This window comes from Mustela putorius, unplaced genomic scaffold (assembly GCF_011764305.1).
Source record: "Mustela putorius furo isolate JIRA1106 unplaced genomic scaffold, ASM1176430v1.1 tig00000145_pilon_pilon_pilon, whole genome shotgun sequence".
Taxonomy (NCBI): domain Eukaryota; kingdom Metazoa; phylum Chordata; class Mammalia; order Carnivora; family Mustelidae; genus Mustela; species Mustela putorius.
In genome coordinates, this window is record NW_025421294.1 from 20,910,281 (window position 1) to 20,965,496 (window position 55,216).

Genomic DNA, 55,216 nt, shown 5'->3' on the forward strand with positions numbered 1-55,216 from the left:
ACATTTTAAAAATAATCTCTACACCTGATGTGGGGTTTAAACTCACAACCCTGAGATCAAGGGTCATGCACTCTATATACTGAGCCACCCAGGTGTCCCTTAGTAGCCCCGTTTTTTTAATTAGAGAAAATGCAAAAGGGAGTGTGTGGGGGGGGTGGGAGACAGAATCTGGAGCAGGCTCCTCGCTGTGCCCAGCCTGAGGGAGGACTCATCCAAGACCCTGAGATTATGACCTAAGCCAAAACCAAGAGTCAGACACACAACCAACTGAGCCACCCAGGAATCCCAGTTGCTACATTTTTAAAAAGTAAAAACAAGTAGGTGAAATTTTAATATGATATTTTATTTAACTGAATGTATCCCAAATACTACCATTTCAACATGTACATATTACTTTTGAATGTACTGATGAAATATTTTCATTTTTAGTTTTGTACTGTCTTTGAAATTTGGTGGCATTTTTAAAATTGAAATAAAACTGACATAACATTGTAAAAAAAAAAACATAGCAGTAATGTCTAATTTGAATATGTTAAGATTTGCCCAACAGTGAGAGCTCAGAATTGCTTCTTACCAATATAATAATTTGTCAATTGAAAAAAAAGGCAAGTTAAAGAAAAAGTAATCATTATTCCACTAAAAGTTGATGTTAGAGTAAGGGGAAAAATGATGATATATCTGCAAAGTGGGGCACCAAAAATCTGGAAGAAGTGATACGGCACATTCTCAAGTACTGCTACATCATGATTATCAAGACATATTAAGTAAAACAGAGGAAAAGCTATATGACCATATGTTTTGAAATAGAAGAGGAGTATTTATTTGTATATAAAGAAAAGATGTGTGGGAAGATAACCAAGAAATTGCAACATTTGAAATAGTCAAGGAAGGGCGCCTGGGTGGCTCAGTGGGTTAAGCCTCTGCCTTCGGCTCAGGTCATGATCTCAGGGTCCTGGGATCGAGTCCCGCGTTGGGCTCTCTGCTCAGCAGGGAGCCTGCTTCCCTCTCTCTCTCTGCCTGCCTCTCCATCTACTTGTGATTTCTCTCTGTCAAATAAATAAATAAAATCTTTAAAAAAAAAAAAAGAAATAGTCAAGGAAGAGGGGCACTTGGGGGCACTTGGCAGGCAGTAAAGTATATGACTCTTATCTCAGAGTTGTGAGTTCGAACCCCACCTTGGGTGTAGATATTACCTAAAAAAAAACACACCTTAGAAATGTCCAAGAAGGTACATTAAGTGGCTTGATACTGGAGGTGGAAGGGAAAGATTTTAAAACTTTGTAAACCATGTAAGTGTATTTCATATGAAGAAATAAATAAAACTCCTACAGTTAAGAAAAAATCATACATATCAAATTCATCATAAGTATGCAAAAGCCAACCATTTAGAAAAACCTAAAGGAAACAGTGTACAAATATTACTTAAAAAGGAAATTAAATTGGTGTAATAAAAACATTAAAATAATTGATATTCAGTGAAAAAGAAAAGGGAAAGTGACACAAAAACGATAAAACATTTCAGTGCAGTAGTAATATGAGATTTCAAAGTAAATAACTCCAAATATGTCATATAAGTACATCCCTACGTCTTACAGACAGAAAAATATTTATTAAATTTTATTTTGGGAAACAATTTCTATCATGCAAAGAAAAGTAATCTATTCACGCCAACTTTTAAAACTTTAAAAAGTGGAATGTTCCTGAAATAAATTCATTCTGCAAAGCGATTGTCTGCCACAAATTAAAATTAATTCTAAGAATAACTGTAGTTTTTAGTAAATGAATTAGTACCAATACAAAACTTATATCTGAAGTGAAGAGATAATAAGTATAAAACCATAACTTAAAAAGAAGAGAGAGAAATAATAAATATTAAAGATGTAAAACGAAAATTTATTGTGAAAGATATTTTTGAGACTCACAGTGTCAGCAGAGCTGGGACCCTGAGGTAGGCTGGGACTGAAGGCCATGAGGTCGGTCTTGGAAGCGCCCTCCCCAGAGCACACCCTCTGCCGCCTCTGCTGCGAGTACGACCAGCTCCCCACCGCGCTGGAGCACACGAGCGTGGGCTTCCCAGGCCCGCACGCGCCCTCCCTGGGCGGAGCCGAGCACCGCAGCGCCGTGTACAGCAGCAGCGTGAGCACCAGCAGGCTGGACACCGCGCAGATGGCGACGATCAGGTACACGTTGACGTCCACCAGCGCCGTCTCGGCGCCAGCGGCGCCCGCCAACACCCGCGACGACGCCTTTGGCGCCTGGCCGCTCTCCACCAGCGACAGCAGCACGGTGGCCGTGGCCGTCAGCGCCGGCTCGCCGTGGTCCTTGACCAGCACCAGCAGGCGCTGGCGCGGCGGGTCCGCCTCGTCCAGGGGGCGCGTCGTGCTGATCTCGCCCGTGTACAGCGCCACGCGGAACGGGCTGCGCGCGCCCCCCCCGCCGCCGGCTGCAGCTCGAACGACAGCCACGCGCGTTGTAGCCGGAATCCGCGTCCACCGCGCGCACCTTCGCCACCACGTGGCCCCGCGCCCACCGACCGCGACACCAGCTCGCTCAGCGCGCCGCCCCCGCCGCCCGCGCCGGGCCGCGGCAGCAGCGCCGGCGCGTTGTCGTTCTCGTCCAGCACGAACACCTGCAGCGTCACGTTGCTGCCCAGCGGCGGCACCCCCGCGTCGCGCGCGCTCACTTGGAACTGCAGCAGCTCCAGCTCCTCGTGGTCCAGCGGCTGCAGCGCGTACACCTTGCCGCTCTCCGCGTGCACCGACACGTAGCTCGACAGCGCGCGCTCGCCCACGCGCCGCTCCACCAGCGAGTAGGACACCCGCGCGTTCTCCTGCGCGTCCGCGTCCCGCGCCGACACCGTGAAGATGTGGCAGCCGGGCGGGTTGTTCTCCTTCACGAACACCGTGTACTCGGGCTGCGCGAACGCCGGCGCGTTGTCGTTCACGTCCGCCACTTCCACGGACACGCTGGCGGTGGCGGAGAGCGGAGGCGATCCTCCGTCCCGTGCTGTCACCACCAGCTCATAGTTGGACACGCTCTCGCGGTCCAAGGCACTGTCCAGCACCAGCGAATAGTAGTTCTTGAAGGTGGACACCAGCTTGAAGGGAACGTGGAGCGACAGGGTGCAGGTCACCTGACCATTGAGACCGGAGTCGCGGTCAGACAGACTGATCAGGGCGATGACGGTCCCCACTGAAGCGTTTTCTTGTACCGGCAGAGATATGGAGGTTATGGCCATCTCTGGGGTATTATCATTCTCATCCAGGAGTTTTACTATTACTTTGCAGTGTCCAGTTAATGGGAATGGACTTCTATCTACAGCATCAATATTAATTTCATATAAATTACAGTCTTCGTAATCCAGTTTTCCCTTAACTCTAATTTCCCCACTATTCGAATCGATTATAAATTTAGATTTGACATTGTCAAGAACAAGATCACTAAAGAGATATACTATTTCCTTATTAATGCCGTCATCTGCATCCGAGGCGTTCAGTTTAATAACTAATGTCCCATTTGGTGTATTTTCTAATAATCTGATATTATAAACTGATTTATCAAATTTGGGGGCATTATCATTCGCATCCAATACGTTGATCAATACTTGAACTGTACCTGTTAGTTCAGGTTTTCCTCCATCAGTTGCCGTCAGTAATAAAAGATGTTCCTGGATTTCTTCCCGATCTACTGCTTTCTTTAAGACTAGCTCTAAAATGCTTGTTTCTTCTTCATTTGCTTTAACATCCAAATCAAAATATTCATTAGTATTTAGTTTGTATCTCAATTCTGCGTTTGCTCCGACATCCATATCAAATGCGCCCTCTAGCGGAAACCGGGAATCCACTATTCTTGACTCTAAAATAAATAATCTTTGTTCCTTTCGGAAGAACCTTGGCGGATTGTCGTTAATGTCCTTCACCTCCACCTCCACATGGAAAACCTGCAGCGGCTTGTCCACGATCACCTCCAGGTGGATGCTGCACTCCAGACTCCGCCCGCACAGCTCCTCCCGGTCGATCCGAGAATTCACAAACAAAATGCCATTCTGCAGATTTACCTCCAGAAGGTCTCTATGACCTTTGGATGCTACTCGGAAAAGGCGTGGCACCAGCTCCGCAAGCTCCAGCCCCAGGTCTTGCGCGATGCGGCCCACGAAGGTGCCGTGTTTGACCTCCTCCAGGACTGAGTAGTGGACCTGGCCGCTCCCGGCCTTCCAGATTGTGAGGAGCAGAAGAGAGAGCAGCAGGCGCCGGGAACCTGGACTTCTCTGGGAATATACCATCGCAAATACGCTGCAATTTTCAAATGTCTATTGTACTACAACAAGGATAGCTTTTGGAAACCTAATTCCCAATTTACTATAATTTTTTATTTGCTCACCTTTTCAGCTTCAGCAGCCCAGTAAAACACGGAGTAGCCTTTTCCTTTCTAAGGAAAATAAACTCACCGTTCCCTTTATTGGGGGGAGGGGGGGGAAGTCAACCACCAAACTTGCGGTTTCCAGCGCCATCATGTGGATGAAAGGGTGAGTTTTTACTTTATTATGCTTTATTTGCCTTAGATTTGTTAAATATTTCCCAATTACGATGACTTTTAGGTGTTCTTTATTTTCCTTATCTCTAATTTAAACGCATCGTTAAGACTATAATAAAGAATATCTGTTTTCATTAAAATATTGCAAAATCAATACTACTTTAGTCGTGCCACACCAGTCTTTACTAGAGTAATTTGTATTGGTCTATTCCATTTAGGGAGTGGCTTTCTATAATTCCTAATTAAAATTAAAGGTTTTAGTTTTTCATTTATTTCCATATTTAAATATATCTTATTAAATTTCTTGAGTGTTTTCTATTATTTTGATGGGATGTTTGTGCACTACTATGTTATTCATGAAACAATTTTACACTCCTATTTGCAGCACTTAATATTGGCTTTTTGTTGATGTTATCTTTAAAGTAACAAACTATTTGAATAGCGTTCTTATGTGAGTTACTGTTTTCAAGTCTGATATTCAAATTGCTAAAAAATTCATTTAATTTCTCCCTATATCACCTACTTTTAATGTTGACTAAAAAATCGTATTGGAGATCTAAATTTTCTAGAGGCCAAAATCATAGTAAAAACACTTTTGGTCAGTATCTTGACACCATTTTTCAAATTAGAGGCATCTAGGCAGCATTTCTTCAACTACTGATAAATCACAGTTCATATAAACTGTGAAAGTACATATCTTTGTTTTAATGCAGCAAATCAAAATACCAATATTTTCCTGTAGATAGAGTACTCCATTAAATGTTTGAGTTCCAGTAAAAATTAAAACATTGAAAATAAACCACATTACTAACTGCACTATGTTAATTTCATCTCTTTTAAATCATCCATTTGATTTACTGCATGATACCACTTAGACTTATAAATATGACCAGAAGAAAATGTCCCAAAAGAAAATGTCACCAATTTTTTCCACTGACAAAAAAATTTAACCTTCTGCTTGTGTATAAACTACCTGGAACTCCTTAAATATTAAAAAAATCCTCCTTACTTATGAAGACATTGGAGATCAATAATTCTTTTTTTTTTTAAGATTTTATTTATTTACTTGAGAGAGAGAGACAGTGAGAGAGAGCATTAACGAGGAGAAGGTCAGAGAGAGAAGCAGACTCCCCATGGAGCTGGGAGGCCGATGCGGGACTCGATCCCAGGACTCCAGGATCATGACCTGAGCCGAAGGCAGTCGTCCAACCAACTGAGCCACCCAGGCGTCCCGAGATCAATAATTCTATTACTTGACACCTTTACATGTAAAGCATAAACCCCAAATATATTCCTTAATTTTGGTTTAAGTTGCATGAGAGACTTTAAGTATTATTTTTGTGTCAATTTATAAAACAAATGTGGAAAATGGTAATATAAAGATAGTGAGAAGATAAATAAGAAATTACTAGAAAATACAAAATCATTTGAAATACTTTTGCTTCCCAGTATTCAAAGTAAGCAAGAATTAGAATAATTTTACTGGATTCATTTATATATAATATTTAACATTCCTTTAGTTTTTCAAAGATTCTTACTCTCGCTACTAATACGACTTTCTCCTTAGGACTCAGATTACCCAAACACCAAGGAATCTGAACACTAATCAATTTTCCAGATTACTTAACTGTTACTGATAATGATAATTTGAAAACATTTTAATATACAACAGCTAAAAAAACAAAAATAATATTAAATGTGTTGAAAATATCATTAGTTATGGTTTATTTATCTTCTATTATGGAACCATGACTGATATGAAACTCCAAAACCATACTATAAATAAATTTATTTTTGAAAAAAGTAAATGTCAAGTATTTAACAGCCAAACTGACAGTATGATGTTAGCTATGTATGCATGGTGATTTATAGAATATTTTCAGCATATATTTCAACATTTTGAAAATATACACAATGGGAAAAATGGCATCAACAGTATCACATACTTGCTCATTTGTAATATTTTCATGTAAATATATAGATATTTCAAGAGAAAACAAGACTTTTGTCATCTGACCCATCTTCACATCTGTTAGATAATATTAAGTTTTTGAATTGCCATTTGCATTAGTCTTTTTTCTTAAAGATTTTATTTATTTATTTGACAGATAGAGATCACAAGTAGGCTGAGTAGCAGGCAGAGAGAGAGAGGAGGAAGCAGGCTCCCTGCTGAGCAGACAGCCCAACGTGAGGCTCAATCCCAGGACCTTGGGATCATGACCAGAGCCGAAGGCAGAGGCTTTAATCCACTGAACCACCCTGGTGCCCCTGCATTAGTCTTTCAATGCTCAACTGTTCCGGGGGAGGTTGAGTTCTCAATAATTAAAGACTCTCTTGTCTTAATTCCACAGACATCTCCATAGGTAGTGAAAATTGTTTAAATCTTCTTCCAAATCATTCTTTCAATCAAATATTATAGATTACCTTATTAACTGATCTTTTCACTTGTTAGTTTCTTTATAATTTTAAAACTTTGTTACAGAAATTAAACTCCTTCCTTGACCATGAATTTAGGTTAAGAAAATCAGATAGAGTTTTGAGGCATCTCTACTTAATACAATGGGAAGTATTCTAAGACAAAGCTATGCTAGAAAATTTAACTTTGGACTGGAATCTAGATGCCCTTCAAAACTCTTCAAAACAACCTTCAAAACAAAACTCTTCAAAACCTTCATAACAAAAATTACCTACAAAACTCCAGAATAAAATTTTAATAAGCTATATTTCTCCCTTATCTGTAAAATTTTACATAGTTCTACCACATTGCCCAGAGACTACAGGTGAAGTTGCATCTTATAAGGATTTATAAATAATTTATGCAGCTGTGTCAAATTTGACCAAAAAATTAATTATAAAAATTATCCTATGAAAGCATATTTGTGCATATAATATATATCTTTATATTACTTTTTAATGGTTCATCATTCCTATAAAATATTGTGCTAAAATATTTATATTTTAGGGACACCTGGGTGGCTCAGTTGGTTAAGCAGCTGCTTTCGGCTCGGGTCATGATCCCAGTGTCCTGGGATTGAGTCCCACATCGGGCTCCTTGCTCCGCAGGGAGCCTGCTTCTCCCTCTGACTCTGCTTGCCTCTCTGCCTGCCTGTGCTCACTCTCTCTCTCTCTCTCTGACAAATAAATAAATAAAATCTTAAAAAATAAATAAACAAAATAAAATAAAATAAAATATTTATATTTTATATGTATTCTAGGGAGAAAAATCTGAGACTAATTTCAAAGAACCTCTAAGTGAAAAAGTAAAGTACATTAAGTATAATATTTACTCACAGTTCTATTGCCTTTCTAACTGTCAAATAGACTCATTTAAAAGTAGAAAGACACAAGAGAGCTAAAATTTTAAACTTTTGATTCTTTATCTGTATTCACATTAAAATCCGTGTAGCCTCAAGCAACTTTTTTGTATTGGGCACAATTTATTCATCATTTAATTGAGAGAAACTATGCTCTTTTATGTCATATTCAGTTTTAAAATCCAAAATCAAGCTAGTAGAAACTTGCTGAGGTGTAAGATTCTTATAGCATTAGCCAGTGTCCAAGGTAGAAAAGAAGAAAGCAGGGTAATTAAACAGTAATAAAATTCGATAAGCTTGATTCTTATGATTTAGTGGTGAGGGAGAAGAAACAAAGTTTCAAATAAGGTACAAAATTTCTGTTCTATTAACTTTATTTCAAATACTACATAATAGAACCGGGAAGTGAGTGGGAAAGAAAAAATGTTCAGAAGATTTGTAATGACAGACATCATTATAGGAGATAAAAAAAGAAAAAGAAATAAAATACTTAATTTAATTAAAACTTTTCCATAAATGCCCTAAATCTGTATTTGTGAGATATTTATTTATGTTATCCATCTTTTAAGAAAAATAATGACACCTACAACAACTATAACTTCTCAAGCACAATATCCAAAACTCACTACAAAACTATCAGGCTTACCGAGCAAGAGGATCATGAGAAAAAAATATCACAGTGATCTGATAGAGCACAAATAATCTATGATTACTGTATTGAAATAAACACATACTAAAATAAGGAATTTTACCAGAAAAATGAAATCTATTTTCAAAAGGAAAACTACAATTCTAAAGCTAAAAAATTTCACAATTGAAGTTTAGAGTCCATTGATGATTTTAATAGGAGACTGAAGTAAGAAGAGAAAAGTGCTAAATTAGAAGATTAGTCAGAACAAATGTCCAGCATGTAATGAGACCAAAAATTATCTTTAAGAAACAAAAAGGGGCATAGAAGATAGGAGAGATATGGTGATAATATTTTACACACATATCCCTTGAGTTACAGAAGAAGAGGATAAAAAACATGATGCAGAAGTAATACTTGAAGGCAGAATGCTGAAATTTTTACTGCACTGATGAAAGACACAAAGCCACATATTCAAGAAGGTTTGAATCCTGCAAACAAGATAAGATCAAAGAAAACTAAAACAGGATATAATAAAGCCACTGAAAATAAAAAACTAAGAAAAGTATAAAAAGCAGCTGGAGGAAAATAAGAAGGGAACACGCGTGAACAATAAACTTGACAGCAATTTATTTCAAGAATGGCATTCATTTCAGGGATATCACCTTAAAAGTGCTCAGAAAAAAAATCAGTTTTAACTCAGAATTTGGTACTCAGCAACATTATTTTTCAAAAGTGATGATGAAATAAGCATCGTTCTGATATAGAAAAAGTTAGAGAATGCTTAACCACCAGTAAGACAAACATTAAAGAATTTCTTCAGAAGAAAAATTATCCCAGATGAACTGTACAAAACATGATAATTACATAATGTGTATGTAGAACAAATGTATAACTGAAAGGCATAATACCAAACAAAAGTGGAAGCAGGCAAATGGAATTATTATTCAAGGTCCTACCATTGTCTGAAGTGGTAAAAGGATTAATTTAATTTAAATTTTAACAAGTTCTTAGTGCTATTTTAAAGTCCAGAAAATCAATAAAGAAATTAGTAAAAGGGGCGCCTGGATGGCTCAGTGGGTTAAATCCTCTGCCTTCAGCTCAGGTCATGATCCCAGAGTCCTGGGATCGAGCCCCGCACCGGGCTCTCTGCTCCGCAGCAGGCCTGCTTCTCGCTCTCTTTGACTACCTTTCTGCCTACTAGTGATCTGTCTGTCAAATAAATAAATAAAATCCCACCAAAAAATTTCTTAAAAAAAAGAAATTGGTAAAGAATATACTGTATGATTGAAAAGATAATAGAGAAAACGAGTAATTAAAATATACTACTCCAGATAAAGATAATAAAGAAGAGAAGTAGAAAGGAAATTTTAGGAATTATTTTAAACTACGCCAATCATAATTAATTATTCATCCTGAGCGTTTTTTAATTAGGAAGAAATTGATAGAATACAAAAAATAAAACTTTAGATTAAAAATAAAAATTAATAAAGGGTATTTAAAACTAACCTTTGAAAGGGGATCTCCATTTGCTGGCTGCAGATCCTCTCTGTCGTTAGAGTCAGGTACACTGGGACTGAAGGCCATGAGGTCGGTCTTGGGAGCGCCCTCCCCAGAGCACACCCTCTGCCGCCTCTGCTGCGAGTACGACCAGCTCCCCACCGCGCTGGAGCACACGAGCGTGGGCTTCCCAGGCCCGCACGTGCCCTCCCTGGGCGGAGCCGAGCACCGCAGCGCCGTGTACAGCAGCAGCGTGAGCACCAGCAGGCTGGACACCGCGCAGATGGCGACGATCAGGTACACGTTGACGTCCACCAGCGCCGTCTCGGCGCCAGCGGCGCCCGCCAACACCCGCGACGACGCCTTTGGCGCCTGGCCGCTCTCCACCAGCGACAGCAGCACGGTGGCCGTGGCCGTCAGCGCCGGCTCGCCGTGGTCCTTGACCAGCACCAGCAGGCGCTGGCGCGGCGGGTCCGCCTCGTCCAGGGGGCGCGTCGTGCTGATCTCGCCCGTGTACAGCGCCACGCGGAACGGGCTGCGCGCGCCCCCCGCCGCCGGCTGCAGCTCGAACGACAGCCACGCGTTGTAGCCGGAATCCGCGTCCACCGCGCGCACCTTCGCCACCACGTGGCCCGCGCCCACCGACCGCGACACCAGCTCGCTCAGCGCGCCGCCCGCCGCCCGCGCCGGGCCGCGGCAGCAGCGCCGGCGCGTTGTCGTTCTCGTCCAGCACGAACACCTGCAGCGTCACGTTGCTGCCCAGCAGCGGCACCCCCGCGTCGCGCGCGCTCACTTGGAACTGCAGCAGCTCCAGCTCCTCGTGGTCCAGCGGCTGCAGCGCGTACACCTTGCCGCTCTCCGCGTGCACCGACACGTAGCTCGACAGCGCGCGCTCGCCCACGCGCCGCTCCACCAGCGAGTAGGACACCCGCGCGTTCTCCTGCGCGTCCGCGTCCCGCGCCGACACCGTGAAGATGTGGCAGCCGGGCGGGTTGTTCTCCTTCACGAACACCGTGTACTCGGGCTGCGCGAACGCCGGCGCGTTGTCGTTCACGTCCGCCACTTCCACGGACACGCTGGCGGTGGCGGAGAGCGGAGGCGATCCTCCGTCCCGTGCTGTCACCACCAGCTCATAGTTGGACACGCTCTCGCGGTCCAAGGCACTGTCCAGCACCAGCGAATAGTAGTTCTTGAAGGTGGACACCAGCTTGAAGGGAACGTGGGGCGACAGGGTGCAGGTCACCTGCCCATTGAGACCGGAGTCGCGGTCAGACAGACTGATCAGGGCGATGACGGTGCCTAATGGAGCGTCTTCTCTGATTGGGAGGGACAGGGACTTGAATTCCATTAGTGGGGCATTGTCATTGGTGTCCTCAACTTCTACCATAACAGTACAATGGCCAGAGAGTGGGGGTTGTCCTTTATCAACACCCTCTACAAGAATTTCATAGGATTTGCTCTCTTCAAAATCGATAGATCCCTTTACCATAATTTCTCCAGTAATTGGATCTATGCGAAACTTGGTTTCCACATTTGGTAAAATATCAGTTGAGAATGAATAAATAATGTCCGCATTCGAGCCTTCATCTAAATCTGAGGCGTTAAGTTTCATTACCGACGTTCCATTGGGAACATTTTCTGGTAATTTCACCGCATAGAGTGTTCTGTCGAAAGCTGGGGCGTTGTCATTTGCGTCCAGCACTTTGATGAGTAACTGAACGGAGCCGGTCAGCTCAGGTTTCCCGCCGTCAGTGGCTATGAGAACTAAAAAAATCTCCGGAGCTGCTTCCCTGTCTAAAGATTTCCTTAACAGTAGCCCGAGACGTTTCACCCGCTCGTCATCTGACGGTTTTTCCAACGAGAAATACTCGTTGGGGCTCAGTGTGTAGGTCAGCATAGCGTTAGCCCGGATATCTGCATCGGATGCGCCCTCTAGTGGAACCCGAGAGTCAACAGGCCTGGATTCTGCCATAAATAGATTCTTTTGCGTTCCAGGGAACACAGGCGGGTTGTCATTAATATCCTTCACTTCCACCTCCACATGGAAAACCTGCAGCGGCCTGTCCACGATCACCTCCAGGTGGATGCTACACTCCAGACTCCGCCCGCACAGCTCCTCCCGATCGATCCGAGAATTCACAAACAAAATGCCATTCTGTAGATTTACCTCCAGAAGGTCCCCGTGGCCTTTGGACGCCACCCGGAACAGGCGTGGCACCAGCTCCGCCAGCTCCAGCCCCAAATCCTGGGCGATGCGGCCCACGAAGGTGCCGTGTTTGGCCTCCTCCAGGACTGAGTAGTGAACCTGGCCACTCCCTGCTTTCCAGGCTGCGAGGAACAGAAGAGAAAGCAGCAGACGCCGGGATTCCTGGCTGCTTCCCCAGGAAAACTCCATCTCCAGCCGGCAGTGCTTTGTTTTTATTAAGGGACCTTGTTTCAAAATCAAGACAAATCTAACTGTTCAGTCCAATACCGCTGTATCCTCCATTTCTCAGCATCTGGATGGTGGATACAGCTTCTTCTTAAGAGCAGAAGGGATTTTTTTCTTTCGCTGTCAGGTCGATTTTATGGTACAGAGCGACATCATGTGGCTCCAAACCGTAAGTAATGGATTCTGATACCGGTGTTTTTTGAGATTTTATTGATTTATTTGACAGAGAGAAACAGAGAGGGAATACAAGCAGGGGAAGGGGGAGAAAGAGAAGCAGGCTTCTTGCTGAGCAGGGAGACCGATGTGGGACTCGATCCTAAGACGCTGGGATCATGACCTGAGCCAAAGGCAGACGCTTAAGGACTGAGACTTCTGGGCGCCCCTCACCCCTAGTCTTTTTCTTTTAGCCATTCCGCATACTTTAGAAACACATTTTATACTATTAAGCTCCACGGGTTGTACGGTTGATTGACTGTGATCCTTAGTTTCACCACGGGGGCAGCTTTTACTTCAGTGGAAATCCTTTTTCCTGCAAAGGTTTTAAGTATTTATAGAGACCTAGTTGTAGTTGACACACACTTTGTAAACATAGAATTGTTAAGTGTTGATTATGAAAATTCTTGACAGAGTTTGTGTGTTCCTGAGGATGGGGGAAAGTAGTTATTAATGATGACACAGTCTTCCTCTTTGGATTTCATATTGGTGGCGTTGAAGACTTCAGCGAATCCTCTGATCTAGGTAACCTCCAATGCCAAGAATAAGTCATTGAAAGAGAACTTTAAAAATGTTCAGACATTTTAAAATGTACTTAAAGAGGAAGAAAAATCACCAGCATTTAACTGAAAGTCATTAATTCATCTAAGGGCTGAAAGTTCAAGGAGCATTATAAAGGAAGTAGGATGTTGTGATATATAATTGGTATGGGAAACTATTGCAAGTGATTTTATTAAAAAATACATTCACTTCCAAGCAAGATTGGGTATTCTCTTAGATTTATAAATTCTGTCTCTTAAATTTGTAAATCCTGTTCTCCAGTATCTAAGATGCATAAACTTCTGTGCTCATGTATTTTAGCCAAAGTGGATCATTTCCTGCTTCAAATATTATTTTTCACTTAAAAAACACTCATTTCATCCTCTAAGTACTATCCATCATTTCCAAATGCTTCACAAAGCAATTTCCCCTATTATATAACCATTTTTAAAATTTACTGACCTCTTCATAAAATGAAGACTTTCATGAATAACCCAATTAAGCAGATACTTTTACTTTCTTTTATATACTGTAGCATACAGATGGAATCATTTGGGTAATTTATTACATTAATATCTCTTTTGTAGGCATTTAGGTATGTGTGTCTAATGACATGGGTGTAATGTAAAAAATACAAAGGTCCAAATAACTGGAAACTTCTTTTATAAAATAGAAACTTTTATTTTTTATATAGACTTTATTTAACAGAGAGAGAGAGAGAGTTCAGAAGCAGGGGGAAGGACAGAGGGAGAGGGAGAAGCATGCTTCCTACTGAGTAGGGAGCCCAACTCTGGTGCTCCATCCCAGGACCCTGAGATCATGACCTGAGCCAAAGGCAGAGACTTAACTCACTAAGCCACCCAGGTACCCCAAAATATGAACTTTTAAAGAGCATACTTGTGTCTTCTTAGTTTAAGAGCTCAGAATACAAACCTAGTATTTGCTGAATATTTACCTATAGAATGGTTTGGTTCTCTTGTTTATTGTCTAATAAAATGCATTAAATTAAGGTGGTCACAAAGCTGGTTAGGAAAATATTATGTCTCAGCAGCAACCGCTATAATTTTCCAGAGATACAAAAATACTTTACTTGGACATTGCCCTAATTAAGATATATTTCAATTTCCATATCGAAAACCTGGACTTTAGCTTAGTTTTCATACTGGTTCTTGGTAGTCATAATCTTAGACACATCCTGAATTTTAATACTCAATGAAGAATTCCGAATCAGTAGAGCAGAATATATTTTCCTGACATAAGGAAACTTAACATAAATGGAAATGATGGTAAATATTTTCAAACTCTCTTTGCCTCTTACATTCATTCATAAACCTCTTTCCCTCATGGTTGATTAGAACAAAAAGATCAATCTACTGGAAATAGCTTCATATTTCCACTTTACGAAAAGCCACACTCATACATATAAAAACATCTTTTCTGAATTAAAACATAAATCAGAGTAATTTCTCTGTTTGAGGACCCAAAATGTAGATTTGTACAAAATGATCATAAATTTCAAACATACTGGAAGAAACCGAAAATGACTCCCTGTCCACTTACTTTCTTTTGAAAATAACTAAATGCATAGATGAGGAATGCAACGAAATATAAAGGATATTTATGTGAGAACTATTAGTACTCCTCTGGTGTAGCAGCAATTTATCTCTAAAGAGAAAAGCTCAAAAGTCTTTAAAGTATCTTATTAATAGAGAATCTTGTTAGACAAGAATTGGAAGAATAGAGCTCAATTTGAAGACTGAAGTCCCACATCCTGGGAGAGAAGAACTTTGGATGACCCTATTAATTTCAACAGGATGAAAACCAGGCCAAATGAAATAATATGTGAACTCAGGTGGGACAGGCTGTGGCTAATACTTGATGGACAGGGGTCAACAAAGAACAGTAACAGGAAATGAAATGAAAACAGGAAAAAAGAGAATCATCTCTCTCTTGTATATGTTAGCCTCACCCACAATGTCACTGAGTATTAACCAGATTTCAGCAAGGAAGCTTGTACAGGAGGTAGGAAGTTGTAGTTCAATTTATGTAAAATGTTCCATATAATTGTATACACTGGAACCCAATGGACTCTCAGAAGAAAGTTAATATTCTATTTTTATCTTTCATGATTGAGAAATAATCACTTGTTTTCTAGTCTCTTATATAGCATTCAGTTTCCAGTGGCAAGGAAACTTGAATGGAAGTCCATCTATTTGGAGAAATTATCAAATGCCAAATAGGGAAATGGCTACAAAATAATCTGATTTTGTTTTATTTGGTTCCAGTTATTTGGAGTTTTATGTAGTATATAATACACATTAATGGACAGGCTGGTATTCAGAGGAAAACACTCAGGAGTAATAACATTAACTTATTAGAGTTTTTGAACATTAGCATACTTAATACTGCTTGCAAAATAGGTTAATGATTAATAAGTTTGCTATAGAATAGTCTTTTTTAATATTTATTTTTTTTATCTTAGAGAGAGAGCATAGGGTGGGGGCAGAGGCAGAGGGTGACACAGTCTTAAAAAGAATCCCCACTGGTGCAACTGGGAGGCTCAGTGGGTTAAGCCTCAGGGTTCTGTGATCAAGCCCCACCTCTGGCTCTCTGCTCAGCAGGGAGCCTGCTTCCTCCTCCCCCTCTGCCTGCCTGCCTACTTGTGATCTCTCTCTCTGTCAAATAAATAAATTAAAAATCTTTTTTAAAAAATAGACTCCCCACTGAGGGCGGAGCCCCAGGAGGGGCTAAGTCTCAGGACATTAAGACCAGGGCCTGACCTGAAACCGAGTCAGATGCTTAACCGACTGTGATACCCAAGCTCCCCTAATAGTTTCTAAATTAAATATAGAGTAGTATTCTCAACAAATTGTTCTGATGGAAATCAATTCTTAACAAAATTAATAACCTTTTGAAAAGAATATTTTGTAAATGATGATGTAGGGAAGAAAGTATAAAATTTCACTTCCTACTGATTCTTTCAATGCTTACTAGTAAAAGTAGTGAGAACCTTAATATGTACAAAGATATGATTCTAAAGCAATAAAATTATTTTTATGGAGTGTTGTGTATGTGGTTTTCTTTACCCAATTGCAAAACTAGCAACAACACAACGTATTACCAAATGTGAGCACAAGAACTAAAATGAATCATGTTCAAGTAGAAAGAAAGAACTAAGACTCCACATAAATGAGTGAGTAAAAAGGCTTCAGGGAGACAACAAGCTTAATAAACTAATATTTGGAACTGAAGATGTAAAGAACAATCAGGAAGTGGTGAGATTTATGGTAAACTCATAAAATGAGCCAGTGACATTTGGACTAACACATGTAAGAAAGAATTCCAAATGAATTCCAAATGAAGCATTGAGCAAGGATTAGTACACCACAATTGGAGTCAAATATTCTAAACAGTACAATTCATCAAGGAAAATATATTTGGCTTCTATCCATTCATTATCAGTAAAATAATCCCACTACTGCACCTACTAACAACAACCACTACTACTACTACAATGACAAAAACAAGTATGGTTCTCATTACTTAACTGCTGATTCAGTTCAAAAACATTAGTCAAAGGAAATTCAAACATTTTAACCACAAAATCCTTGAAAACCAATTACCAAAACATGTTTCAAAAAGAGTAAAAACATTGAGGAATAATAAACAAGGGCATTTTCAAAGGATTTAAAAAACTACTCACCTTAGCAGAAATATCACCGTCCACATTCAGCTGCTCTTCTCTATCCCCGCCAATGGGACCAGGTGGAAGGCTGGGACTGAAGGCCATGAGGTCGGTCTTGGGAGCGCCCTCCCCAGAGCACACCCTCTGCCGCCTCTGCTGCGAGTACGACCAGCTCCCCACCGCGCTGGAGCACACGAGTGTGGGCTTCCCAGGCCCGCACGCGCCCTCCCTGGGCGGAGCCGAGCACCGCAGCGCCGTGTACAGCAGCAGCGTGAGCACCAGCAGGCTGGACACCGCGCAGATGGCGACGATCAGGTACACGTTGACGTCCACCAGCGCCGTCTCGGCGCCAGCGGCGCCCGCCAACACCCGCGACGACGCCTTTGGCGCCTGGCCGCTCTCCACCAGCGACAGCAGCACGGTGGCCGTGGCCGTCAGCGCCGGCTCGCCGTGGTCCTTGACCAGCACCAGCAGGCGCTGGCGCGGCGGGTCCGCCTCGTCCAGGGGGCGCGTCGTGCTGATCTCGCCCGTGTACAGCGCCACGCGGAACGGGCTGCGCGCGCCCCCCCCGCCGCCGGCTGCAGCTCGAACGACAGCCACGCGTTGTAGCCGGAATCCGCGTCCACCGCGCGCACCTTCGCCACCACGTGGCCCGCGCCCACCGACCGCGACACCAGCTCGCTCAGCGCGCCGCCCCCGCCGCCCGCGCCGGGCCGCGGCAGCAGCGCCGGCGCGTTGTCGTTCTCGTCCAGCACGAACACCTGCAGCGTCACGTTGCTGCCCAGCGGAGGCACGCCCGCGTCGCGCGCGCTCACTTGGAACTGCAGCAGCTCCAGCTCCTCGTGGTCCAGCGGCTGCAGCGCGTACACCTTGCCGCTCTCCGCGTGCACCGACACGTAGCTCGACAGCGCGCGCTCGCCCACGCGCCGCTCCACCAGCGAGTAGGACACCCGCGCGTTCTCCTGCGCGTCCGCGTCCCGCGCCGACACCGTGAAGATGTGGCAGCCGGGCGGGTTGTTCTCCTTCACGAACACCGTGTACTCGGGCTGCGCGAACGCCGGCGCGTTGTCGTTCACGTCCGCCACCTCCACGGACATGCTGGCCGTGGCGGAGAGCGAAGGCGATCCCCCGTCCCGTGCTGTTACCACCAGCTCATAGTTGGACACGCTCTCGCGGTCCAAGGCGCTGTCCAGCACCAGCGAATAGTAGTTCTTGAAGGTGGACACCAGCTTGAAAGGAACATGGGGTGACAGGGTGCAGGTCAACTGCCCGTTGGCACCAGAGTCACGGTCAGACACACTTATTAAGGCAAGGACCGTGCCGAGGGGAGTATCTTCTAATACGGGTAATGACAGTGATTTGATAACCAACTCAGGTACATTATCATTGACGTCCAAAATTTCCACCAGAACCGTGCAGTGACCTGCCATTGGGGGATTTCCTTTATCTGTCGCGTCTACCTGGATTTCATATAACTTAGTGTCCTCGAAATCTATATTACCTTTTACACTGATGTATCCACTAACTGGGTCTAAGTGGAATTTTGAAAGAGTATCTGCTGACATGTCTGTATTGAAAGAATATACAATGTCCTTATTTACTCCTTCATCCAAATCAGAGGCGTTAACAATCACTGCTAGGGTACCGTTTGGTGCATTTTCGAATAAACTGACTTTGTAGACAGACCTCTCAAACTCTGGAGCGTTGTCATTTACATCTAGAATGGTGATCTTCACTTGAGTAGTGCCAGTGAGCTCTGGTTTCCCACCATCAACTGCCGTTATTAGTAAGTGATGTTCAGGAGTGTCCTCGCGATTTAAAACTTTTTTCAACACGAGTCCAAGGGATTTAATATTCGCATCATTTCTTTTAATATCCAAGGTAAAATAATCATTAGAGTTTAGACTGTAGGTCAACAGAGAATTGGCTCCAATATCTGCATCTGATGCGCCCTCTAGCGGAATCCGAGAACCAGGCAGCCGGGATTCGTAAATAAATAATTTTTTTACGGCCGTTGGAAAAACCGGCTGGTTGTCGTTAATGTCCTTCACTTCTACCTCCACATGGAAAACCTGCAGCGGCCTGTCCACGATCACCTCCAGGTGGATGCTACACTCCAGACTCCGCCCGCACAGCTCCTCCCGATCGATCCGAGAATTCACAAACAAAATGCCATTCTGTAGATTTACCTCCAGAAGGTCCCCGTGGCCTTTGGACGCCACCCGGAACAGGCGTGGCACCAGCTCCGCCAGCTCCAGCCCCAAATCCTGGGCGATGCGGCCCACGAAGGTGCCGTGTTTGGCCTCCTCCAGGACTGAGTAATGAACCTGGCCGCTCCCAGTCTCCCAGATTGTAAGGAGCAGAAGCGAAAGCAGTAATTGCCGGGCTCCTGAACCTTCTTCTCTCCATGAAAACACCGTTGCAAGCCTTTCCCAAATATTGCGTCGTTCTTGCCTCGATCCAAACTTCAGAAAAGAATTTGAGTTCCTCATTTTTTTTTTTTTTTTAATAGCCTTACCATGCCCGTATTTCAGAGATGGTGAGGAAAAGCAGCACCAGAGTACACAACGCATGCGGCATTTCTTTTGTGGTGAAATACCTTGTGGTGGACAGCGACATCATGTGGCTAAATGGGTAAGTATTAAATAAATGTACTTAACCTTCTCCGTATACTTGTCTCATCTTTTCCAAAATTTCTACTTTAGTTGTAATTCTCTTCGAGCACTTGTCAAATTCTTTATATTTATAAAAATACATCCTTACAGCTTTCATACTAATTCATCACTTGCAAATATTCCAATCCATGACATAGTAAAATACAGTAGAATGATTAACATTATAACAGTAGTGAAATATTCCCCCATGTGACAAGCATGGTGTTCTAATGGGGTTATCCGATTAAATTCTTCTTTTTTTAAGTTTTTTTTTTTTTGACAGTAAGAGAGATCACAAGTATGCAGAGAAGCAGGCAGAGAGAGGGGGAAGCAGGCTTCCGTCGAGCAGGGAGCCCAGTGTGGGGCTCGATCCCAGGATCCTGAGATCATGACCTGAGTCGAAGCTGCCTCAACCCACTGAGCCACCCAAGCACCGCCCATTAAATTCCTTTTTAATTCCATTAAATTCTCACAACAACTCTCCAAGACAGGTATTGATACAATTACTTTTTACAAACAAGAAAGTGAAAACACATACCGGTTAGTAACTTAAAAATATTAACTAGTAATATTAGGGTGGGATCTCAATCTGATTCAAGACCCTAACTTTTACCAGTTGGCCGAAAGTCTACATTTTATGGAAAAATTAGGGCCACCTGGGTGATTCAGTTGGTTAAGCGTGTGCCTTTTGCACAGGTGTGATTCCGGGTTAGGGTCGTAGGTTCCAGTCGCTGCTCAGCAGGGAGTCTGCTTCTCCCTCTGCCCCTCCCCCTGCTCGTGCTCTGTCTCGTGCTTTCTCTCTCTCTCAAATAAATAAATAAAATCTTTTTTTAAAAAAAAGAATTCCTGGGGCACCTGGGTGGCTCAGTGGTTTGGGCTGCTGCCTTCGGCTCAGGTCATGATCTCAGGGTCCTGGGATCGAGCCCCACATCGGGCTCTCTGCTCCGCAGGAAGCCTGCTTCCCTCTCTCTCTCTCTCTCTGCCTGCCTCTCTGCCTACTTGTGATCTCTGTCTGTCAAATAAATAAAAAAAATCTTTAAAAAAAAAAAAAGAATTCCTGAAAGATGATTTAAAAAATTCAGGCCTTTGATACTCGTGCCCACCAAAACATTAAGACACTGAAATTATGTGTATATAGGGATGCCTGGCTGGCTCAGTTGGTGTAGCATGTGACTCTTAATCTCAGGGTATGAGTTCAAGCCCTACATTGGGTGTGGATCATTACAACAACAAAATGTATGTGTATATACATATCCATATATACATAAATGTTCACTTCTACATTATTATGGCAATTATTAATTTACCAAATTTATTTACTTATTTATTATGGATAAAGGACTCTTGTATCCTTTATCAAGTGATTATACCCTTGCTGTCTGTCTTAAATGTTATTTTATAAGGATGCCAAAGGTTAATTTTTTACAGTGCAGTTCTTTTATAACTTTGGTTTACTATATGACAATACCGTGTGATTTAAATATTTGTTACATTCATGACACCAAGTCAGACTATATTTGTTTTTTAAATTTCCTCATCATTTATACATTTCAACTTACCTGCTTATCCTAAAATATTCACTGTATGAAATAATTATGTTTTTAATGATCTCCACTCCAGATGAATTTCTGGATCCCAGTTTCTTAAAAAGTTGTCATTGGGAAGTATTGGTAACTTAACAGATCAGTAGAGAAAAATAACATTGGAACATAATTCACCATTCAATATCTGAAAGATGAGGCAATGTAATATTCTAAAGATCTCTGTGAATTCAGCAAGCAGCCTAAGTTTGCCGAATATTTGAAAGTTAACCAGAGAAAATTCATGGGCAGAAGTTGAACATAGAGAGGTAAGAGGATGTCCAAAGTTTTGCTTATAGTTAGAGCTTCTTGAAATAAAACCAAATATATGATTTAAATATTAGGAGATAAGTTTTCATACCAATTTTTTCCCCCATGCACTGAATGAAAGCATGCCGGGATTGCAACTTACTTGCATTTTATCATTCATATTTAGAATAGAATAAGTCATCAATTAGCATTTAAATGGATAAATGAGTATTTTTTTAAGATTTTATTTATTTATTTGACAGACAGAGATCACAAGCAGACAGAGGCAGGCAGAGAGAGAGGGGAGGAAGCAGGCTCCCCGCTGAGCAGAGAGCCCGATGAGAGGGATGCAGGGCTTGATCCCAGGACCCTGGGATCATGACCTGAGCCGAAGGCAGCGGCTTAACCCACTAAGCCACCCAGGCACCCTGATAAATGAGTATTTTAAACTTTCTCAAGTAACATAAGAGGTAAGTTACATTAATAATATTTGTTAATATCAAACATATAATTTCTAATTGATTCTATTGTACTAGTTCATGAAGAAGAACTAAGTAAACATTTAAGAATTATTTTGGAAAAGCATGAATCAAGGTAATAATTATAGAAACCTGTATGCCAGTTAGTGCCTTGAAGAATCTTGAAAAGAAATATCTAGTTTTAAAATGAGATACAGAATTAAAATTTTAAAACATCATGGACTCCATGGGACACCTGGGTGGCTCAGTCAGTTAAGTGTCTGCCTTTGGCTGAGGTTTTGATCCCAGATTCCTGGGATCAAGTCCCGCATCTGGCTCCTTGCTCGGCTGGGAGCCTGCTTCTCCCTCTGCTTGTGCTCTCTCTCTCTCTGATAAATAAATAAAATCTTTTAAAAAATAAAAATAAATTTAAAGACATCATGGACTCCATATTAATGGAATATCTCTGACAACTTCTTATAATATTATACATTTCATGACATTTGAGAGTACACTAATTGCAAAGTAGAATGACACAGGCAATTTATGATAGAGTAGACTCCATAATGATTATTAGGCAATGAAAGTAATACTAAAGGACACATGAGTTTAGAAGACTGAGTCACTATGTAGATAAAGTATCAGTGAATAAAATCTACTCTCACTTAGATATCTCCCTAGATAACTTACTTTAAAAGTATAAATAAGGAATAAGAAACCAATAAGAATTTAAGTGACAAATTGTGACTCTTGGAGATCTGAGTATACTTGGATATAGTTCTAACAGCTTACCATTTACCTGTACTACAAACATAGAGACCAAACTTCTAGTAGTACAGAGTTCAGTGATCATTTATGTTTTCTGCATACAGGCTTCAAAGGTGGTGAGTAGCTATGACACTGTAGGTAGGATGACTCCTCCCAAGAAAGAGCTTCTTACTTATTTGCCCAAGTCACTTTTCCCCCTGTTTAGCCTCAGATAAACTTTTCTGATTCCCAGCCTCAGATAAACTTTTCTGATTCCCTAAACTTTGAGACTTATTAACTGTTAGGAGCTAAGAAGTTTTCTGTAGAAATGGATTGTCCTTTAAAGAATTCCCCACCTAACTTATCAAATCCTTTAAAAGCAGATCTCAGATGAAAATGAATATATGGCCTATCTTTTGAATGGCTAAGGCCAGATCACTTAGTGTAAGTTATTTCTACAATTCAATTTCTACACTTCAATACCCACTCACATACATACAGGGAAAAAACAGCAAATAACTAAGAACAAAATAGAAGACAGTTTTAGACTATCATTTCACTGTCTAAGACATTTTCTTTTGAAGTTTCAAAATTCTTTTCCAAGTGTAACATTTACTTGTCAAGTTTACATTTTAATGACACAACACAGGAGTTTCCAATTAAAATGTAGTCTATCAATATCAGTCTTCACCTTTTGGGAAAACTCCAACTTCCTTAGTTATATGGATGCTGCCAGGAGAAAGTGAGTGATCTCACACTTGTGGAAAATGTTATCCCAGGCATAGAGTATGGTGCCAGAGGCAGGTAGTCATTCTCTACACAGTGGGAGGCCTGCATACATTAACCTAATGATACAGATACTGGGAAGGATGACTGAGCAACCCACTAGCATAACAACGAGTACTCACCACTTTTGGGGGGGAAAAAAGTCCCACCACCTGGCCACGCCACAATGTAATTTTTTAAATGTTAAGATTTTTTTAATGTTAAAATATTTTAGTGTGCCTGGATGACTCTGTCTGTTGAATGTCCAACTCCTAATTTCAGCTCAAGTCATGATCTCAGGATTGTTAAGATCTAGCCCCTCACGGGGCTCTGCGCTGGGTATAGAGCCCTCTTAAGATTCTCTCTCTCTCTCTCTTTTGGGCACCTGGGTGGCTCAGCTGGTTAAGCAACTGCCTTAGGCTTGAGTCATGAACCTGGAGTTCCAGGATCAAGTCCCACATCAAGTCCCACATCAGGCTTCCTGCTTGGCAGGGAGTCTGTTTTTCCCTCTGACCTGTCCCTTCTCATGCTCTCGCTCTCATTCTCTCTCTCTCAGACAAATAAATAAATAATCTTTTATTTTTTTTAAGATTTTATTTATTTATTTGACACAGAGAGAGAGATCACAAGTAGGCAGAGAGGCAGGCAGAGAGAGAGAGGGAAGCAGACTCTCTGCTGAGCAGAGAGCCAAATGTGGGGCTCCATCCCAGGACCCTGAGATCAGGACCTGAGCCAAGGCAGAGGCTTTAACCCACTGAGCCACCCAGGCGCCCCTAAATCTTTTTTTTAAAAGATTCTCCCTTTCTTTACCTCTGCCCCTCCCCACTCAGCTGCACATACTCTCTCTCTCTCTCTCAAAAAAAAAAATATATATATATTTAACAAAACTGAAAGAGAATTCTTTTCTTTTTTTCTAAAGATTTTATTTGTTTGTTTGTTTATTTGAGAGAGAGAGTGCCTGCTGGGGGTGGGGTAGGAAGAGCAAAGCGAGAGGGTCAAGCAGATTTCTCACTGATTGCAGAACCCTTCACTGGGCTGGATCCCACTACCCCGAGATCATGACCTGAGCTGAAATTGAGTCAGGCACCCAACAGATAGAGCCACAGATCATGATTAACCCACTGAGGCACCCAGGTGCTCCAGAGAAGGTATTCTATTCTCAATGAACTCTCTATTGTGCCTTAAAACTCTATGGATTTTGCAAGTGTGAAATTTTTATCCCAAATAACAGGTTATTTTACTACTGAAAGACATATTTATTATTAGCAGTTATTCCTAAGTGATGTCATGTATTCTAATGATCTATGATAGGTAATTTCAGAAGTCCTGGCATTAAAAGATCCATTCAGGCTGTTTTCAAAAGCAAGGAAAAGAAAACCTAACTTATTACCTGTTGCACAAACAGATAAAGACAAATGAATTACTGATCAAAAAATTAATTCAGAAAATGTCCAGCTAAATAATATACACCTATTCTAAATAACATACAGCTATTCATATTCTAACAGCATGGATGGTTGATGTAAATTGGAAATATGCATTTTATATATTCATTCTCTTTAAAATTTTTCCAATTATGATTTTTTTTTAATTTTGAGAAAAGTATTTACAGGAAATAAGTTTTCAAAATTAGCTGAATTGTTTTTCAGTCCTTCAAAGTCCAATTATTCACGAACAGATTCAATTATGAAAAAAACAAAATGTGAAAAAAAACATTTAAATAAATTGTTTTCAATGAAGAAATTAACCTCTCAAGCCATATATTGCACAACAGGATAATGATAAAAAAAAATAAGGACAAAGCTATGAATCAAAATAATAAGAATCATAAATAAAGGAAATAGAGCAATTCTGGAATCCAGGGGAAAGACTCACCTTTCCTAAGTGTTCTGATTCGGAGGGTTGTTGTCTTTCTTCTGCGGAGCCTGGAACTTGAGGTAGGCTGGGGCTGAAGGCCATGAGGTCGGTCTTGGGAGCTCCCTCCCCAGAGCACACCCTCTGCCGCCTCTGCTGCGAGTACGACCAGCTCCCCACCGCGCTGGAGCACACGAGCGTGGGCTTCCCAGGCCCGCACGCGCCCTCCCTGGGCGGAGCCGAGCACCGCAGCGCCGTGTACAGCAGCAGCGTGAGCACCAGCAGGCTGGACACCGCGCAGATGGCGACGATCAGGTACACGTTGACGTCCACCAGCGCCGTCTCGGCGCCAGCGGCGCCCGCCAACACCCGCGACGACGCCTTTGGCGCCTGGCCGCTCTCCACCAGCGACAGCAGCACGGTGGCCGTGGCCGTCAGCGCCGGCTCGCCGTGGTCCTTGACCAGCACCAGCAGGCGCTGGCGCGGCGGGTCCGCCTCGTCCAGGGGGCGCGTCGTGCTGATCTCGCCCGTGTACAGCGCCACGCGGAACGGGCTGCGCGCGCCCCCCGCCGCCGGCTGCAGCTCGAACGACAGCCACGCGTTGTAGCCGGAATCCGCGTCCACCGCGCGCACCTTCGCCACCACATGGCCCGCGCCCACCGACCGCGACACCAGCTCGCTCAGCGCGCCGCCCCCGCCGCCCGCGCCGGGCCGCGGCAGCAGCGCCGGCGCGTTGTCGTTCTCGTCCAGCACGAACACCTGCAGCGTCACGTTGCTGCCCAGCGGAGGCACGCCCGCGTCGCGCGCGCTCACTTGGAACTGCAGCAGCTCCAGCTCCTCGTGGTCCAGCGGCTGCAGCGCGTACACCTTGCCGCTCTCCGCGTGCACCGACACGTAGCTCGACAGCGCGCGCTCGCCCACGCGCCGCTCCACCAGCGAGTAGGACACCTGCGCGTTCTCCTGCGCGTCCGCGTCCCGCGCCGACACCGTGAAGATGTGGCAGCCGGGCGGGTTGTTCTCCTTCACGAACACCGTGTACTCGGGCTGCGCGAACGCCGGCGCGTTGTCGTTCACGTCCGCCATTTCCACGGACATGCTGGCCGTGGCGGAGAGCGAAGGCGATCCCCCGTCCCTTGCGGTCACCACCAGCTCATAGTTGGACACGCTCTCGCGGTCCAAGGCGCTGTCCAGCACCAGCGAATAGTAGTTTTTGAAGGTGGACACCAGCTTGAATGGGATAGGAGGCATCACAGAGCAGGTCACCTGCCCATAGACACCAGAGTCACGGTCGGACACGGAGACAAAGGCGATGACGGTGCCTAGTGGAGAGTCCTCTCTGACCGGCAAAGACAGAGGTGTGATTGCCAGTTGTGGAGCATTGTCATTTACATCCAGCACTTTCACTAAAACTTTGCAGTGATTCGACATTGGAGGATTTCCTTTATCAACTGCTTTTACCTGAATTTCATAGGATTTCGTTTCTTCATAATCCAGTCTACCAATTAGTCTAATTTCTCCTGAGCTGGAATCAATTTTGAAGTTTTTTTGAATGTTTAGAGGAACATCACTGCCAAAGGAAAAAACAATTTCGCCATTTACACCTTCATCGGCATCAGAGGCATTTAATGTAGTCACTAATGTTCCATTTGCTGTACTCTCTAATAAATGGACTCTGTACCCAGCCTGGGCAAACAATGGGGCATTATCATTAACATCCAGCACTGTGATCAGCAGCTGAACTGTACCTTCAAGCTCTGGCTTGCCCCCATCAGTGGCTGTCAATAATAAATGAAGTTCTGGTGTTTCTTCTCTATCCAAAGACTTCCTCAATTCAAGTGAAAGTGACTTACTGAGTTCATCACTTGCCTGTACATCCAAAGAGAAATAATCACTGGGGCTGAGGGTGTATGTTAGAAGAGCGTTGGTACCAATGTCTTCATCAGCAGCGCCCTCTATCGGGAAACGTGAATCCACCAGTCTAGATTCAGGAATAAAAAACCTTTGTTCTCTTGCTCTGAAAACCGGTGGGTTATCATTAATGTCCTTCACCTCCACCTCCACATGGAAAACCTGCAGCGGCTTATCCACGATCACCTCCAGGTGGATGCTGCACTCCAGATTCTGCCCGCACAGCTCTTCCCGGTCGATCCGAGAATTCACAAACAAAATGCCATTCTGCAGATTTACCTCCAGAAAGTCCCCGTGGCCTTTGGACGCCACCCGGAACAGGCGTGGCACCAGCTCTGCCAGCTCCAGCCCCAAATCCTGGGCTATGCGGCCCACGAAGGTGCCGTGTTTGGCCTCCTCCGGGACCGAATAGTGGACCTGACCACTCCCAGTCTTCCAGGCTGCGAGGAGCAGAACGCAGAGCAGCAAATGCAGGGTTCCCTTGCCTTCTTGCCTGGGAAACAGCATCGCAAAACCACTACAAATTTGGTACCTCTCACTCACTTCAAAGTCATACTCTCTTTACTTTATATCTCGAATAATATATTTCCCGGCCGTTTTTGTCTTCTCTCAGACTGTGACAAAATGGAGCTTTCCTCTTTAGTTTTTGATGACAAGACTTTGTGGTATACAGCGACATCATGTGGCTAATGGTGTGGATTTTAGATTCATTCATTGATTTCCAAATGTCTATATATTCATTTGCAATTTACTCAATGCAATCATTTTCAATTATGTCTTTTAAAGAGTGATACAGTTCAAATCTCATTTATTCTTAAAATGAAGCAAATTCAGAATTTGGAACTTTAAAAAATACCAATAAATTTAGACAATACTGTTAATATTTTAATGTGCAAGGTACTTTAATGTGGTATAAATTTCCTTTTGTGCATTTTATTACTATGAAGAATACATAGAATAAAAGGTAACCACAATTTACTGGCATCCAAATATTTCAAACATAAAACTGTTAAATCAAATATACTTTGTTTTCTACAGTTAAACACTTATTTTACCTTTTATATATTTAACCAAATACTATATAGTTATCAAGCTTTAATGTTGAAAACTACAATCTTTAAATATAATTTCAGCCATATTATAATTTTTCATCCTCTTTATTTTTATAAAAATTGTTCAGTTTGAAGATATCCTCAATATTAGAAAAATGTCATTTACAATGATCAGGTGACAATTAATTGAAACAAAACAATAGTAAATCATGGATTACATGGTTGTGATTATGAAAATAAAAGGCTACATAATACTATCCTCAAAGGAAAAATAAATAGGAATATAATGCCTGCAAAATTTGTTATCAGAGCTGTTAAAATAACAGTTAAAGTTAAGCTAGTATAAACTCAAATTAGACTGTGATAACCTTAAGATATTAAATACAATGTCCATGGTAACTACAGAGCAAATAGCTATAGAATCTGAATAGATCTAGAATGCCTGGGTGGCCTAGTCAGATAAGCTAAGACCATGATTTCATGGGTGGTAGGGTGGAGCCTACATCAGGCTCCTACATTCAGCTGGGAGTCTGCTTGAAGGTTCTCTTCCTCTCTCCCTTCCCCCCCCCCACTCATGCATACACACTCTTTCTAAAGTAAATAGGTCTTGTTTTTAAAATCTGAGTCAACCTATAACTAGTAAGGTCAATGAATCAGTAATTTTTTTAAATCTCCTGACAAAGAAAAGTTCTTGGCCCCATGTCTTTACTGGTGAAATTGACCAAACATTTAAAGAAGAAATAATAATGATCCTTCTCAAACTTCTCCACATAAATGAAGAGGAAGGCACACTGTCATTCTATGAGGCCAGCATTACCCTGATACCAAAGTCAGAGAAAGACACTACAAGAAAATAATACTCAGATCAATATCCCTTATGAACAGTGATGCTAAGATCCTCAAAAAATATATATCAGAAAAGGGAGTTCAGCCACATGTTAAAAGAATTAGGCACCATGAGCAAGTAGGATTTATTCCTGCAATGTAAGGATGGCTCAATCTACATAAATCAATCAATGTACTACACCACACTAATAGAATGGAAGAAAAAAAAAAACACATGATCATCTCAATAGATGCAGAAAAGGCATTTGACAAAATTAAGCACTGCTTTTTTAAAAAAGATTTTATTTATTTATTTGACAGAGAGAGATCACAAGTAGGCAGAGAGGCAGGCAGAAAGATGGGGGAAGCAGGCTCCCCACTGAGCAGAGAACCCAACGTAGGGCTCCATAACAGGAACCGAGACCAGGACCCAAGCTGAAGGCAGAGGCTTAACCTACTGTGCCACCCAGGCACCCCAAAATTCATCACTCCTTCAAGATAAAAACACTCAAAATCCTAGGAATAAAAAGAAACTACCTCAATATAATAAAATGCCATTTCTGAAGAATGCACAGCAAACAAATACTCAGTGGTGAGAGATGAAAGTTGTTCATCTAAGATTAGGAACAAGCAGGGAGGTCTGTTTTCACCTTTTCTATTCAACATAGTATTAGAAATTCTAGCCAGAACAATTGGGCCAAAAAAAAAAAAAGCATCCAAAATGGAAAGGAAGAAGCAGAATTACCTCTGCTCAGAAAGGATATGATCTCAAATGTAGAAAACCCTAAAGATTACACAGAAAACTTAAAATTATTAAATGAATTCAACAAAGTAGCAGGATACAAAGTCAACACACAAAAATCAGTTGCATTGCTATATATTAAAAATGAAAAATCTGAACAGGAAGTTAAGAAAACTGTTTCACTTACAATACCATGAAAATACTTGGGAATTAACTAACTTAATTAACTTCACTAATACTTAGGAATTAACTTAACTTGTATGATGAAAACAACAAAAACATTTCTGAAATAAATTAAAGAATACATAAATAAATGGAAAGAGATCTCATGTTCATGTATTGAAAGACATATTATTGTTAAGTGGCACCTGGGTGACTCAGTTGGTTAAGTGTCTGTGTTTGGCTCAGGTCACAATTCCAAAGTCCTGGGATCGAGGCCTGTACCAGGCTCTCTGTTCAGTGGGGAGACTGTTTCTTCCTCTGTGCCTCTCCTGTTCATGTGTGCTCACTCTTGCCCTTTCTCTCTCTCTCTCTCTCATAAATAAATAAAATCTTTTCAAAAAAGTAACGGGGTGATGAGTATTAAGGAGGGCATGGGTTGTAATGAGCATTGGGTATTATATGCAACTAATGAATAATTGAACACTACATAAAAAACTAATGATGTACTATTAAAAAATAAAAATAATAAAAATAAAATAAGCTCCATTTAAAACAAAAAAAGATTCTCTGTCTCCCTCTCCCTCTGTCCTCCCCCCTCCCATCTCTCTGTATCTCTCTCTCTAGAAAAAAAAGAAAGACTTATTATTGCTAAGATGTCAGTACAACCCAAAGTGATCTACAGGTTTATCTCATTCTAAAATTCATATGGAATCTCAAACAGACAACAGTCCTGAACAAGAAGAACAAAACAGGAGGACTCACACATCCCAATTTCAAAACTTACTACAAGGCTCCAGTAATCAAAACAGGGTGTACTGGCATGAAGACAAACATCTAGACCAATGGAATAGAATAGAAATTCCAGAAATAAATCTTCACATATAATGTCAAATGCTTTCAACAAGGATGCCAAGACCATTCAATGGGAGAAAAGAGAGTCTTTCAACAAATGGTGCTGGAAAAACAGGATGTAAAAGATGAAGTTATATCCTTACCTAACACCACATACAAAAATGAGTGCTAAATGGATCCATGATATAAATATAAGACCTAAAATTATAAAATTCTTAGAAGAAAGCATAGGGGGAAAACTGCATAGGGTTTGGGAGTGATTCTTGGATATGATACTAAAGGCATAAACAACAAAAGAAAAGATAGACAAATTAGACTTCATAAAAATTGAAAGAAAATATTTTCCATTAAAAGATACTACAAAGGGGAGCCTGGGTGAATCAGTGGTTTAAGGCCTCTTCTTCGGCTCAGGTCATGATCCCAGGGTCCTGGGATCAAGCCCCGCATGGGGCTCTCTGCTTAGCAGGGAGCCTGCTTCCCCCTCTCTCTCCCTGCCTACTTGTGATCTCTGTCTGTCAAATAAATAAATAAAGTCTTTAAAAAAAAAAGATACTACAGAGACTTCCAGTTTCTAGTTCTAAATGTAAGGAGCTTGGATATCACTACTCCATCTCAACAAAAGTGAAAATGGTGAACAGACTGAAAAATCAATAATTCTCTGGATGTGTAAAAGATGGGAAGATGGGGGCGCCTGGGTGGCTCAGTGGGTTAAGCCGCTGCCTTCGGCTCAGGTCATGATCTCAGGGTCCTGGGATCGAGTCCCGCATCAGGCTCCCTGCTCAGCAGGGAGCCTGCTTCCTCTTCTCTCTCTCTCTGCCTGCCTCTCTGCCTACTTGTGATCTCTCTCTGTCAAATTAAAAAAAAAAAAGATGGGAAGATGGAAGGACACAGGACAAACCAATGACTTGATACAGGGAGATACAAGAAGTCACAGCTTACTGGTACAGAGACTCAAGAGTAGAAAACACCATGGTAATAAGTACTGGATTAGGAAAGTTCTGGGTAAGTTCTAGAGTGCTTAAGATGATTACACTGAAGTATAATTGATGAGACACTGGGGGCTCAGTGCAGAGAAGCCTGAGAGTTGATAACTCCAGGGGGAAGCAGTCATGGAGGACTTCCACAATATTATGAGATTTACCTGCAGCAACATGGCCAGATTACCACAGTAACTAACAGAAAAAAATGGCAAAATTAACAACACAAGAAACAAGTGTTGGCTAGGATGCAGAGAAAGGGGAATTCTCTTGCACTGTTGGTGGAAATGAAAACTTGTGCAGCCACTCTGGAAAACAGCATGGAATGTCCTCAAAAAGTTAAAAATACAACTACCCTACTATCCAGCATTTGCACTACTAGATATTACTCAAAGGATAAACAAAGTACAGATTCAAAGAGATACAGGTACACTGAAGTTTATAGCAGCATTATCAACAATAGCTAAACTATGGAAAGAGCCCGAATGTCCATCAACTATGAATGGATAAAGAAGATGTGGGATGGATGGATGGATGGATAGATAGATATTACTCAGACATCAAAGGGAATTAAACCTTGCCATTTTCAATGATGTGCATGGAGCTAGAGTACATTATGTTCAGCAAAATAAGTCAGGCAGATGTGGCAGCTGGGTGGCTCAGTCGGTTCAGCATCTGCCTTCAGCTCAGATCATGATCCCAGGGTCCTGGGATTGAGCCCCACATTGAGCTCCCTACTCATCAGGGAACTTGCTTCTCCCTCTCCCTCTGCTGCTCCCCCTGCTTGTGGGTGTTCTCTCTCTCCCTCTCTCTCTCTCTCTGTAAAATAAATGAAATATTTGGGGGAAAATGATTACTTGGAATGTCAGTGGACTAAATGCTCTAATCAAAAGACACAGAATGATGTCAAAAGACAGAGGGTGATGGAAAGCATAATAAAACAAGGACCATCTATATATTACCTATGAGAGATTCGCTTCAGACCTAAAGACACATGCAGATTGAAAATAAAGGGATTGAATGACAGGAAGATGGCAGATTTGGACACTAGGATTGCCTCATCCCATCAATACAACTAGGTAACTATCAAATTATCCTAAGCACTCCAGAAATTGACCTGAAGACAGACAGAACAGACTTCACAACTAAAGAGAGAGGAGAGGCCACATTGGAGAAGGTTAGAAGTGCAGAGACATGGTTTAGGGGAGAAATAGATGCTGGCTGCTGTAGAGGGGAGTGAGACATAGTCATGGAGAAGGGCAAGAGAGAGAGAAACACACAGGGGAACACACAAGAAGAACGTTTCCCATAGCCAACTGCTTGGAAAATAGGAAGGCCCAATTTCATGTGTTCTTGCAACCAGTGGAGCTTAACGGTCACTGGATTTGACTACAATAGAGCCTGGAGGACACTATGCTGCTTTAGGAGAGAAGGCAGGCAAACAACCCCAGGGGCATACAGTATGAAGCTATCTGAAGAGTGCCTGAGGCACAGTGCAGGGAGATTATTTGCTCTTCTCAGAGCATGTCTGAGAATAAAGGAACTAGCAGGTGCTATTTCTTTCTCCTGCCCTCAACATAAACACAGAGCCACCTGTGGGAAGCAGTGCAGCATGGACACTGGCTGCCTAACTTGTGTACACTAAGCCACCCATCCCTGCCTCAGAGCTCCAAAGGAACTGCCTTTCTCAGTCAAACTTACATCACACTTACATCACACTTACCTCATTCCACCAGCATGGAAGGCTCCTTTCACAGAAGACCTTCACAAACCCCTGCCCACACCACATCTCCTAACCAGAAAGTTTTGCTGGGCCTCAGTTTCAGTGGAAGTAGTGACAGGTCTCATTTCACAAGCAGTTCAGAGCACAACTAGTTAAAACTCAATACGTTCAGGCCAGGGACTAAACACTGCTCACAGCAAGCAAGGAGAGCCTCTTCTGATTGGCTTGAAGGGTAGAGCAGCCAGAACACAACAACAGAGTGCACACAGCACAAAATGGAAATACTCTCTGAAGTGCCAGGTCCTGGGCACTACACGACCTTTCTTCATTAGACCATTACTTTCAGAAGCAGGAGATAGTACTGGTCTTTCTTTTTGTTTTTTTTTTTAAAGATTTATTCATGTATTTATTTGCAGTGGGGAAGGGTAAAGGGAGAGGGAGAAGAAGAGAAGCAGACTCCCTGCTGAACGCAGAGCCCAATGCAGGGCTGTAGCTCATGGCCCTAAGCTCATGACCTGAGCCAAAATCAAGAGTCAGAGGCATAATCGACTAAGCCACCCAGGTGACCCAGGACTGGATTTCCTAACACAGAAAAGCAAGTAGGGACTTAGACAAAATGAGAAGTCACAGGGTTTTATCCAAATGAAAGAACTAGATAAGGCCACAGCCAGAGATCTAAGTGAAACAGATATAAGTAACACTCCTGATGAAGAATTTAAAGCAATGATTGTAGGGATACTTACTGGACTTGAGAAAAGAATGGAAGACATCAGTGAGATCCTTTCCAAGGAGATAAAGAGTTAAAAAAGAATCAGAGACGAAGGGTGCAAGAAATGAGTTCAGAAACATGCCTGATGCAATGAACAGTAGGCTGGAAGAAGCAGAGGAACCAATGCTCTAGAAGACAAAGAAATGGAAAGCAATAAAGCTGAACAATTGAGAAAAGAATTTATACAAAAGGAGAATAAACTTAGGGAACTCAGTGACTCCACCAAACATAATAACGTTTGGGAGAGAAGGGAGAAAGAAAATTTATTTGAAGATATAATCGCTGAAAGCTTTCCTAATCTGGGTAAGGAAACAGACATCTATCCAGATCCAGGAGGGACAGAGAACTCCCATTAAAATCAACAAAAGCAGACCCACACCAAGACAGGTTGTAATTATGTTCGCAAAATATAGTGATAAAAAAATCTTAAAAGCAGCAAATAAAAGAAATCAATAACTTAGAAGGGAAAGTCAAAAGGCTAGCAGATTTTTCTTTTTTTAAATTCAATTAGCCACATATAGAACTTTTTTAGTTTCAGATGTAGAGTTCAGTAATTCATCAGTTGCATATAACACCTAATGCTCCTTACATCATGTGCCCTCCTTAATACCTGTCATCCAGTTATTCCATCACCCTACATACCTCCCCTCAAGCAACCCTCAGTTTCTTTCCCATAGTTAAGAGTCTCTCATGGTTTGTCTCCCTCCCTGATTTCTTCCCATTCTGTTTTTCCCTCCCTTTCCTTATGACCCTCTGTGTGGCTTCTTATATTCCTCACAGGAGTGAAACCATATGATAATTGTCCTTCTTTGACTTATCTCACTCAGCATAATGCCCTCCAATTCCATCCATTTCCATGTAAATGATAATATTTCACCTTTCTGATGGCTGAGTAATATTCCACTGTATATATACCACATCTTTTTTATCCATTCCTCTGTCAATGGACATCTTGGCTCTTTCCATAATTTGGCTATTGTGGACACTAGTAGGAGATTTTTCAACAGAAATTTTGCAAGCCAGAAGACAGTGGCATGATATATTCAAAGCACTGCATGGGGAAAATCTGCAGCCAAGAGTACTCTATCTAGCAAGGCTAGAAGAATTCAGATTAGAAGGAGAAATAAAGAGTTTCCCAGACAAAGAGAAATTAAGGGAGTTCATGGCTAATAAACCAACCCTGCAAGAAATATTATAGGTGTGGGTGGGGCCTGAATGGCTCAGTTGAGAGAATGCAACTCTTGATCTTGAGGTTGTGAGTTTGAGCCCCACATTGGGCACAGGGTTTACTTTAAAAAAAAAGAAAGAAATACTAAAGGGGATACTTTGTGTGGAAAGGAGAAACCAAAAGTGACAGTTTAAAGGTAAGAAATACAAAAACAGTGAAAACTAGTATTTCTGTAAGAAAATCAGTCAAGGAACTCACAAAAAATATAAAATATAGTAACATATACCTAAAACATGAGGAGGAAAGGAGAAAACAATGGGTTCAAACTTAAATGACAATCAACCTAATATAGACTGCTATATACAGAAAAGGTTATATACAAACCTAATGGCAACCATATATTAAAACCACTAATAAACATGCAGAAAATAAAAAGAAATAAATTCAAATGTATCTCTAAAGAAAATCAGTAAAACACGAAGGAAAGAAAGACAAGGAAGGGTCAGAGGAAATTTCCAGAAACCATGACAAAACAAGTAATAAAATGGCAATAAGTACATATATATCAATAATTACTTTGAATGTAAATGTGTATGGGCAGTTGAATATTATTCAGCCATAAAGAATGAAATTTGCAAGGATATGGATGGAGCTAGAGAGTATTATGCTAAGTGAAATAAGTCAGTCAGAGAAAGACAAATGCCATATGATTTCACTCATATGTGGAATTTATTTGTTTGTTTACAAAACAAACAAGCAAAGGTGAAAAAAAGAGACAGAGAGAGGCAAACTAAGAAACAGCCTCTTTATTTTATCTTTTTAAGTAAACTATACCCCAATGTGGGCCTCAAACCCACAACCCTAAGATGAAGAGTTGCATGCTTTACTGAATGAGCCTGCCAAGTACCCCTCAGACACTTGGCTATAGAGAACAATATGATGGTTACCAGAAGGGAGGTGGGGGTGGATTAAACAGGAGATGGGGATTAAGGAGAGCACTTGTTGTGATGAGCATCTCATGATGTACAGAAGTGTTGGATCACTATAGTGTTCACCTGAACTAAAGTTATACTGTATGGTAACTAACAGGAATTTAAATAAAAATTTCTTAAAAAAAAAAAAAGTAGGGGTGCCTGGGTTAAAGGCACTGCCTTTGGCTTTAACTGGGTTAAAGCCTCTGCCTTCGGCTCAGGTCCTGATCAGGATCAAGTCCTGCATCAGGCTCTCTGCTCTGCGGGGAGCCTGCTTCCTCCCCTCTCTCTCTCTGCCTGCCTCTCTGCCTACTTGGGAACTCCTCCTGTCAAATAAATAAAATCTTTTTTAAAAATTAAATTAAAATTAAAATTAAAAAAAAAAGTAAAGGGGGTACACCTGGGTGGTGGCCCAGTCAGTTAAGCCACTGCCTTCCACTCAGGCCATGATCCCAGGGTCCTGGGATCAAGCCCCGCGTGGGGCTCCCTGCTCATTAGGGTGCCTGCTTCTCTCTCTGCCTCTGCCTGTCACTCTGTCTGCTTGTGCACTCTCTCTCACTCTCTCTCTCTGACAAATAAATAAATAAAATCTATTAAAAAATAAAAAAAATTTTAAATTAAGGGGTGGAGAAGAATTTATCATGCACATGGATATAAAAAGAAAGCTGGGGTAGTAATATCTGTATCAGACAAAATAGACTTTAAAACAAAGACTGTAACAAGAGACAAAGAAGGACACTATATACTCAGAAACAAAGAAATCCAACAAGAAGATATACCAATGGTAAATATTTGTGCATCCAACATAGTAACACCCAAATACATAAAGCAGCTAATAACAAACATAAAGAAAGTTTGATAGTAATAACAATAATAGTAGGGCACTTTAACATCCTACTTACATCAATGGACAGATCATCCAAACAGAAAATCATGGAAAACAGTGGCTTTGAATGACAGAATGGATGACATGGATTTAACAAATATATTCAGAACATTCCATCCTAAAACAGCAGAATACACATTTCTTTGAAGTACACAGGAACTTTTTCCAGAACAGATCACATATTAGGCCACAAAATAAGTCAAATTTAAAAACATTGATGTCATACTGGGCCACCATAATGCTATAAAACTAGAAATCAACCATAAGAAAAAAATCTGGAAACAGAAGAAATACATAGAGGTTAAAAAACATGCTACTAAACAATGAATGGGTCAACCAAGAAATCAAAGAGGAAATTTAAAAATACATAGAGACAAATAAAAATGAAAACACAGGGGCGCCTGGGTGGCTCAGTGGGTTGAAGCCTCTGCCTTCAGCTCAGGTCCTGATCCCAGGGTCCTGGGATTGAGCCCTGCATCTGGCTCTCTCCTCCACAGGGAGCCTGCTTCCCCCTCTCTGTCTCTGCCTGCCTCTCTGCCTACTTGTGATCTGTCTGTAAAATAAATAAATATGAAAACACAGAAGTCCAAAATCTTTGGGATGAAGCAAAACCTGACCTAAGAGGGAAGGTTACAGCCATACAGGCCTAACTTAAGAAGCGAGAACAATCTCCAATAAACAACCTAATGTTATACGTGGAGGAGCTAGAAAAAGAATAACAAACAAAACCTAAAACCAGTAGAAGGGATGAAATAATAAATGTTAGAGCAGAAATAAGCAAAATAGAAACTAAAAGAATATAACAGATCAATGGAACCAGAAGCTGGTTCTTTGAAAGGATAAAAAAAATTTTGATAAAATTTTGACCAGACTCATTAGAGAAAGAGAAAGAGAGATGACTCAAATAATGAAAATCAGAAATGAAAGAGGAGAAATAACTCACACCACAGAAATACAAAGGGTTCTAAAAGAATATTATGAAAAATTATATGACAACAAACTGGGCAATCTAGAGGAAGTAGGTAAATTCCTATAAATATAAAATCTCCCAAAACTGAATCAAGAAGAGACAGAAAACTTGAAAAGTCCATGTTATTGTCCAGTTTCCCCAACTGGACCACTTTCTTACACCATACACAAAAATAAATTCAAAATGGTTAAAAGACCTAAATGTGAGATTGGAAACCATCAAATACTATATGACTCCATATGAGAAGAACACAGACAGCAACCTCTTTGACCTCAGCCATAGCAACTTCTTACTAGATACATCTCTGGAGGCAAGGGAAACAAAAGCAAAAATGAATTATGGGACTTCATTAAGATAAAAAGCTTCTGCACAGTAAATGAAAAAAAAATTAACTAAACTAAACAAAACTAAACAGCAACTCATGAAGCGGGAGAAGATATTTGCAAACAACATATCTGATAAAGGGTTAGTATCCAAAATCTATAAAGAACTTATCAAACTCAACACTCAAAAATGAATAACCCAGCTAAGGAGATGGCTAATGGACACATGAAAAGATACTTAACATCACTCATCATCAGGGAAATACAAATAAAATCCACCATAATATATCATCTCATACCAGTCAAAATGGCTAAAATTAACAACAAAAGAAACAACAGATTTTGGCAAAGATGCAGAGAAAGGGGAACCCTCTCTTACTGTTAGTGGGAATGCAAACTGTTGCAGACATTCTGGAAAGCAGTATTGAGGTTTCTCAAAAAGTTAAAAATAGAACTATCTTATGACCCAGCAAATGCACTACTCACTATTTACTCAAAGGATACAAAAAATACTGATTTGAAGGGCATGCAACCTAGGCATGCACCCCGATGTTTACAGCAGCATTATCAACAATAGCCAAATTATGGGAAGAGCCCAAATTTCCATTGACTGATGAATGCATATCTGTTTTTCAGGACCCTGGGATCATGACCCAAGCCAAAGGCAGATGCTTAACTGACTGAGCCACTCAGGAACCCCTAAAAAAATTTAATAAGATTAATAAGACCCTGGCCAGACTTATCCAAAAGAAAAGAGAAAGGGCTTGAATAAATAAAATTATGAATGAAAGGAGAGAGATCACAACCAATACCAAGGAAATATAAACAATTATAAAACCATATTATGAACAACCATATGCTAACAAATTAGGCAATCTGTAAGAAATGGATGCATCCCTGGAAACTCATAAACTACCAAGACTGAAACAGGAAGAAATAGATAACCTGAACAGATCCATAAGAAAATTGATGCAGTAATCAAAAATCTCCCAACAAACAAGACTCCAGGGCCAGATGGCTTCCCAGGGGAATTCTACCAAACATTTAAAGAAGAATTAATGGCTATTCTTTTGAAGCTGTTTCAAAAATAGAAATGAAAGGAAAACTCCCAAACTCTTTCTATGAGGCCAGCATTACCTTGATCCCCAAGACAGACAAAGACCCGATCAAAAAGGAGAATTAGGGCGCCTGGGTGGCTCAGTGGGTTAAGCCGCTGCCTTCGGCTCAGGTCATGATCTCAGGGTCCTGGGATCGAGTCCCGCATCGGGCTCTCTGCTCCGCAGGGAGCCTGCTTCCTCCTCTCTCTCTCTCTGCCTGCCTCTCTGCCTACTTGTGATCTCTCTCTGTCAAATAAATAAATAAAATCTTTAAAAAAAAAAAAAAAGGAGAATTACAGACCAATATCCCCAGTGAACATGGATGCAAAAATTCTCAACAAAATACTAGCCAATAGGATCCAACAGTACATTAAAAGGATTATTCACCAGACCAAGTGGGATTTAGTCCTGGGCTGTAAGGGTGGTTCAACGTCCACAAATCAATCAATGTGATGTACTACATTAATAAAAGAAAGGACAAGAACCATATGATCCTCTCAATTGATGCAGAAAAAGCATTTGTGGATTAAAACTTCACAGTGTAGGGTTAGAGAGAACATACCTCAAAGTCACAAAAGCCATATACAAAAAGCCCACAGTGAATATCATTCTCAATGGGGAAAAACAGAGCTTTTCTCCTAAGATCAGGAACACAACAGAGAGGTTCACTATCACCACTGTTGTTGAACATAGTACTAGAAGTCCTTGCCTCAGCAACCCTACAATAAAAAGAAATAAAAAGCACCTGAATTGGGAAAGTCAAACTCTCACTCTCACTCTTCACAGATGACATGATACTCTATGTGGAACACCCAACAGATTTCACCCCAAAATTGCTAGAACTTATACAGGAATTCAGCAAAATTGATGTAAAATCAATGCACAGAAATCAACTGTATATCTATACACAAACAATGAGACAGAAGAAAGAGAAATTAAGGAGTTGATTCCATTTACAACTGCACCAAAAACCATAAGATACTTAGGAATAAACCTAACCAAACAGGCAAAGGATCTGTACTCAGAAAACTATAGAACACTCATCAAAGAAATTGAGGAAGACAAAAAGAAATGAAAAAACTTTTCATGCTCATGGACTGAAGAGCAAATGTTGTTTAAGGTCTATGCTATCTAGAGCAATCTGTACGTTCAATGCAGCCCCTATCAAAATACTATCAGCTTTTTCACAGAGCTGGAACAAAAAATCCTAAAATTTGTATGGAACCAGAACAGACCCCAAACAGCCAAAGGAACATTGAAAAAGAAAACTTAAGCTGGGGGCATCACAAGGCCTGACTTCAAGCTCTAGTACAAAGCTGTAATCAAGAAAGTATGGCACTGGCACAAAAACAGACACATAGATCAATGGAACAGAATAGAGAACCCAGAAATGGACCTTCAGCTCTATGGTTAACTAATCTTTGACAAACCAGGCAAGAATATCCAATGGAAAAAACACAGTCTCTTCAACAGATGGTGTTGGGAAATTGGACAGCCACAGGAAGAAGAATGAAATTGGACCAGTTCCCTGAACCATACATAAAAATAGATTCAAAGTGGGTAAAAGACCTAAACAGGAATCATCAAAATCCTAGAGAAGAACATAGGCAGCAACCTCTGTGACCTTGGCTACAGCAGCTTCTTCCTAGACATACCTCCAAAGGCAAAGGAAACAAAAGCAAAAAGGAACTATTGGGACTTCATCAAGATAAGAAGCTTTTGCACAGCAAAGGAAACAGTCAACAAAACCAAAAGACAACTGACAGAATGGGAAACAATATTTGTAAATGTCTTACCAGATAAGGGCTGATATCCAAAACCTATAAAGAACTTATCAAACTCAACACCCAAAGAATGAATAATCCAATCAAGAAATGGGCAGAAAACATGAAGAGACATTTCTCTAAAGAAGACATACAAATGGCCAATAGACATATGAAAAATGCTTCACATCACCCAAGATCAGGGAAATACAAATCAAAACCACAATGAGGTATTACCTCACACCAGTCAGAATGGCTAAAATGAACAAGTCACGAAATGACAGATACTGGCGAGGATATGGAGAAAGAAGAATGGAGAAAGAATGCAAGCTGGTGTAGCCACTGTGGAAAGCAGTATGGAGGCTCCTCAAAAAGTTGAAAATAGAGTTACCATATGACCCAGAAATTGCACTACTGTGTATTTACCCTGATGATACAAATGTAGTATTCTAAGGGTCACGCACACCTCAATGTTTATAGCAGCAATGTACACAATAGCCAAACTATGGAAAGAGCTCAGATTCCCATTGCCAGATAAATGGATAAAGAAGATATGGTGTATATATATACAATGGAATACAACTCAGTCAGCAAAATAAATGAAAACTTTACATTTGCAATGACATGGATGGAACTAGAGGGTATTATGCTAAGTGAAATAAGTCAATCAGAGAAAGACAATTATCATGTGATCTCACTTGAATGTAGAATTTAAGAAATAAAACAGAGGATCATAGGGGAAGGGAGGGAAAAATAAAACAAGATGAAATCAGAAAGATAGACAAACCATAAGAGACTCTTAATCATAGGAAACAAACTGAGGGGTGCTAATGGGGAGAGGAATGGAGGGATGAGGTAACTGGGTGATGGACATTAAGGAGGGCACCTGATGTAATGAACACTGGGTACTACATAAGACTGATGAATCAATGACTTCTATCTCTGAAACTAATAACATATTATGTTAATTAGTTGAATTTAAAATAAAAATTTTTAAATAAGTAAATAAAATCTTTAAAAAAGAGGAACAAAACGATGAACATGAGGGGAAAAAAGAGAGAGGCAAACCATAAAACAGACACTTAACTATAGAGAACAAACTGAAGGCTGCTGGAGGGGAGGTGGTTGGGGGGATGGATTAAATATGTGATGGGTATGAAGAAGGGCACTTATTGTAATGAGCACTAGCTGTTGTATGTAAGTGATGAATCACCAAATCCTACACTAGAAACTAATATTACACTGTATATTAACTAACTGGAATTGAAATAAAAAATTGGAAGAAAAAAAGAACAATAGGTTATACTATGAACATCTATAGTCCAACAAACTAAATATGCAGGTGAAATGGAATAATTTCTAGAAAGACACAATCAAAATTAAGTAAAGAAAACATATAGAAATCTGAATAAATCGGTATCAAATGAAGATATTGGATTAGCAATAATTTTTTTTAAAAACCCTCCCAACAAGGGAGCCTAGGTGGCTCAGTGGGTTAAGCCTCTGCCTTCGGTCATGATCTCAGAGTCTTGGGATTGAGCCTCAAATCAGACTCTCTGCTCAGCAGGGAACCTGATTCCCCACCCCATCTGCCTGCCTCTCTGCCTAATTGTGATTTCTCTCTCTCTCTCAAATAAATAAATAAAATCTTAAAAAAAAAAAAACTCCCAACAAGGAAAAGCCTAGAACCAGATAGTCATTTAAAGGAGAAGTAACACTAATTATTTTCAAAACTCTTCCAAAAAATAGAGAATGGAACACATCCTAAGTCATTCTATGAGGCTACTGATAACAAAACCAGACAAAGGCATCACAAAGAAAAAGCCCTACAAATATCTCTTACAAATATAGACACAAAAATACAAAATACTAGAAAATACTAGAACTTTGAATCCACCAATTTTTTAAAAATTTTTTTTTAGAGAGGGGAAGGGGGGAGGGGCAGAAAGAGACAGAGAATGGAGCCAGACTCAGGGCTCAGTCTCACAACCCTGAGATTATGAGCTGAGCCCAAAACAAGAGTCAGACCACTCAACCAATTGAGCCAACTAGGCACCCCTGAATTCAACAATGTTTAAAAAGAATCATGCATTGTGACTAATCATGGTAATCCTGGTAATGCAAAGTTATAAACCTCATGATCATCTTGAAGGGCACTTCTCTTTTCATGTTGGGATATGGGAAGTCCAAACAATAACACAAAGATCTAAACATGACTAGATTTTGAGGTTTTCCCCAAAAGGGAATATCAATTTTAAGATACATTAAGGTGGTACTGTGAGCAAAGAAAAAGGAGGAGAAGGAGTAAATTTAAGGAATCAAAGAAAGTTAAACAAGGTCTTGGAGGTGGAGAAGTGTAAGAGAAGAGTTAGGAGATAGGTAAAGAAGTATAACAAGGTTTTATGGATATACAAATGAAGCAGTTCTAAGTTTCTCATGTATTTAATTTGCTTTAGCTAACGATTTATTTAGTGAGGCAATTTTAGTGAGTCCAATTTTAAGATGGAAAACTATTCATACCAATTAATGCAAGTTTGCCACTGGAAAGATCTTCTCACATACTTTGCATTCACAGATTTTCTCAAATATGAATTCTCTGAGGTTGAGTAATTTGATAGCCATTACTGAAGTTCTCTCCACAATGTTTTATATTAAATGTTTCTCACATGTATGAATTCTCTTTTGCATGTGAGGGTGACTTCCTTGACTACAGGCTTTCTCACATTCTCTACATTCAATAATAACTCACACCAGTATAAATTCACCAACATATATTAAGGTTTGAATGATATGTAAAAGCCTTCCCACATTTCTTGCATTCAAAGAGCTTTTTACCAATATTCTATTCTCAAGTAACTTGTTTTTGCATATTAATGGTTTCCCCATTTTTATTCCATTCATAGGGTTGTTGTGGGTTTTTTAATGATATTCATAATCTGATGTTAAATAAGTTGTCTACATGCAGTAAAAACTTTATTAAATTTCTTATACTCATAAAGCTATTCAGCAGTATGAATTCTCTATATTATAATAATGACTGAATTAGGTCTAAATATCTTCCCAAATTTCTTACATTTAATCAGGTATCTCACCAGTATGAATTCTCTAGATTGACTGACTTGTCCACACACAATAAAAGCTGTCCCACATTCCTTACATTCAAAGAGTATCATCAGTATGAATTCTCTGATGGCAAGAAAGAACAATTTTAAGTCTAAACACCTTCCCACATTCTTCATATTCCTGTGATTTCCCACCTGTATAAATTCTCTGATGTTGAGTAACTTATCTATACATAGTAAAGGTTTTCCCCATTCCTTACATTCACAGAATGTATCAGCAGTATGAATTCTCTGATTTGAAAGAAGAATTCAATCAGGTCTAAAGACCTTCCCACATTCTTTATATTCCTATGATTTGCTACCTGTATGAATCCTCTCCTTGGATAAATTGTCCACACACAGTAAAGACTTTATTGCATTTCTCCTGTTCATTAAAAAAAAAAAAAAATCTCACCAGTATGAATTCTCTAATATTTAGTAAGGACTGAATTAAGTTTAAACATCATGCCACATTTTGCACATTCACCAGGTTTCTTGTCAGCATAATTTCTTGATGTTAAGTAACTTGTCCACACACAGTAAAGGCTTTCCTACATTACTAATATTCACAGAGCTTATCTGCAATATGAATTTGCTGGTTTGTGAAAACTCAGCTCTAAAGACCTTCCTACATTCCTTATATTCATAGACTTTCTCACCAGTATGCATTTTCTGGTGGTGACTAAATTATCCACACAAATATTGATGTTCTCAAATTCTTTTTTTTAAGAGTTTATTTATTCACTATGAAGTATTATGCCTCCATCAGAAAGGATGAATACCCAACTTTTGGAGCAACATGGACTGGACTGGAAGAGATTATGCTGAGTGAAGTAAGTCAAGCAGAGAGAGTCAATTGTCATATGGTTTCACTTATTTGTGGAGCATGGAGAACATGGGGAGTTAGAGAGGAGAAGGGAGTTGGGGGAAATTGGAAGGGGAAGTGAACCATGAGAGACTATGGACTCTGAAAAACAATCTGAGGGGTTTGAAGTGGCGGGGTGGGGGGTGGGAAGTTGGGGGAAGCAGGTGGTGGGTATTAGAGAGGGCATGGATTGCATGGAGCACTGGGTGTGGTGCAAAAATAATGAATACTGCTATGCTGAAAATAAACAAAAAATAAATTTTAAAAGAAGAGTTTATTTATTTGACAGACAGAGATCACAAGTAGGCAGAGAGGCAGGCAGAGGTTGAGGGGGGAGCAGGCGCTCTGAAGAGCAGAGAGCCCAATGCAGAGCTCAATCCCAGGACCCTGAGATCATGACCTGAGTTGAAGGCAGAGTCTTAACCTACTGAGCCACTCAGGAGCCCCTGATGTTCTCAAATTCTTAACATTTATAAAATTTCACCCTATATGAATTCTCTATATTGGTGAGGACAGAATTAAATTTAAACACCTTCTCACATTCCTTACTTTCACTGTGTTTTCCACCACTATGAGTTTTCTTATGTTTTCTTATGTTGAGTAAATTAATACACATTACTGAAGGACATTTCACATTCTTTTTTTTAATATTTTATTTATTTATTTGACAGAGAGAGATCACAAGTAGGCAGAGAGGCAGGCAGAGAGAGAGAGGAGGAAGCAGGCTCCCTGCTTCCCTGTGGGGCTCCATCCCAGGACCCTGAGATCATGACCCAAGCCGAAGGCAGAGGCTTTAACCCACTGAGCCACCCAGGCACCCCGACATTTCACATTCTTAATGATTATACCATTTTTAGAGAAAATTTTCTCTAAATTTTCTTAGTTTTGAGAAAAAAATTAGATTTATGATATTACTTATACAGATGTTACCAGTTAAACTGTTCTAATAATACTGTAAGGATATGAATTACTTTTTAAATGTCTGTAAGTGGTCATTGTCATAGATAATACTTTGGATAAAATATTCCTTTGGAGTTACTTGACACCTCTCAAGCATGCTTTCACACTTTTAATCATTTCTGAAAATAGAGGACTTGAGTTCAACTGTATTATTTCTTAATCTGATTCCTTAACTGGTGGATCACGTATTTAGCAGACACTCTCCAGAATTCTGGGATCAAATGTTGTTGTGACAAATAGAAGAAGCTTCAGAAGTAGATTGGTACGCTTCTAAAAGCATTCTTAGCAGAAATAATTTTACTGAGTGCCTGGGCGGCTCAGTCAGTTAAGTGTCTGCCTTTGCCTCCGGTCATGATCCCAGGCTATTGGGATTGAGCCCTACATCAGGCTCCCTATTCAGGAGAGGGTCTGCTCCTTCTGCCCCTTCCTGCCTTGTGCATGCTGGGCTCTCACTCTCTCTCTCGCTTAAATAAATAAATAAAATGTTTTTTTTTAAAGAAATAATTTTACTAGTAAGCCCTTTTTTTGTACTTAGTGGGGGGTTTTGGGAGTTTTTTTGGGGGGGGTTGTGCAGCTTACTAGATAAAGCCTTCCAATAACATTGTAAACACATGATTTTTCCCTATGAATATGCTCCCAATTAAAAACAAACTAAACAATAAAAACCATACAATGCATAAAAGCATCTGTATTAATTTCCCAGGGCTATGGTAACAAATTACCACAAACTTGATTGCTTTAAAAAACAGAAATTTATTATCTCACAGTTCTAGAGGCCACACTGTGATATTAAAGGTGTTAGCAATGTTTCACTTCTTCTAGAGTCTCTAAGGGAGAATCCATACTTACCTCTTCCAGCTCCTGGTGGCTCTATTCTGGCATTCCTTTTGGCTCAATTGCTCCAGTATCTCCCTCCACCTTTATATGGCTCTCTTCTTTTCTATATTTTCTTCTGTCTTGTAAGGACACTTGCTATTGAATTTTGAGTCCCCCTATGTAACCCAGGATATTCTAAGGTGATTAATTAATTACATCTGCAGAGTCTTTTTTCAAAATAAGGTAACATCCAGAGAGAACACTTATTAGGACATGGACATATCTTTTGAAGGGCCACTGATCAACCCTCTACAGCATTCAGTAAAGTTAAATACATAATTCTGATTAAAAATAATTCTTAGAAATATTTATTTTCTTGAAAAATTATATATTAAAAATTATAGCATAAATTACACTTGATATAGAAATTTCATATGCATTACCTTTAAGATTGGAATAACATAAGATCAGATAAGCCTACCCACAATAGTGAAAGCAATCGTCTGTCCTCAGTCTATCAATTCAAATGTTAACTCATTCAGAAACTCCCTCACAGACTACTAGAATGTTTAACCAAATATGTGGTCACTCCATGGCCTTGTCAAACTGACACAAAAAATTAACCATCACAGTATGTCTTTGTTCTTGGGAAATAGATACATAAAGTATTGCAGTATAAAGTATGATGTCTTCAACTGACTATAAAATGACTTAACATTTGTAAAATTCATGTAATATTATAAAAATCATTCAGTGTCTTACTTTTCTATTTCTCTCTCTATATTTCATATATATGTATACATATATCAAATACACATAAACAAATATAGACATAGATATATAGATATCTCTATATATAGAGAGAGAATGTGGTGTTAATGATTAGTAAATATAAGTGAAGGATATATGAATGTTCATTGACCGATTCTTGCAAGTTCTCTATAGATTTGAAGTTTTCAAAGTTGAAAAAATACCAAGAATCTCACTATTTTGGGGTACCTGAGTGGTTCAGTTGGTTAAATATCTGCTTTCAGCTCACGTCATGATCTCACGGTCTTGGGATCAAGTCCTGCATCAGGCTCTCTGCTCAACGAGGAGTCTGCTTCTCCCTCTCCCTCTGCTGCTCCCCACTGCTCATGCTCTCATTTGCTCTCTCAAATGAATAAAAATCTTTAAAAGAAACACAAAAGAATCTCACTATTTTTTCCCCAAATGCCACCACCATGCCCAAAGTCATCATAACCTCTCACTGGGATTACTGAAATAGCCTCTTATTATATCTTTCTGCTTTTTTTTTAAAAAAATATTTTATTTATTTATTTGACAGAGAGAGATCAAAGGTAGACAGAGAGGCAGGCAGAGCAAGAGAGAGGGAAGCAGGCTCCCTGCTGAGCAGAGAGCCTGATGCGGGCCTCAATCCCAGGACCCTGAGATCATGACCAGAGCCAAAGGCAGCGGCTCAACGCACTGAGCGACCCAGGCGCCCTATCTTTCTGCTTTTTTTTTTTTTTTAAGATTTTATTTATCTATTTATTTATTTGACAGAGAGAGATCACAAGTAGGCAGAGAGGCAGGCAGAGAGAGAGAGAGGAGGAAACAGGCTCCCTGCTGAGCAGAGAGCCCGATGCGGGACTCCATCCCAGGACCCTGAGATCATGACCGGAGCCGAAGGCAGCGGCTTAACCCACTGAGCCACCCAGGCACCCTATCTTTCTGCTTTTACCCTTTCCTCCCTGCATTACATTTTCAACATGGCAGCAGGCTGACTTTAGCTATATCACTCCCATCCTGAAAAGAGAAATACTAGATTACCATTTCACTCAGAATACAACACAAAGCCTTACTGTAACAAAGTCCAAACTGTCTGGTTCTCCCATTACCAACCTGACCTCATTTCCTACTGCACTACTGATCATCTTTTCTCTGCTCTAGCCACACTAACCTTTGTGCTATTCCTTGAACAGATCAAGAACATATCTTCTTTTTTAACTTTGCTCTAGGTTTTCCCCTCTGCCTGGAATGTTTTCTTCCCAAAAAACCTTTTAGCCAAATCTTTCAGTGAGTACGTAGTGATCAATCACATGGATTCTACTCAAATCTGGAAGTGCCAAGCCTGATAACAGATTGCTGTCATTCTTGTTCACATCCTTAAGCATTTGTTTTTTCTTCTACAAATAGCAGCGTGAATTGTCAGACATTACTTAATGAAATCTTTTTTTAAAGATTTTTAAATTTGTTGTTTGTTTGTTTGAGAGAGAGACAGAGACAGAGAGAATGAGCCCAAGCAGGAGGACCAGATGGAGAGGGACAAGCAGATTCCACACTGAGAACAGAGCCAGAAATGGGGCCCATTCCCACAACCCTGAGATCATGACCTGAGTGGAAAACCAAGAGTCAGATGCTCAACTGACTGGGCCACACAGTCCAGGTTACTGGGCCACCCCACTTAATGACATCTTGAAGGTTACATCTATCACCTGAAATAATTACCATATCAGTAGCAGAAGAAGAAAAGAACAAAATCTTGTTATATACTTAAACAAATCATTGTAGATCTAAAGCCTTTTTACAAAGATGACTTTTTAAAAATTTTGCCTATCAAGAGAAGAGGAATGAAAGAGGTTTTTGTATCTCAGGTTCCTCATTTTAGATTATTTTTAAGGGTAGGTTTTGCTTGCATTGCTTCTTTTTCATCATATCTTCAAATTCATGGAAGATTCTAATTCCAATTGATTGTATGGCAGCAATTGCAGTAGTCACTCTGTGGTAGGCAAATTTTCTTGGGATAATTGGAGAAAACATTTGCTTTATTGTTTGGGCTTTTGCTTTAAGAAAAAAAAACTATATACAACATATTTGGGTTTCATCTCTAGTATTACCATTTAACCCTTTCTTGGATTTTCTATGGCTCTGCTTACATTATCAATTTCTTGTGTGTTTTCTACCTTTTTATTAGAGCCCTTAGTATATTAATGCAAATTATTTTAAATTCTGTAATTCTAATATCTCTGTCATATCTGAATTTGGTTCTAATGTTTGCTCTGTCTTTATTTCTTTTAACATATCCTGTAAAATTTTCTGAAAGCTGGACATATTGTATCAGGTAAAAGGAAGTGAAGTAAATAGGCCTTTTCTGTGAATTTTTATTTTCTTGTCAGAAGTTGTTTTTTACTGTTTCATTTACCTGGAAGCTGTTTTTACATCTAGCTATAGGTATCAGAGGTTAAAATTGCCTCTAATGTGCTTGGTTTTTTCTCCTCTGTTGTCTTTGGATTTCTTTTGATACTCCTTCTTAAATAAGGTCTGAGTCCTGAACTACTTTCAGTTGCAATTTTCTGTTATAGAGGGGCCCCATTGATGTGGTGGTATGTTGTGGGAAGAGGAGAAGTATTCTAAAATTTTGTGATCACATCTCTGTCTTTAGTGAGCCTGTGTATGAGCTATGACCTATACCTGTACTTTTCTGTTTTTCTGCTTTCCCCCCACCTTTTTTCTAGCTTTATTGAGATAGAGTTGACATTCAACATTGTGTAAATTTAAGGTGTATGATGTGATGATTTTATATATGTACATTTTGCAAAATGTTTACTGCAATAAAGTTAGCTAATATATCCTTTATCTTATATAATTACCACCTTATGTTTTTGTTGTGGTGGTGAGAACACTAAACCTATACTCTGATAACAACTTTCAAATATATAATATAGTATTTTGACCATAGTCATAATGCTATACCTTAGATCCCCAGAATTTATGTACTTATAACTGAATTTATGTGCTTTACCAACATTTCTCCTTTTCTTCACCCCTCAGCCCCTGGCAAGCACTATTGTACTTGTTTCTTTTCTTTTCTTTATTTTTTTTTAAAGATTTTATTTATTTACTTGACAGAGAGAGATTACAAGTAGACAGAGAGGCAGGCAGAGAGAGAGGAGGAAGCAGGCTCCCTGCTGAGCAGAGAGCCCGATGCGGGACTCCATCCCAGGACCCTGAGATCATGACCCGAGCCGAAGGCAGCGGCTTAACCCACTTAGCCACCCAGGCGCCCCTCTTTTCTTTATTTTTAAGATTTTATTTATTTGTCTGACACAGAGAGTGAGAGAGGGAACACAAACAGAGGAAGTGGAAAAGGGAGAGGCAGGCTTCCTGCTGAGCAGGGAGCCCCATGTGGGGCTCCATCCCAGGACCCTGGAGTCATGACCTGAGCCAAAGGCAGACACTTAATGACTGAGACATCCAGGTGCTCCTATTCTACTTGTTTCTATGAGTTTGATGCTTTTAGATTCCACACGTAGGAGAGATTGTACAGTATTTGTCTTTCTCTGACTTATTTCTCTTAGAAGAATAATGTTCTCAAGTTCTGTCCATGTTTTTGCAAATGGTGGGGTTTCCTGTTTTTATGGTGTACACACACACATATACAAACACACACACACATAGATGTATGAAATATGTGTTTACATATGTATATATATATGTGTATGCATATATATGTATAATGAATATATATGGCACATAAATATTCTTCCATTGAGGGACACTTAGGTTGACTTATGTTGTTTCCACATCTTGGCTATTGTGAATAATACTTCAATGAACATGGGAGTGAAGATAACTTTTTAAAATAGTGATTTCATCTTGTCCATAAATATACCCATATGTGGGATTGCTGGATTATATGGTAGTTCTATTTTTCACTTTTTGAGCAAACTCCATACTGTTTCAGTAGTGGCTGAACCAATTTACATTCCTACCAAAAGCGTCAGAGTTTCCATTTCTCCACATTGTTGCCGGCATTTGTTATTTCCTGTGTGTATGTGTTTTGTTTGTTTTCTGCATAATAGCTATTCTGACAGGTTTAAGATGAGACCTCATTTATGGTTTTGATTTGCATTCCCTGATTATTAGTGATGTCAAGCAAGTTTTCATGTACCTTGGTCGCTATTTGCTTATCTTCTTTGGAAAAAATATCTCTTCAAATCATCTGCCCATTATTTTTTTTATTTTAAAGATTTTATTTATTTATTTGACAGACAGAGAATCACAAGGAGGCAGAGAGGCAGGCAGGAGGGGGGAAGCAGGCTCCCCACTGAGCAGAGAGCCCGATGTGGGGCTCCATCCCAGGACCCTGAGATCATGACCTCAGCCAAAGGCAGAGGCTCAACAAGTATTTTCTCTGATTCTGTAGATTGCCTTACTGGTTTTCTTTCTTTTTTTTTTTTTAATTTATTTTTTTTTCAGCATAACAGTATTAATTATTTTTGCACCACACCCAGTGCTCTATGCAATCCGTGCCCTCTATAATACCCACCACCTGGTACCCCAACCTCCCACCCCCACCCCGTCCCTTCAAAACCCTCAGATTGTTTTTCAGAGTCCTTACTGGTTTTCTTTTTGAATATTTCTTTTGCTTTGCAGAACGATTTTATTTTGTTATAGTCCCTCTTGTTGATTTTTGTTCTTGTTGCTTGTGCTTTTGGTGTCATATCCAAAAAATCACTGCCAAAATCAATTTCAAGGAGTTTCCCCCATGTTTTCTTTTTCTATGGTTTCATATCTCATATTTCAGTCCTTAATCCACTTTTCAGTTAACATTTGTGAGTAGTGTAAGATGGGGTCAAATTTTGTACTTTTATATTTGGATATCCAGTTTCCCAGCACTATTTATTGAGGAGACTATCCTTTCCCCATTGGTTATTCTATTTCAAAAATTTTAAATCCAGTATAGTTGATGTATAGTGTTATATTAGTTTCAGGTATACAATATAGTTATTTGAAAATCCTACACATTACTTAGTGCTCATTATGGTAAGCATACTCTTAATCCCCTTCACCTATTTTACCCATCCCCAACCTCCTCTCTTATAACCATCAGTTTGTTCTCCATAGGTAAGAGTCTTTTTCATTTTTTTGTTTGCCGTTTTTCCCTTTGTTTTTTTTTATTTTAATAAAATCATTCCAGAATGAGTGAAATCACATGGTATTTGTCTTTCTATGTCTGATTTATTTCTTTTAGCATTATACCCTGTAGATTCATCTATGTTGTTGCTAATAACAAGATTTCATTCTTTTTATGTCTGAGTAATATTCCATTGTACATATATATATACCACATCTTTTTTATCCATTCATTCATCAGTGAACATTTGGGAAGCTTCTATCTTTTGGCTACTGTAATAATGCTGCTATAAACATAGGGGTACATATATCTTTCCAAATTCGAGAGTTTTTTTCTTTTAGTAAATACCCAGTAGTGTAATTACTGGATCATAGAGTGGTTCTATTTTTAATTTTTTTTTAAGATTTTATTTATTTATTTGACAGAGAGAAATCACAAGCAGGCAGGCAGAGAGAGAGGAAGGGAAGCAGGCCCCCTGCCGAGCAGAGAGCCCAATGTGGGACTCGATCCCAGGACCCTGAGATCATGACCTGAGCCGAAGACAGCGGCTTAACCCACTGAGCCACCCAGGCGTCCCTATTTTTAATTTTTTTAGGAATTTCCACACTGTCTTCCATAGTGAATGCACATGTTTGCATTCCCACCAACACTACATGAGGGGGTTCCTTTTTCTCCACATCCTTGCCAACACTTGTTCTTTTTTGTGTTTTTTATTTTAGCCCTTCTTACAGGTGTGAGGTAAAAACTCATTGTGGTTTTGATTTGCATTTCCCTGACAAAGAGTGATGTTGTGCATCTTTTCATGCATCTGTGGTGTATCTGTACATCTTAAAAAAAAAGATTTTATTTATTTGAGAGAAAGAGAGAGAATAAGAGGACAGAGGGTCAGAGGGAGAAGCAGACTCCTTGCTGAGCAGGGAGCCCCATATGGGACTCTATCCTGGGACTCCAGAATCATGACCTGGGCCGAAGGCAGTCGCTTAACCAACTGAGCCACCCACGCACCTGCATCTGTACATCTTCTTTGGAGAAATGTCTATTCATGTCTTCTGCCCATTTTTAAATTGGATTATTCATTTTGTGGGTGTTGAGTTTAATAAGTTCTTTATATATTTTGGATACTAACCCTTTATCAGATATGTTATTTGCAAATATCTTCTCCCATTTCATAGGTTGCCTTTTAGTTTTGTTGATTATTTCCCTCACTGTGCAGAAACTTTTTATCTTGATGAAGTCCCAATAGTTATTTTTGCTCTTGTTTCCCTCACCTCCAGAGACCTATCTAGAACGAAGCAGCTACAGCCATGTCAAAGAGGATACTTCTAATGTTCTCCTCTATGACTTTTATGGTTTCAGGTCTCACATTTGGTCTTATTCCATTTTGAATTTATTTTTGTGTGCTGTGTAAGAAAGTGGCAAAGTTTCATTCTTCTGTATGTTGCTGTCCAGTTTTCCCCATACCATTTGTTGAAGAGACAATCTTTGTCTCATTGGATATTATTTCCTGCTTTGTTGAAGATTAATTGGCCATATATAGTTGTGGGTTCATTTCTGGGATTTCTGCTCTGTTGATCTACGTGTTTATGTTTGTGCCAGCACCCTACTGTCTTGGTCACTGAAGCTTTGTAATATAACTTGAATCTGGAATTGTGACACCACCAACTTTGTTTTTCTTTTTCAAGGTTGCTTTGGCTATTTGAAGACCTTTTTTAGGATTGTTTGTTCCAGCTCTGTGAAGAATGCTGTTGGTATTGGTAGAGATTGCTTTAAATGTGTAGGTTGCTTTGGGTAGTACAGACATTTTAACAATATTTGTTCCTTCAACCCATGAGCAGGGAATGTCTTTCCATTTGTGTCATCTTCTGTTTCTGTTTTATAGTTTTCAGATTACAAGTCTTTCACCTCTTTCATTCAACAACACAAAAGCCAATAGGTGTTGGTGGGGATGTGGAGAAAGGGGAACCCTCTTGCATTGTTGGTAGGAATGCAAACTGGTGCCGTCACTGTGGAAGACAGTACAGAGGTTCCTCAAAAAAGTTAAAAATGGAACTATCCTATGACCCAGCAACTGCACTACTAGATATTTACCTGAAGAATTAAAAAATATTAATTCAAAGATATACATGCACCCGTATTTTTATAGCAGCATTATCTATAATAGCCAAATTACAGAAACAGCCAGTGTCCACCAACTGATGAATAGATTAGATAGATAGAGATAGATAACTATTTGTAT

General features: G+C 40.3%; 4 protein-coding genes across 4 annotated transcripts; all 4 read right to left on the reverse strand.

Annotated features, from left to right (window-relative positions):
• Positions 1-1,885: 1,885 nt before the first annotated feature.
• LOC123390775 (protocadherin alpha-5-like) lies at positions 1,886-4,769 on the reverse strand. The gene is given in 5 exon segments (XM_045075395.1): positions 1,886-2,005; positions 2,007-2,432; positions 2,435-2,467; positions 2,470-2,520; positions 2,522-4,769. Coding segments are annotated over 5 exon segments (2,358 nt in total). The 5' UTR covers positions 4,283-4,769; the 3' UTR covers positions 1,886-1,918.
• A 5,080-nt stretch (positions 4,770-9,849) lies between these two features.
• On the reverse strand, positions 9,850-12,603 carry LOC106005049 (protocadherin alpha-4-like). Its single transcript, XM_013052308.2, is given in 2 exon segments — positions 9,850-10,656; positions 10,658-12,603. Coding segments are annotated over 2 exon segments (2,484 nt in total). The 5' UTR covers positions 12,371-12,603; the 3' UTR covers positions 9,850-9,885.
• A 3,755-nt stretch (positions 12,604-16,358) lies between these two features.
• On the reverse strand, positions 16,359-19,787 carry LOC106005050 (protocadherin alpha-3-like). Its single transcript, XM_045075397.1, is given in 2 exon segments — positions 16,359-17,411; positions 17,414-19,787. Coding segments are annotated over 2 exon segments (2,622 nt in total). The 5' UTR covers positions 19,418-19,787; the 3' UTR covers positions 16,359-16,793.
• A 5,310-nt stretch (positions 19,788-25,097) lies between these two features.
• Positions 25,098-29,185, reverse strand: LOC123390776 (protocadherin alpha-1-like). The gene has a single exon (XM_045075398.1). The coding sequence runs from the start codon at positions 27,564-27,566 to the stop codon at positions 25,101-25,103; it is 2,466 nt and encodes an 821-aa protein (XP_044931333.1). The 5' UTR covers positions 27,567-29,185; the 3' UTR covers positions 25,098-25,100.
• Between the last annotated feature and the right edge of the window lie 26,031 nt (positions 29,186-55,216).

Excerpts from the sequence above, each read along its gene's own strand:
- LOC123390776 (XM_045075398.1), bottom strand. The coding sequence starts at position 27,566 with ATGCTGTTTCCCAGGCAAGAAGGCAAGGGAACCCTGCATTTGCTGCTC.